We start from the raw sequence: 72089 nt of genomic DNA, 5'->3' as shown, positions 1-72089 counted from the left end.
CCTTTAATAGCGATCCAAAAGCAACGATCGGAGATCCTTAGCAGCTGCTCCTCAAACGTGAAGCACTCCACCGGTATCCACCAAGAAAACGATGCTAAGGAGGAGGAGGAGGTGGAGAGAATTAGGTTTTTCTAAAAAATTTGGGTTAGAATAAAAATAGGGTTTATAATAGTATATTTATAGGCAAAATTTTCAGCTGAAATTTTCCCATAAAATATTATTATTATTAACCCTTTATTATTCACATTAAAAATTAAAACATCTTTTAATTATTAATCCTTTTTCTAAACACTTTAGAAATAATTCTCTCTCTTGATTTAATTTCCAAAAATTAAATTCTTAATTAATAATATTAAGAACTTTTCTTAATTAATTTATAATCAATTAAATCTCATTTAATCAATTATTAAATTTGCCAATTAATTATTTATTTCATAAATAAATAATTATTAGCCATTATTAATTAATTCCTCCACCATTAAATCATTCTCTTTTATGGTGTGACCCTATAGGTTCAATATTAAGCCGGTAGTAGAAATAAATAATAATAAAACTATTTTATCATTATTTATATAAATTCTCTAATTTATTAAATATGATTAATTAATTAATCATATTTATTCTACATCGTGAGGGATACTTCTCAGCATATCGCGACTATCCGGATAATACGAATTCACTGCTTAGAATACCAAGAACCTATTCAGTGAATAGTTACCGTATAATTAACTCCTTCTACCCTCCAATGTCCTGATTAAATACAAGGCATGGATCTTGTGTCAAGCCTATCTAATTTAATCATTTGCTTTCCCATTTACTATGCTTAGTTCTATGTAAATTAGAAACTCCTTTCAAATTTCATTCACTCTGGCCAGAGATTCCTGAACTAGCATAAGTGGATCAGCCTTGAACATTCTCTTTCTTCACTGGAAGGGGTAGATCCTTTATTGATCATTCACTATCTTCGTGTACAAATTCCTATACCCAGTAGAGCCCTAATAATTGTCCCTGGAGATTAAGAACTAAACCAAAGCATAGTTCAGTGTACACAAGATGACTATGATGACCTCAAGTCTAAGGATACTTGTACAACTATCACTATGTGAACAACTGCTGACATGTGAGTGAACTCCATCAGTTGTTCAGCTGTGCGAGTCATGTTCAGTGAACTTATTCTATAATAAGCACCTACATACTAGCTATAGTGTCATCACATAAATGTCTATGAGAACAAACATCCTTCATAATAAAGCAAGCATAGTATGTACCGATCTTTGCGGATTATTAATTACCAGTTAGTAATCCTATGACCAGGAACTATTTAAGTTTAGAGTTATCATCTTTTTAGGTCTCACTATTATGATCTCATCATAATCCATAAAAAGCTTTACTCTAAACTATGGTATATCTTATTTAAACACTTAAATAGATAGAGCCCGTAATAAAAAACAAAACAAGTCTTTTATTAATATCAATGAAATCAAAACATATTACATAAAAAGTTATTCCTAAATCCTCATACATGATTGGACTTAGGACATATCTCTTTCAATCTCCCACTTGTACTAAAGCCAATCACTCTGGTATCTAATACCCATCCTGTCTTTATGACGATCAAAGTGACTCTGAGAAAGTGGCTTTGTGAGTGGGTCTGCTACATTGTTATGTGTGTCAACTCTCTCGACGTTGACATCTCCTCTTTCAATAATCTCCCTAATCAGATGAAAGCGCCGCAGGACATGTTTGGAATTTTTATGAGACCTAGGTTCCTTGGCTTGTGCTATTGTTGTGTTGTTATCACAATACAACACAATAGGCTCTTCAACGCTAGGAACAACTCCCAATTCAGAAACAAATTTCCTCATCCAAACAGCTTCTTTTGCAGCTTCACTTGCAGCTATATATTCTGCTTCCGCTGTGGAGTCAGCCGTTGTCGACTGTTTGGAACTCTTCCAACTTATCGCACCACCATTTAGAGTAAACACGTACCCTGTTTATATGACAGTAAGACAAGACAATAAAACAAAACATAGCTAGTCTAACTTCATGCTACTTCACTACTCGATTCCAGCATCTTTGAATATCTTCACATTAGCATGGAAATGGTAATGCTTCTTTGTTCTTAAATTCCTGCTTGACAGGCTGCCACATTCCTTTTTCAAACACCCAACACATGTGACTGTGTTGTCACTGTCAATAGCTATTTGAATTTGATCATCCATCGGGACTATGTTTGTCATCCGTCCGGAGCTATGTTGATTTATAGATCATCCATCGGGAGTCTATCTGCCACTTGACTCTATTTCACTTATACAGAATTACAAGATATCTCATATTTACAATTAGTCAACCTATTCTGCATATCAATCTAGTAGTCAACATGTCTTAGAGAACCCTACACAATCTGCTTGACTAAAACATGTTGTTTGCAGAAATGTGTTACAGAACTTATTTGTTACATAAGCTACTCACTCGATGGATGTTAATCTGTCATCTGCCAGGACTGTAAAGTTCATCCGTCGGGACTATATTAGATCATCTGTCGAGTGCTACAAAATTCACTAAGTTAAATCTACTAAGGTGTTTTGTTTAACTTATCATCAAGTTCATAACATATTCCTAACAATCTCCCCCAATTTATGTGTGGCGCCCTCCAAACCCGGATCTGACGTTTGGGGTCCACACACACACACCTTATTGATAACCTGCTTACAACAATAATAAAGATAATAATAATATGCAGTGACCCTACTTACCAACTATCACGGACCGCAACAGGTTAGAGTATGTACACAAGCCACACACACACTTATATTACAAACACCCAAATCCCAACTATTCAAACTTACATCTGAATATTAAACATCATTATAAACTTTACAAACTTAAACTATCTCAAAATCTGTCAGCTAGCTTAACTCGATCAACCTGGACCCCTAGATCTCGCACTGGATTGGGGATCCTTGCTACCAACAGGTTCCTTCTTAACTGGAAAAGAACATAAACAAAATCGCACAAATGAGCTAACTAGCTCAGCAAGTCACATTGACAATACTGAGAATAAACAATGATCAAGTGAAATGATTTGAGGTGTCAAGAGAACAATGGATAATGATTCAGAATTGGATATTAAGTTTTCATTTTAAAAACCAAGGTTAGGTTGCTGATTAGTCACGCACTAACCCTGAGCAAGGCACACAACTTTGCTCAAACTACTGGATCCAAGGCACACATTGGCCTAACTTGACCACCAATCTGGTCTGACCACGAATCTGGTCCACAATTTTATAAAACAATACAATTCTATCACAATAACAGAATAAACAATGTAAAGCAATAAACAGAATCATAATCAATATGGGATATTTCAATCATGAGATGGGTTTTAATCTTCACAAGGAAATAAAATAGCAATTTCAAAGAATGGCTATCAGCTGGTAAAAGAATCGGATAACAAAAGAATCAAAGTTTCAAGGTTAAAAGGATTTGGTCTTTTAATGTATAAGGTATAATGGTTTGAGTATATAAGCAAATCTTGGTTCAGTGTACGGTATTTAGTTTGTATGTATTTGTGGAGTAGTTTCATATATTTGTGGTTCGTATTCGGGTATTCAGTAATCAATGGTTCAGAAAGAATAAGGTTTACGGTTCAAAGATCAATAACTGGAATCAAGGTTTAGGGTTCGGTGCTTCAAAGAACTTCCAATATGAGACAAAACCATCAGCTATTTACAATATATCTCGAGAAAGTTCAGAATATTTGCCTGGTACTAGCTTGCTATACTTCACCAATTTCCAATCAAAATCTCCTACTCCTCGACTACCTGTTTCCCTTTCCTACGCCTTTCCTCTTCTGTTCACATATCATAAGTATCTATCAATGCTCAACTCATATGATTCTATTCGGTATACACTTCTATCTACCCTTCATTTTACCAAAATCCGACTAGCGGATTGAAAGTTATGCTAGAAACAAGTAAACACCGAACATATAGATCAATAGTCCAACAAACAAGTCACGTATAACACATAGCACGTCAAACAACTAATGAAATTCCATTTATAAAGAGGTCTCGGGTCATAAACACTCTTTCAGGTATTTAACATGATTTTAAAATATTTTTCGGAGTCAAAACGGGTCGTTGGATCAATTTCGGGTAATAAACAGAGTCTGATTACTCAAATCTGACTCTAAAATAATTTTATATTAATTATCGAGCCTTGAAAATAATTTAAAATTATATTTTAAAGCTCGAAACTATTTTTCAGGATTTTTAAATCATTTTAAAATAATTAAATCCAATTAAATAATCAATTAAAATCAATTAATAAATAATTAAACTAATTAATCAATTAATATTTAAATTAATTGATCAATTAATCAATTAATTATTAATTAAAATTAATTACTTAAGTAATTTAGATTTATTTTTGAATTAAAAACGAATTTTGGAATTAAAATAAATGATTTTTGGAATTTTAGAAAATAAAAATCAATTTTGGAAATGAATTTATAAAAGAAATCTGATTTTTAAAAGTTTCTCTAACAGAAATCAAGTTTTTGCAAAATTTGAAAATCCTGGGGGACTAAATTGTAAAAACAGGAATTAGGAATTGGTTTTACAAAAATTTGGATCAAAACCGGGTCAAACCGGGTTGGATTTCGGGTCGCCAAGAACAGAAACGGGTTCTTCATGTACCCAGAATCCGGGGACCGGAAAACAACTCCGGCGAGCCCCGATCTGAGCAAAAACAACATGGTTTCGTGTGATTCAGATGGGGTTTTCATTCCAAATCGCTCCCAAAGTTCAAATCAAGCAACAATCGAACCAACCAATAGCTGGAAATAGAAATCCGGCCAAAACTCCCAAAAACACCGACAGACTTTCAAATCAAAAACACGGTCACTACGAGCAACGTCGATTCGCAAGCTATATATGAATCGATTAAAAATTTCAAGGGGAACAAAACCCACCCCTCTAGAACATCTACAAATCCCTAAATAAGAAACCCCCAAATTTAATCAAGAACATTCAAACGAGTATAAATCCTAATTATAAAATTCGAGAATCAAACCCTAATTTAAACATGTTATTGAACTCCAAATTGATCATATGATATACCAAAATCATCAGGAAAAGAAGAGCTATAACATGCAATCATCAAATCATACAAACAGTTGCTCGAACTCAAAACCCAAATTTTAGTTCCAAGGATTTCGAATATAAATCAGTTTATAAGAAATTAACCTTTGATTCTGCAGTGATTCTGATGGATGATTCTGAAAGTATAAATTAATAGCTTTGTTTTGAATATATGCATGCCAAAATCCGATATCGATAACACCTCCGAATTTGAGTTGGATTACGAATAACGAAATATAAATATAGTATTTTCTCTGTTTTATAAAAATTTTACTGATTTGCAAATGATTTTCAGTACGGAAATAATTACGGTAAGGGCTATTTATATTTACGGAAAAATAGTATCTCGTTGGATCATTCTGGATATAAAATAATACGTTTATTTATAAAAACAGATCCAAAACGGTACCGGTTTCGGGATAATTATCCAAATCTGTACAATTTGTACTGCGGTCTTGGTCTCAGCGCCTAGTTACACGTATTACGAGGTGATAATTATAATAGTTTAATAAAAAGATCCCATTAATCGAAAATACGAGTTTTATTGATTTACTGGAACGAATTTTGTATCAAAAATATCGCGCCGAGACCCGCACAGGACAAACCGTACGCCGGATCGAAAAAGTCAAAACATGGAAAATGCTCGGAATATTGCAATTAGGTTAAGAAGGAGTTCTCGGAAGAGTTTCGGGTTATAAAAACGTAAAATCGGGTGAAGTCGGCTGGTTCCCAATTATATAAAATAGTTTATAAATACTCGGAAAAAGAATGTATTAAATCCATAAATTTCCTATAAAATCACAAATCAACATAAAAATAAATCAGAAGATATGAAAATTATCTATATTTTATTTTGGACATATAAAAAATAAAATACTCAAATTATATTAATTTTAAACATCCAAACACATATACTACTTAACACATAATTCACAGAATAAATACTGAACATGCATAATATTTATTTATTAGCAAAAAAAATAATTACACGATATATCTCAGATATTACATTATGTCTACATGAATTGTAGCCATAAATTAAGAGAAACTTGATGATAACAAAACACCCTAAATACAGATTAAAAAGTAGTAGATAAAACTGATAAGTGCTGCAAAATTTATTGAAAATTGAACAAAGCAAAGTGTACAAAGGGTTCTCATAATCATTATCAAGGTGCTCCTCTAGTCTGAGCAGATAATTCTATTTCCTTGATTGTCTGGATTTCTTCCCAAGCTTCCTGTTGTTTTCCTCTATTTGATTCTGGAGTTGTCTGTGGAATTCAAGTTCATCAGCTTCAGATAGATCCAACATTTCTTGCATTTCCAATAGAGTCTCATTGCTATAGATACTAAATTGGTCATCCAGTCTGAAGAATCTTCTAACTCCCCTATCATCCATGAATTCCATCAACCAATAAGGCCTCAAATGCACTCTCTTTCCTGTGAAGGGAATTGATAGAGTTTTTGGAAGTGCATCTTTGGTTTTATTACTCCTTAGCTCTTCAATATTCTTTAAAACCAATATCCTTGTAGTCACATTAAATCCAAAGTTCTTTTTGAAAGATGAGTAGATCTTTATTAGTACAGAATAACTTTCTTCTATAATCATGTGAAGAGGCCATGTGATTTCTTTCCCTGCCTTGTACTTAAACACCAATCTTTCAGTAAGATATCTGTGAGCATCAATTCCTCTTACTTCTTCCAGTTCATCCAAGTAGAGGTTTAAATTTGAAAACCCCTTGATATCACAGATATATAAAAGATCTTCCTTTTTTACTGTAGATTTAGATTTGGTTAAGGTCTTGGTTCTGAGAGTTACAGGCTTACTTTTCTTGGTTGCTCTTATCTTTGTTTTCTTTGGCTTATTGAAGAATGTAAATTTAGTTCAGGAATTGGCAAACTATCCCAGTCCATTGGCTCATCCTTTAGAATTATAGGCTCACCATGAAAATTTTTAGTTGGATCCGCCATGAATTCTTCATGTACCACTGAGGGCTTGGATTTCCGAGTTGAAGTTATAGACTCTTTTGGAAATGTAGTCTTCCATTTCCTTATCACTAAAGTCTAATTTTCTTTTGGAATGGAGCTTGTATCTGAATCTTCTTTTTTGTTGTGGTTCTTGATGTATTTTCTGATCTTGAGGTTCAGTAATCACAGATGGTTGTGCAGAAATCTCAGTTGTAGTCTTCACAGCTTGAAGTTTGGCCAAGATAGCAGCTTGCTCCTTCTTTTGTTTGAGCTTATTAGCATCTAAGGCAGCCTGCTTCTTTTCTTTCCTGATTCTTTCCTTCTCTTCCTTCTTAGCTTCTACAAACTGAGGGTGTCCAGCCACCACACAGATTTCCTTACCATTTCTATAGATTTTGGCAATCCTTATTTTAAGTACTGAATCGGTTGGATCTCTGAAAAATGCAATTGACCTAGCCAACAGCTTCTTCTCATCTGGCCTAGGTGTCTCAAACTCAAGATCCACAGGATTTTTTTCCGGGAACTTTGAGTAGTTTCTTTTAGGCTTCAAGATTAGATTTGCTTTTGGAGATTTGATGCATGAGGTTTGACCTTTTTTCAAGTTGCCCAAACTCATTTCATGCACTGAGATTTGTTTGACTTGAGAATGGTGATGAAAGGTCTTGTCTGGCTTCTGTAGCTGACCGAATTTCTGCTGAATAACTGCATCAATATTCTTCCAGTTTTCATCTAGTTCCTTCTCAACAGCTGCAACATCAAGCCTCTTGGGATTTATCTTTGAATCAAGTTTAGCAGTTGTTATTTGGATCATATTAATGTTGTCCAATACTGGTGGCTTTGGCAGAGTAATTTCTGGAACAATTACTTGACTGATTTGAACATTTATCACATGCTCCCCCTCACTGGTTGGCTCTGCTTGATTGAATTGGATTGTTGAATCTTTCTCCCCCTTTTTGTTATCATCAAGTATAGTGGAGGTAGAAGTGTGTGCAGCCACCAGCTTTTGCATCAACTGAGTTTGATGTGCTTGATATAGCTTGATACTTGTGAGAGATGCTTCTATTACAATTAGCCTTGCATCCAGGGAATCCACTTTAGTGACAAGATCAGAATTCTTCCTTAGTTGTCTTTTAATGTCAAGCATTATTGCATCTGGAAGTTTAACATCCAATCTTTAATAGACATCCTTCTTTACTTGGTCAATCTCAGTTTTGATAGAAGTGACATCCTGATTGTGTTGAAAAGCTTGGATTTGATGTAATTGTAGAGAGTTGAGATGTGTCTGTAAGAGCTTCCTGGTGCTAGCATTTGTAGTGGATTGAAGAGCATTATGTGTCTCTTGAATTTGATGGATGAGAGTGGTCTTGAGGTGTTGAATATCACATTCCTTGGAAAATGCCCAGGAAGGCAAGCCAGATCTGGAGCTGGGGCCTTCTTCTCCCCCTATGTTCATTGATTCTCCTTTAGCATCATCTTCATCTCCAAATAACTCTTCAGACCCACCAGCTTCATAGTCAATGTCATCACCAGCTGTAGAAGGCATGGAGGTGATAACATCCTTGGCTTTCTGCATGGATTCAGTTGTATGGACCAAGTTGAGCATCTTTTCTACAGCCACATTGCCCTGTTCAGCTAAAACTTGATATGCTGATACAGGGTGAGTAAATGCCTCAGCTTCAAAAGAAACAGAGTCTAAAACAGCTTGATGTTCTTGCTGAATTAGCTGTTTCTTATCAGCCTCATTGACATCCATAACTCACTTACAATTGGCTCTTCCCATTCAAATGTATATGCTTTTCTCTCAATTTATCTCTGTTTTTGCATCAAGGGCTCCCCATGGATTCCCACCCTCACCTTCACCATCTAAGGTGGGACTCCCCTCACTCACTTTTGCCAGACCTGAAGAAATGGTCTGCATTGGTTCACTCCTTTCCTCTCCTTTTGCATGGGAGCAGCCCAGCCTATCACTCAATTCACTCACTACCCTCAGTCCTAAGAGTGATTGTATAACTACTAGGTCATCTGCACTTGTGACAATTGTTGGGATTTGAAGTTGTGCAGAGAGTACCGACGGATGAGGAACATCCATCGGGATAGTAGTTTGGCTAGCTGACGGATGACTGTTGTTAGGCATATCCGTCGGGATACATTCACTACTCGACGGATGAACAATATCCACCGGGATAGAAGAAATGAATGAGTTTGGAGTGAAGACTATTGTAGACTCTGTGCATATTGATGAAAATTTGGGCACATATGTCTCAATAGACTCATAAAGAATTGGCAAGTGAGCCAACAAATCATCTAAAAGATGATGCTCACTTGCTTGGATTTTTGGCTTCTCCAATAAAGTTAAAGATGGAGAATTTGGAAGTGATGTATGAATCATGTCTACATCCAGTGAGTGTGTGGGTGAATTTGGTGTTTCAGATGCTTCAATTATTAATGATTTTGGCCGTGACTTCACATTTATTGGAGCCACATCAAGCTGACTTTGAGATGGTACAGTGACTGAGTCTTTAGCTCCAGTTTGCACTGTGTGTGTTCCCTGTGCATCCCCAAGGGTTTTAGATCTTTTCTTTCTGGCATAAGTTTATGGTGAACTTGTGTCCCTTACCCTTTTGGCATGTGCTCCTGGTTGAGAGCTTGTTTCAATAGTAACATCCTTTTGGGAGAATGAAACTAGAGTTGTGTTGATTTCCTTATTAACAACTACAACTTTTTGGGAAACTGTGGTGTGGCTAGGCTTGGGTACACTAATCCCACCAGCCTTATCCTTAGGGTTTCTTTAATTTTTACCTTATCCCTCACCTAACTCACTCTCCTTCACACTCCCCTCTTTGTGTTTGGTATTTTGCAACTGGTTTCTTTTGAGAGAAACCAGGGGGGCTCTCTTTGCTTTAATTTTTGAAGTTGTTGATTTGGTAGCTTGGGTAGACATCTGTTGGGTCATTGATACAGATGCCATATCTACACTTGAAGGCAAAGAAATTTGTGAGGTTGAAAGAGTAGAGACATTGGTGCTTACCTCACTTACCTGAGGGCCCTCCATGATTGGAAAGTAGAAGAGGGGAACATCTTTGTGGTGACTTGCTCTATTGAGATCTGCGAATGATTCTCCTTTCTTGAACCCAACAATTTAGTTTATTGGTTTGGTTCTCAACAACAATATTATCAATAAGATGGTTAGCAAGCATCATAAAGAATCTAGCATAATAGACACTTTTACCTCTCTTATTAAGTTCCCCTAACTTATAACCTAACTCAAACATGATTATGTCACTAAAGTTAGAGTACTTATCAGTAACTAGCATATAAAGCATGTTAAGCATGGAAATGTTAACAGAATCAAAATTACTCACTTTACCAGAAAATACTTTGGTAACTACATCGCACACATAACTCCACTCTTTTCTAAGACCTAGCCTCCTAATCTCACTTATTTAGAGGTAGGGAGAGCATAGCCAATAGAATTTAGCATGTTAACTAAATCAGTATCTGTGTGCGGAACAGTAGTAGTGTTATCTGGAATTTTAAAGCATGCTTTGATAATGTCACTATTAATGCAGAACTGCTTACCTTTAAGAGTGAAAGTTATGGTCTTTTCAGTAGAATGATACACAGCTGTTATCCATATCTCCTCCACAATTTCACAGTAGATTGTGGGTGATTCCAGCATAGCATAACTGAGTTTGCATTACTTCACAAAGTCCATCGTTTTTGAAAATCTCCAGATTGTGGAATCTCCTTGTTCACAAGAGCTATGAAGTTTTTCTTTTCAAAGATGAATCCAGACTGGGACATGATTTTGACTACTGGTGCCATTGTTAAAGTATGGAAATTTGTAGAGAGAGTATTTGCTTTGAAGAAGAAAGGAGTTTAGGCAATTGATTTGAGAATGATAAAATAATAGAATAAAAATGAATTCTGCTTTTATACTATCTCAGAAATAAACTGTCAAAAATAATAAAGTAAAATAAAGTAACCAATTAAAATAGCCCAAAATAGCCATTTAAAATAAATAAACTGTCAAAATTCTGTCAATTATCCTTCGTGTTATACTTACAAACTGTAAGTATACCCGATGGATAATGTTCAGAGTTTTAACGGCTAAGATTGAGACAATTCAACGGATGAGAATAAAATAATTATCCGCCGGGTTATAAAATAATCCAGAAATGTAATTGATTTTTATTAATAAATATTATTCCGACGGATGATCAAACTCGATGGATAATGAGCATCCGTCGGGATGTAAATTTTCACTTGGCCAAAATTTCATACAAAACAGAAAAATCAATTAAGTTTCTGGCTGCATAATAACTTGCAAAAATATCTGAAATGATTCAAGAATAATTAAGCATACCTAACTCACTTACCAACATTGAAAAGGTGGATTTATCAAGTGGCTTGGTAAAGATATCTGCAAGCTATTTTTCACTTGGAACAAAATGCAGTTCCACATTACCATTCATCACATGTTCCCTTATGAAGTGGTACATGATGTCTATGTGCTTTGTTCTTGAATGCTGTACTGGATTTTCAGTGATGGCAATTGCACTTGTGTTATCACAGAAAATAGGAATCCTATCCACTTGTAGACCATAGTCCAACAATTGGTTTTTCATCCACAAAATCTGTGCACAGTACCAGCAGCAATATATTCAGTTTCAGCTGTAGAAGTAGAAACTGAATTTTGCTTTTTACTGAACCAGGACAAAAGCCTGTTTCCTAGAAATTGACAGGTTCCTGTTGTACTTTTTCTGTCTATTTTACAACCAGTTAGATCAAAACCAGAATCTTTAGGGTACCAAATGCCAAGTTTTGGTGTTTCTTTGAGATATCTGAAAATTCTTTTAATAGCTACTAAATGAGATTCTCTAGGATCAGCCTGAAATCTAGCACAAAGACAAGTAGCAAACATTATATCTGGCCTACTAGCTGTTAAGTACAGAAGTGAACCAACCATGCCCTTATAACTTGAAATATCCACAGACTTTTCAGTAGTGTTTAATTCAAGCTTAGTTGCAGTGGCCATGGGAGTTTTTGCAGATGTGCAATCCATTAGATCAAACTTCTTTAAAAGATCATGAATGTATTTAGTTTGACTAATTAATATTCCATCACTAACTTGCTTGACTTGTAAACCAAGAAAGTAAGTTAGTTCTCTCATCATGCTCATTTATACTTACTTTGCATCAATTTGGCAAACTTTTTGCAAAGTTTTTCATCTGTAGAGCCAAATATAATATCATCTACATAAATTTGAACAAGTATACTAGAGCCATTAACATTTCTAAAGAATAAAGTTTTATCAACAGTACCTCTTGTGAAGTGATTTTTCAAAAGAAATTTTGATAAAGTGTCATACCAGGCTCTAGGTGCTTGCTTCAATCCATAAAGTGCTTTCAAAAGATAGTAGACATATTCTGGAAAATTTGGATCTTCAAAACCAGGAGGCTGACTGACATAGACTTCCACCTCCAAATCTCCATTCAGAAAGGCACTTTTGACATCCATTTGATAGATCTTGAAATTGGCATGGGCTGCATAGCCTAAGAAAATTCTGATGGCTTCAAGTCTTGCAACAGGAGCAAAAGTTTCATCAAAATATATTCCTTCTTGTTGACAGTAGCCTTTAACAACCAATCTAGCTTTGACCTGACCACTATGCCATTTTCATCCATCTTGTTTCTGAATACCCTCTTGGTTTCAATTGGATTATTTCCTTTAGGTTTGGGTACAAGCTTCCATACCTTATTCCTTTCAAATTGGTTTAGCTCCTCCTGCATAGCTAAAATCCAATCAGGATCCAACAATGTTTCCTCTACCTTCTTTGGTTCTTTCTTAGAAAGGAAGCTGCTATATAGACATTCTTCTTCAGTTGCTTTTCTTGTTTGAACTCTAGAAGATGCATCACCAATGATGAGCTCAAAAGGGTGATCTTTAGTCCATTTTCTTTGTTGAGGTAGATTAGCTCTAGATGAAGAGGCCTCATTGCTGTCTTGATGAGTGACTGAGTTTTGATTATGAGAAACTCCCCCTGAATTTGTGAATCTTTGATTTGAGAAAGAGGTACTTTCTGTAGGTGATCTATGCTGACTCTCAGCTTCTCTCATTGTTCCGACGGATGATGCACTTTGTATCTCGACGGATGAAGCTAATTGTCTCCCGACGGATAAGGCAGATTGTCTTCCGACGGATGAAGCATTTTATAACTCGACAGATGTTGAATTATGTGCTTCATTAGTTGTACATTTTTCTGCATTATCCTTAGTTACTGTTCCTTGATCACTTTCATCATCACTATCATCACTAACTATCTCCACATTATCAAACTTGAGGCTTCCATGGAAATCTCCATCTTGCAGTCCTTCAATCTTTTTATCATGAAACACAACATGTACTGATTCCATAACAATGTTGGTTCTTATATTGTAGACTCTATATGCTTTTCCCACAGCATATCCAACAAAAATTTCTTCATCTGCTTTAACATCAAACTTTCCATATTGATCAGTTTGATTCCTTAAGATATAACATTTGCAGCCAAAGACATGAAGAAAAATTAGAGTTGTCTTCCTATTCTTGAACAATTGGTAGGGTGTCATGCACTTTGCTTGATTAACCAAAGAGATATTCTGAGTGTAGCAGGCAGTATTCACAGCTTCAGCCCATAAATATGTTGGTAACTTTGATTCTTCAAGCATTTTCCTTGCAACTTCAATAAGAGATATGTTCTTCCTTTCCACTACTCCATTTTGTTATGGAGTTCTTGCTACAGAAAACTCATGCATAATCCCATTCTCTTCACAAAATGATCTCATCACAGAATTCTTGAACTCAGTTCCATTGTCACTCCTGATTTTTCTTACTTTAAAGTCAGGATGATTGTTGACTTGCCTTATGTGATTGATGATAATTTCACTAGCTTCATCTTTGGACTTTAGAAAATATGTCCAAGGGAACTTTGAGAAATCATCCACAATTACTAGGCAAAACCTTTTTCTTGAGATGGACAACACACTAACTGGTCCAAACAAATCCATGTGCAATAATTGCAATGGTTCTTAAATTGTTGAATCAAGCTTCTTTCTGAATGATATTTTGATCTGATTTCCTTTCTGGCAGGCATCACATAATCCATCCTTAATAAACTCCACTTGAGGATTACTTCTAACCAGTTCTTTCTTGACAGGCTCATTCATGGTCTTGAAGTTTAGATGGGACAGCTTCTTGTTCCATAGCCAACTTTCATCTTGACTTGCTTTATTGAGAAGACAAGTGACTGATTCTGCATTTGATGAGTTGAAGTCAGCTAGGTACACATTTTCTTTTCTCACTCCAGTGAGAACCACTTTGTTGTTCTTTATGTTTGTCACAACACAGGCTTCTGAATTGAAAGTAACTGAGTTGCCCTTATCACAAAGTTGGCCGATACTCAACAAATTATGCTTGAGAGCATCCACTAGGGAAACTTCTTCAATGATGACATTATCTTTTGAAATTAATCCATATCCCACGGTATAACCTTTGTTGTCATCTCCAAAAGTAATACTTAGGCCAGCTCTTTCCTTGAACTCAGTGAGCATGGTAGATACTCCAGTCATGTGCCTTGAGCAACCACTATCCAGGTACCAAAGATTCTTTTTGTTTCCCTGCACACATCAAAATCAATTCAAGTTGATTTTGGTACCCAAGTTTCCTTGGGTCCTGCCTTGTTAGCTTTCTTCTTTGGTTTCTTATGTTTAATCTCATTTGACTTGGAATTTCTGATTCATCCTTAGTCATTTGAGTTGGATCTTTGAAACTAATCATTAAAACATAATTATCATGCATATTTTGATTAACAGGAAAAAGCATGCTATTTATAAGCATGTTATTCCAATAAGGCATGCTAAATGGTATTTGAGGCATACTAAATGCAGCATAATAAGGATTAGGTGCAAATGTCATATTAGCAAATTGTGCATTCATATTCTGAGTAGACATAGCATTCATAGGCATGGTAGGCATGGTAGTAATGTTGGGAAAAGAAGAGGATGCTGACATGGGAGTAGGCATGGCAAGCTTGCACTTAACAGACAGATGATTAACACTACCACACTTAATACAGATTTTTCTTGGTGTATATTTATCAGGTGTGTAGTCGTTATGTTTGTTAATTCCTACTTTCCCATTTCTATTATTTTTCTTTTTACTTTATGTTTTAACCTCAATCTTTTCTAATCTGTCATTCAATTGCTTGATAGACAGATGACCATTGTTGTGCATATGTTGTGTACTTGATAATTATATAAACAAAACACCTAAGTAGATTTTACTTAGTGAAATAATGTAGCACTCGACGGATAAGAATTATAGTCCCGACGGATAACTCATTATAGTCCCGACGGATGATGACTTATTATCCATCGAGTGAGTAGCTTATGTAATAATGAGTCTGTAGCACATTTCTGCATACACCTTTGTATAAATTCTGTAGTAGCATATAAGTCATGTTGACTTTAACTAGATATGCAGAATAGGTTGATTAATTGTACATAGATGATGTCTCGTAATTTTGCATAAATGAATTGAAGTCAAGTGCCAAAATAGCTACCGACGGATGATTAACAAAGCCATCGACGGATGATCAAATAGCTATCAACGGATGTTCAATATAGCAGTCGACGGACGATCAATGAAGCCATCAACGGATGATCATAAAGTCGACGGATGATCATGTACTCAACGGATAAAAAATTCAAATATTAGTTGACAGTGACAACTGGTCACATGCGTTGAAGTGTATGCAAATGGAATGAGGAAGCCTATTAACTGGGTAATAGAGAACAAAGTAGCAAAGCATTAGACCCGATAGTTTTTATGATGATCATGTCTTTTGACTTTTTAATCTTGGTAATATATAAACCAAGAAGTAGTAAATAGAAACATAGATCTGAGATACAAAAAGTGAGAAACATTTGTAAGCAGAATTATTAGCATTTCTCTGTATTCTCAAAAGTTCATATTTGTAAGCAGCTGTGAGCATTCTTGCACACAGAGTTCTCTCGATATAATATATATCTCTTGTGGAATTGTTTAAATCCACCAAAAAGTTTTTAAAGACTCTTGTTTTTAATTACTTGTGTTTTTGTTCACTTAAGTTTTTATTCCGCATTGTTGTAATCAATACACTTATATATAGAGTTTGAACATTTTTATTTTAAAAAAAGGTTCAAGAATTCCATTCAACCCCCCTTCTGTAATTCTTGCTATATTGTTAAGGGACTAACAATTGGTATCAGAGCAAGCTCTTAACTTATAAAGAGTTTAAAGATCAAAACAATTCAGCAAGATGAACAAGAAGGATGTTGGAGTCAAGATTCCTTTTCTAGATAAAGATAATTACCATCATTGGAAGGTAAAGATGCATCTTCATATGCTTTCTCAAGATGAGGGCTATGTGGACTGCATAGAAAGAGGCCCTCATGTTCCAATGAGAGCTGCAACAAGAAACGAGCCATCAGTCCCCAAGCCAAGGCATGAATGGTCTGATCCTGACATTGAACAAGTCAGAAAGGATAAAAAGGCCATGAATATTCTGTTTAATGGAGTTGATGCAGACATGTTTGACAACATTATCAACTGCAAAACTGCCAAGGAAGTTTGGGATACTATACAGATAATCTGTGATGGCAATGAGCAAGTTAGAGAAAATAAGATGCAGCTCTTGATTCAGCAATATGAGCATTTTCACAATGAGGAAAGTGAGTCTTTCACTGACATTTTTAGTAGGTTTCAAAAACTACTAAATGCTCTCAAGTTGCATGGAAGGGTCTATCAGACTAAAGACTCAAATCTGAAATTCCTTAGATCTCTTCCAAAGGAATGGAAACCAATGACAGTCTCATTAAGAAACTCACAAGATTATAAAGAGTTTACTTTGGAGAGACTGTATGGCATCCTGATACCTATGAGCTTGAAATAGAGCAGGATGAAAGGATTGAGAGAGGAAAGAAGAAAGGAGGATCCATTGCACTAGTTGCTGAGTTGGAAAAGGAGAAGGAAGTGAAGATGGAAGCTGTTGAATCAACTTCAAAGGTCTGTGAGAACAAGGGCAAGGGGCTTGCAGTAGAAAGTAAAGATTCATTGAGCCAAGATGACATGGAGGACATTGATAAGCACCCAGCATTTCTTTCCAGGAGATTTGCCAAGCTCAAGTTCAAGAAGAACTTTGGAGCAGCCAAGCCAAATAGAAACATGGTGGATAAGTCAAAATTCAAATGTTTCAAATGTGGCTTGGCAGGGCATTTTGCCAGTGAGTGTAGGAAGTCAGATTCCAGCAAGAAAAAGTTTGAGTCTGTGGATTATAAGCAAAAAATACTTTGATCTACTCAAGCAAAAGGAAAGGGCTTTTATTACACAAGAAAATGTCTGGGCAGCAGATGGTCTGGATGAAGATGAAGATGTCAGCTATGTCAATCTAGCCCTAATGGCCAAGTCTGATGAGACAGAGACAAGTTCCTCAAGCAATCAGGTAATTACTACAAACCTTGCACATTTATCTAAAGCTGAGTGTAATGATGCCATAAATGACATGTCTACAGAATTATATCATTTACATGTTACACTTAAGTCTCTTACTAAAGAAAATGCTAAAATCAAAGAAAACAATTTGTTTTTAAGTGAGAGGAATAATGTGCTTGAGTCTCAGTTTATTGATTTTGAGAAATTAAGAATTGAGTGTAAGATTGCCAAGAAGGAATTAACCGAGTCCTTGAAAAAGGAAGAAATTTTAAAGAAGCGGCTCGAGCGTGAACAAGAGGTGATTAAAGCATGGAAAACATCCGGGGATGTCCATGCTCAAATCACCAAAATTCAAGAAATTGAGTCTTTCTGTGATGAAGCCTGGAAAAAGAACAAAGAGAAACTAGAACCTAATTTGGTAGATGGACTGCTAACAGATGTAGACTCGATGGATGATGAGGATTATCTGTCGGATAACTAAAAGTGTTATTCGTCGAATGATGAAAATCCTCATCCATCGGCTGTGAGCAAGCCCATTAGTAAAGCCAAACTAGTTAAGCTGAATGAGAAGTATGGGTCTGTTTCCAAGAACTTTGTTTCAGGAGATTCAAGTCAAGTTAAGAAAGGGAAAAAGGCTAATGTTGGTCACACGACTGTCAAATAGTTAAGTGACGGACTTGAGAAAATTGAGGTAAAAACAGAGACTAAAAGGAAAAACAATAGGAATGGTAAAGTAGGAATTAACAAACACAATAACTACACACCTGATAAATATGCTCCTAGAAAAATTCGTGTCAAGTGTGGTAGTGTAAATCATTTATCTGTTAATTGCAAATCTACCATGCCTATTCACATGTCTGTTCAGCCTCAATTTCCTAACATGAATGCCATGTCTGCAATGTCTGTTGATGCTATGTCTACACAGAACATGAATGCACAGTTTGCTAATATGCCATTTGCACCTAATCCTTATTATGCTGCATATAGTATGCCACAAATGTCATTTAGCATGCCTTACTGGAATAACATATTTACACCAAGCATGCCATTTCCTGTTAGTTATAATATGCATGATAATTCTGTTGCAATGAATGGTTTCAAAGGTCCAACTCAAATGACTAAGGATGAATCTGAAATTTCTAAGTCAAATGAAATAAGACCTAAGAAACAGAAAAAGAAAGCTAACAAGGCAGGACCCAAGGAAACTTGGGTACCAAAATCAACTTGATTTGATTTTGATGTGTGCAGGGAAACAGAAAGAGTCTTTGGTACTTGGATAGTGGTTGTTCAAGACACATGACTGGTGATTCTACCCTGCTCACAGAGTTTAAGGAGAGAGCTGGTCCAAGTATTACTTTTGGAGATGACAGCAAGGGTTATACTGTGAGATATGGCTTGATTTCAAAGGACAATGTCATCATTGAGGAGGTTGCCTTGGTGGATGGTCTCAAACACAATCTGTTGAGTATCAGCCAGCTTTGTGACAAAGGCAATTCAGTAACCTTCAATTCAGAAGCCTGTGTTGTGACTAATAAAAGAAGCAACAAAATGGTTCTCACTGGTGTGAGAAAAGGAAATGTGTACCTAGCTGATTTCAACTCATCCAATGCAGAATCTGTAACTTGTCTTCTCAGTAAAGCAAGTCAGGATGAAAGTTGGCTATGGCACAAGAAGCTATCCCATTTAAACTTCAAGACCATGAATGAGCTGGTAAAGAAAGAACTGGTCAGAGGCATTCCTCTAGTGGAGTTTTCAAAAGATGGACTGTGTGATGCCTGCCAAAAAGGGAAGCAGATTAAAGCATCATTCAGGAAGAAACTTGATTCAACAATTGAAGAACCTTTGCAACTGCTTCACATGGATTTGTTTGGACCAGTCAATGTATTGTCCATCTTAAGGAAAAGATTTTGCCTAGTAATTGTAGATGATTTCTCAAAGTTCTCTTGGACATATTTCCTAAAGTCTAAAGATGAGGCTAGTGAAATCATCATCAATCACATAAGGCAAGTCAAAATCATCCTGATTTCAAAGTTAGAAGAATCAGGAGTGGCAATGGAACTGAGTTCAAGAATTCTGTCATGAGAGCATTTTGTGAGGAAAATGGGATTCTGCATGAGTTTTCAGCAGCAAGGACTCCACAACAGAATGGTGAAGTGTAAAGGAAGAACAGATCACTCATTGAAGCTGCAAGGACAATCCTTGAAGAATCAAAATTGCCAACATATTTCTGGGCTGAGGCTGTAAATACTGCATGTTACACTCAGAATATTTCTCTGGTTAATCAAGCAAGATGCATGACTCCCTATCAATTGTTCAAGAACAAGAAGCCAACTCTAAACTTTCTTCATGTCTTTGGCTGTAAATGCTATATTCTGAGAAATCAAACTGATCAAAATGGGAAGTTTGATGCTAAAGCAGATGAAGGAATTTTTGTTGGATATGCTGTTGGTAAAGCATATAGAGTCTACAATCTAAGAACCAATATTGTTGTGGAATCAATACATGTTGTGTTTGATGATAAAAAGATTGAAGGACTGAAAGATGGAGATTACCATGAGAGCCTCAAATTCAACAATGTGGAGATGGTTAGTAATGACAGTGATGATGAAAGTGATCAAGAAACAGTGTCTAAGGATAATGCAGATAAATCTACTACCAATGAAGCACAAAACTCAACATCTGTCGAGTTGCATAATGCTTCATCCGTCGGAAGGCAATCTGCGTAATCCGTTGGGAGACAACCAGCTTCATCCGTCGGTACTCAAAATTCACCATCCGTCGGGTTATCAAAAGGAGCAGAAAGTCAAGATAGATCACCTATAGAAAGTTCCCCTTTCTCAAATCAAAGATCCACAAACTCAGTGGGAGTTTCTAGCAATCAAAACTCAATTATACATCAAGACAACAATGAGGTTTCTTCATCTAGAGCTAATCTACCTCAATAAAGGAAATGGACAAAAGATCACCCCTTCGAGCTTATCATTGGTGATGTTTCTTCTAGAGTTCAAACAAGAAGAGCAACTCAGGAAGAATGTCTATACAGCAGCTTTCTTTCCAAGGAAGAACCAAAGAAGGTAGAAGAAGCTTTATTGGATCCTGATTGGATATTAGCTATGCGGGAGGAGCTAAACCAAGTTGAAAGGAATAATGTAGGGAAGCTGGTACCCAAGCCTAAAGGAAAGAACCCAATAGACACTAAGTGAGTATTCAGAAACAAGATGGATGAAAATGGCATAGTGATCAGGAACAAAGCTAGATTGGTTGCTAAGGGCTATTGTCAGCAAGAAAGAATAGATTTTGATGAAACATTTGCACCTGTTGCAAGACTTGAAGCCATCAGAATCTTCTTAGCCTATGCAGCCCATACCAATTTCAAGGTCTATCAAATGGATGTCAAAAGTGCCTTTCTGAATGGAGATTTGGAGGAAGAAGTTTAAGTCAGTCAACCTCATGGTTTTGAAGATCCAAATTTTACAGAATATGTCTATTATCTTTTGAAAGCACTTTATGGACTGAAGCAAGCACCTAGAGCCTGGTATGACACTTTATCAAAGTTCCTATTGGAAAATCACTTCACAAGAGGTACTGTAGTTAAAAATTTATTTTTCAGGAAATGTTAATGGCTCTAGTATACTTGTTCAAATTTATGTAGATAATATTATTTTTGGCTCTACAGATGAGAAACTTTGCAAAATGTTTGCCAAATTGATGCAAAGTAAGTATGAAATGAGTATGATGGGAGAACTAACTTACTTTCTTGGTTTACAAGTTAAGCAAGTTAGTGATGGAATATTCATTAGTCAAACTAAATATATTTTTGATCTTTTAAAGAAGTTTGATCTAATGGATTGCACTTCTGTAAAAACTCCCATGGTCGCAGCAACTAAGCTTGAATTAAACACTACTGAAAAGTCTGTGGATATTTCAAGTTATAGAGGCATGGTTGGCTCACTTCTGTACTTAACAGCTAGTAGGCCAGATATAATGTTTGCTACATGTTTATGTGCTAGATTTCAGGCTGATCCTAGAGAATCTCACTTAATAGCTATTAAGAGAATTTTCAGATATCTCAAGGGAACACCAAACCTTGGCATTTGGTACCTTAGAGATTCTGGTTTTGATCTAACTGGTTATTCAGATGCAGATTATGCAGGTTGTAGAATTGATAGAAAGAGTACAACAGGAACCTGTCAATTTCTAGGAAACAAGCTTGTGTCATGGTTCAGTAAAAAGCAAAATTAAGTTTCTACTTCTACAGCTGAAGCTGAATATATTGCTGCTGGCAGTTGCTGTGCACAGATTTTATGGATGAGAAATCAATTGTTGGACTATGGTTTGCAAGTTGAGAGGATTCCTATTTTCTGTGATAACATAAGTGCAATTGCCATCACTAAAAATACAGTGCAACATTCAAGGACAAAGCACATAGATATCAAGTACCATTTCATAAGGGAACATATAATGAATGGTATTGTGGAGCTACATTTTGTTCCAAGTGAGAAGCAACTTGCAGATATCATTACCAAGCCACTGGATGAATCCACCTTTTCAAGGTTGGTAAGTGAGTTAGGTATGCTTAATTACTCTTAAATCTATCTAAGTTAATTTGCAAGTTGAAATGCAGCCAGAAATTTAATTGATTTTTCAGTCTTGGATGAAATTATGGCTAAATTAAAATTTACATCTCGACGGATGACCCTTATCCATCGAGTTTGGTCATCCATCGAAATACAATTTGCTAATAAAAATTAATTATTTTTCTGGAATACTTCATGTCTCGACGGATAACAGTTTATCCTCATCCGTCGAATTGTCTTAATCTCAGCCGTTAATTCCCTGTACATTATCCATCGAGTATACTTACAGTTTGTAAGCATTACACGACGGATAATGGGTGGAATTTTTACAGTTTATTTTTAAACGGCTATTTTAGGCAATTACAATTGGTTACTTTATTTTACTTTATTATTTTTATTAGTTATTTTTTAGATAGTATAAAAACTCATTTCATTGCAATTGTTTTTCTTTTATCATTCTCAAATCCAACTGCTCTAATTTCATTCTCTCTCAAGCACTTACTCTCCTTCTCTTCAAGCTTTTATTCTCTAATAATGGCACCTGTTGTAAAGATTATGTCTCAAACTGGGTTCATTTATGAGAAGAACAATTTCACTGCATTAGTGAACAAGGGTATTCAGCAATCGGATGACTATCACAAGATGATGGACTTTGTGAAGGATTCCAAGCTCAATTATGCCATGCTGGAATCACCCACAATCTTCTGTGAAGTTGTTGAAGAAATGTGGACCACTGCTACCTACAACTCGACTGATAAGACCATCACTCTAACCATTAAAGGTAAAGAATTCCGTATAAATAGTGATGTGATAAAGGCATGTTTCAAAATTCCTGATAACAATGTGACTTCACCACACAATGATACTGATATTATCAATATGCTTAATTCCATGCACTATGCACTTCCTACTTCTAAACTGAGTGATATTAGGAGAATGGGTCTTAGGAAGGAGTGGAGTTTCTTGTGTGATGTAGTTACAAAGGTTTTCTCAGAAAAGATCAGTAATTTTGATTCAGTGAATATTTCTATGCTTAACATGCTATACATGCTAGTTACAGATAAATTTTATAATTTCAGTGACCTTGTCTTGTTTGAGTTAGGTTTTAAATTAGGTGAGTTAGCTAAAAGAGGCAAGAATGTGTATTATGCTAGATTTTTTCATGTTATTGGCTAACCACCTCTGTGAAGAGATTGTGCTTGAGAACCCAAACAACAAACTAGATTGTTGGGTTCAAGAGAGAAGGCTCATTGCAGATTTGAACAGGGCCAATCATCACAAGAATGTGCCAATGTTCTACTTTCCTGTAATGCAAGCACCTCAGGTAAGTGAGGTAAATTCATCTATCCCTACAACTATTCCAACCTCCACAATTTCTTTGAGTTCAGGAGTAGCTATGACAACTGTGCCAATGACCAAACAGTTGCCTACCAAAGCTGCCAGACCTACTACTATTTCCAAATCCAAATCAAAGAAAACCCGCTCTGGTATCTCTCAAAAGATGTCAGTTGAAAAATCCACAAAAGCCTAAGAGGGGAGTGTGAAGGAGGGTAAGTCAGGTGAGGGGAGGGGTGAACATAAAAGAAACCCCAAGAATAAGGTTGGAGAGTTGAGTGAATCCCGACCTAGCCACACTGTAGTTTCCCAACAAACTGCAGTGTTTAAAAAAGACAAAAGCTCATTTCTAGCTGCATCCTCCCAAAAGGATGTAGCTATTAAACAAAGCTCTCAACCAAGAGCACAAGCCAAGAGGGTTAGGGACACAAGCTCACCCCAAACTTATGTCAGAAAGAAGAAATCAAAAACATTTAGGGATGCACAGGGTTCACACACAGTGCAAACTGGTGCAACAGACACAGTCACTGCACCTTCTCAAACTCAGTTTGATGTGGCTCCAATAAATGTGGAGTCACGACCAAAATCTCTAGTTATAGAAGCACCTCAAACACCATACTCACCAACAAACTCTCTGGATGTGGATATGATAAACACATCAATCCCTGATTCCCCTTCTTTAACTCTATTGGGGAAGCCAAAATCTAGTACAAGTGAGCATCATCTTTTAGATGATTTGTTGGCTCACTTGCCAATTCTTTCAGGAACTGTTGTGTCATATTTGCCTAAAATATCTTTAATCAGCACAGACTCAACAATAGTTTCTATTCCCACCTCATTCATTTCTACTTTCTCGATAGATGTTGCTCATCTGTCGAGTAGTGATTGTATCCTGACGGATAAGCCTAACAGCAGTTATCCGTCGGATAGCAAAACCACTCACTCGATGGATATCACTCATCCGTCGAGTATCTCTGCACAATTTCAAACTTCAATTATTTCAAGTGCAGAAGAGTTAGTGGTTGTACAGTCACTCTTAGGATTGAGAGAGCAGAGTGTTTTGAGTGAGAGGCTGGGTTGCTCCCAGGCAAAAGGAGAGGAAATGAGTGAAAATCTGCAATCCATTTATTCAGGATTGGCAAAAGGGAGTGAGAGGAGTCCCACCTTAGTAGGTGAAGGTGAGGGTGTGAGGGTGGGGAGCAAGGGTGAGACCCCGATGCAACAAAAGAGAGAACATGAGAGAAAAGCAGGTACAGAGGGTATAAGGGTGGATCCAGCCATTGCTCATGAGTCAATGATTGTGGATGATGCTGAAAAGGAAAGACAATTTCAGCAACATTACAAAGTTGTAATTGATAGCATTTCCTTGGATGCTGGCACTTTTACTCATCCTGTGTCAGCCTATCAACTGTTGGCTACTCAGGGCAATGAGGAGGCAGAGAAGACTTTAAATCTAGTTCATACTTCAGAATCTCTACAAAGGGATAAAGCTGCTGTCAATTTGATGCCTCCTGCAGCTGGTGAGCCATCTGAAGAATTTGGAGTAAATTCTAATGATGATGACTCTGTTTCATTTGATGGAAGCATGAACTTAGGGGGAGATGAAGGCCCAAGTTCTATTCCAGATCTACCTGAATGGGCATTGACAAAGGAGTCTACACCAGGACAATTCAATGTATCCTTAGTCAAACAAATCATGTCTATCCAAAACGCCATTCAGAACACCTCAAATGCTGGTACCAAGGCTATTCTTCAAGCCCACCTAGATTCTCTACATCTCATGAAGCTACAACAATTAAGACAGAATCTGAGTGTGGATGAACTCAAAAAGGATATAGCTGACTTGAAGACCTACAATTCTGAGAAGCTGGATTCAATCATGCCCTATGGTACCATGCAGGATCTGCTACTGAGACTGAGAAGAGAATCAGATGCTGAAAAGAAGCTGGCCAAATTGGAGGATAGAGTTCAAGTTATTGAAAACTCTGTGGTCACCATTCTTCAACATCAACAGTCTCAGACCAGTCTTTTAATGCAACTGGCTAAAGCACAAGGCTCGACCCCTCAACTTGATGATAACAAAAAGGGGGAGAAAGGACCAAGTGAGGGGGAGAAGCTTCAAATACAAATCAGTAAAGTAATTATGCCTTCAATTACTATCTCAAAGCCACCAGTTGCAGATGGTATAGATCTGATTCAAGCAGCAGCAGCTAACTTGAAAGTTGCTGAGAAGGAAAAGTTGAGTTTGGTCAACTGGGAGAAGATTGATGAGGAGATACAGAAGAAGTTCCAACTTGTCAAGGAGCCAGCTAAGTCAGCCATCCATCACTCTCAATTCAAGCAAATCAGTGTGAATGAGATGAGCATGAACTATCTGGAAATAGGACAATCTTCCTGCATCAAGTCTCCAAAGGCTGAAATGATTCTCAAACTAAGGGCAAACTACTCAAAATCATCCTTGAAAAACCCCTTGAACACTGTGTATGAGACACCTAAGCCTGATGAGAAGAAGCTTCTGTCAAGATCAATTATTTTCTATAAAGATCCAACTGATTAAGCTCCTAAAAGGAGGATTGCTAAGATATTCAGAAATGGGAAGGAAATTTATGTGGTAGCTGGACATCCTTAATTTGCTCAAGCAAAGAGAGAAGAAAAAGCCAGATTGAAGCAGGAAAAGAAGCAAGCTGCTCTAGATGCAAAGAAGACTAAACAAAAGAAAGAGCAGATTGCTATCTTGGCCAAGCTACAGGCTGTGAATTCATCTTAACAAATTCCCTCTCAACCATCTGAAGCTACTGAATCAAGGAAACAAGTTGAAGAACAGAAGAAATCTCCAAGAAAGAAAGAGTTGGCTAAAAGAACTAAAAGGAAACTGGATATTGTTGACAAGGAATTGGAAGATCAATTTCCCAAGGAATCTACACCAGCTACAACTCAAGCATCAAAGCCCTCTGTGGTATTTGAAGATATAAGGGTGGTAGATCCCTACAGGAATATTCATGGTGAACCTATTGTGCCCAAGGATGAGCCAATAGAATGGGATAACATACCAATTCCTGACTTCAGTCTACCAATCCTTAGCAAGCCAAAAAGGATAAAGTCAAGAGCAGTCAAGAAAGTGAAGCTGTCTCCTCTCAAATTCAAATCTATAGTCAAAGCTCAGCCCAAAGTCAATAGGGGAGACTATTTGTACTTGTGTGACATCAAAGAATTTTCTGATCTAAACCTCTATCTGGATGAACTAGATGAAGTGAGGGGAATTGATGCATACAGAAACCTACCTGAAAGGTTAGTGTTCAAGTAAAAAGGAGGAAGGGAAATTCAGTGGCCACTTCACAGGATTCTTCAAGAGAGCCAAGCTGTACTGATTAAAGTTTATTCATCCTTCAAGAAGAACTTTGGGTTCAATGTCACTGCAAGAAGACTAGTATTGAAGAAGATTGAAGAACTAAGGAGTGTTAGAGCTAAAGATGCACTCCCAAAGACTCTAATCATCCCATACACAGGGAGAGGAGTGCATCTAAGGCCCTACTGGCTGATGGAGTTCATGGATGACAAAGGTGTGAGAAGATTCTTCATATTAGAAGATCAATTGAGCATCTCTAGCAATGAGACTCTCTTGGAAATGCAAGGAAAGCTAAATCTCTCAGAATCTGATGAACTGGAATTCCACAGGCAGCTCCAAAATCAGATTGATGAAAACGACAGAAAGCTTGGAAGATCCAGACCTTCAAGGAACTAGATAAATCTGCTCAGGCTAGAGGAGCATCTTGGAAAATGACTGTGAGCCAAACTTTGTACATTTTGATTAATTGAAGCACTTTTCAGTATTATCTACTTTTCTTTAAAGCTGTATGTTTAGGGTGTTTTATTATCATCAAGTATCTCTTAATTTATGGCTACAATTCCAGTAGACATAAATTGGGGGAGATTGTTGTGCATATGTTGTGTACTTGATGATTACATAAACAAAACACCTAAGTAGATTTTACTTAGTGAAATAATGTAGCACTCGACGGATAAGAATTATAGTCCCGGCGGATAACTCATTATAGTCCCGACGGATGATGACTTATTATCCATCGAGTGAGTAGCTTATGTAATAATGAGTCTGTAGCACATTTCTGCATACACCTTTGTATAAATTTTGTAGTAGCATATAAGTCATGTTGACTTTTACTAGATATGCAGAATAGGTTGATTAATTGTACATAGATGATGTCTTGTAATTCTGCATAAATGAATTGAAGTCAAGTGCCAAAATAGCTACCGAAGGATGATTAACAAAGCCATCGACGGATGATCAAATAGCTATCGACGGATGTTCAATATAGCAGTCGACGGATGATCAATGAAGCCATCAACAGATGATCATAAAGTCGACGGATGATCATGTACTCAACGGATAAAGAATTCAAATATCAGTTGACAGTGACAACTGGTCACATGCGTCGAAGTGTATGCAAATGGAATGAGGAAGCCTATTAACTGGGTAATAGAGAACAAAGTAGCAAAGCATTAGACCCGATAGTTTTTATGATGATCCTGTCTTTTAACTTTGTAATCTTGGTAATATATAAACCAAGAAGTAGCAAATAGAAACATAGATCTGAGATACAAAAAGTGAGAAACATTTGTAAGCAGAATTATTAGCATTTCTCTGTATTTTCAGAAGTTCATATTTGTAAGCAGCTGTGAGCATTCTTGCACACAGAGTTCTCTCGATATAATATATATATCTCTGGTGGAATTGTTTAAATCCACCAGAAAGTTTTTAAAGACTCTTGTTTTTAATTACTTGTGTTTTGGTTCGCTTAAGTTTTTATTCCGCATTGTGCTAATCAATACACTTATATTTATATTCGAGTTTGAACATTTTTATTTTAAGAAAAAGGTTCAAGAATTCCATTCAACCCCCCTTCTGTAATTCTTGCTATATTGTTAAGGGACTAACAACCATCATTTACTTTCTTTTCTTTTCTGGCTTAACTTGATTCTCCTGGAATAAAGTTCTTAAAAACTGATCCATATTTCTCATTCAACTTAGCTAGCTTAGCTTTACTAACTGGTTTACTCACAGCCGACGAATGTGGCTCCTTGTCACTCGACGAATAATCCTTTTGATTATTCGACGGATGATTTTTATCATCTGTCGAGTCCACATCTGTAAACAATCTTTCAACCAAATTGGACTCAAGCTTCTCTTTACTCTTCTTCTAGGCTGCATCACAAAAGGACTCAATACCTTGAACTTTAGTGATTTGAGAATGAATATCTCTAGATGATTTCCATGCCTTAATCACTTCATGTTCTCGTTCAAGCTGCTTCTTTAAAATCTCTTCTTTCTTCAAGAACTCGGTTAATTCATCCTTAGCAATCTTACACTCAATTCTCAATTTCCCAAATTCAATAAATTGAGACTCTAGCACATTATTCCTCTCACTTAAAAATAAATTATTTTCTTTAATTTTAGCATTTTCTTTAGTAAGAGACTTAAGTGTAACACGCAGGTGATATAATTATGTGGACATGTCATTTATTGCATCATTACACTCAGCTTTAGATAAATGTGCTAGGTTAGTGGTGATTACCTGATTGCTTGAAGAGCTTGTTTCTGTTTCATCAGATTTGGACATTAGGGCTAAATTGACATAGCTTGTTTCTTCATCTTCATCCAATCCATCTGCAGCCCAATCATTCTCCTGTATGATGAAAGCCCTTTCCTTTTGTTTGAGCAACTCAAAGTATTTTTGTTTATAATCAACAGGCTCAAACTTCTTTTTGCTGGAATCAGACTTTCTACATTCACTAGCAAAATGACCCGCCAAGCCACATTTGAAACACTTGATTTGACTTATCAACCATATTTCTGTTTGGCTTAGCTGCTCCAAAATTCTTCTTGAATTTGAGCTTGGCAAATCTTCTGGATAAGAATGCTAGATGTTCATCAATATCATCCATGTCATCTTGGCTCAATTGATCTTCATTTTCAGCTACCAGCCCATTACCCTTGCTTTCACAGACCTTTGATGTAGACTCAACAACTTTTATCTTCATCTTTTTCTCCTTCTCTAACTCAGTAACCAGTGCTATAGACCCTCCTTTCTTTCTTCCTTTCTTCATCCTTTCATCTTGCTCTATTTCAAGCTCATAGGATTTCAGGATGCCATACAGTCTCTCCAAGGTGAACTCCTTGTAATCCTGTGAATTTTTCAATGAGACTGTCATTGGCGTCCACTCCTTTGGAAGAGATCTAAGGAACTTGAGGTTAGAGTCTTTTATTTGATAGACTCCTCCATGCAACTTCAGAGCATTTAGTAGCTTTTGAAATCTACTAAATATATCAGTGAGAGACTCACTTTCTTCATACTGGAAATGCTCATTTTGCTGAATCAGTAGCTGCGTCTTGTTCTCCCTTACTTGCTCAGTACCATCACAGATAATTTGAATTATGTCCCAAACCTCTTTGGCTATTATACAATTAATGATTTTATCAAACATATCACCATCAACTCCATTGAACAATATATTCATGGCCTTTTTATCCTTCCTGACTTGCTCAATGTCAGGGTCTGACCATTCATGCCTAGGTTTTGAAACAGATGGCTCATTGCCAGTTGCAGCTCTCATTGGTACATGAGGACCTCTCTCTATGCAGTCCACATAGGCCTCATCTTGAGAAAAATGATGTAGGTGCATCTTCACCTTCTAGTGGTGATAATTATCTTTGTCCAGAAATGGAATTTTAACTCCAACATCCTTTTTATTCATCTTGTTGTTTGTTGTGATCTTTCACTCTTTGTACTTCAAGAGCTTGCTCTGATACCAATTGTTATTCCCTAACAATACAACAAGAATTACAGAAGGGGGTTGAAAGTAATTCCGGCTCCTTTTTTAAATTTAAAGAATGTTCTAACTTGATAAATATAACAGTGTTTGATTAGCAATGGTGCAGAATAAAAGAGTGATAGAAATCAAAACACTAAATAATAAAAACACAAGCTTTTAAAACTTTCTGGTGGATTTGAAAGTATCCACCAGATATATATATATATATATATATATATATATCAATTGAGAACCCTGTGAAGCTTTGAATAGCTCACAACTGCTTTATAAGTTTGAACAAATAAAACTACAGAGAAATGCTTACAGAATACAGCTTGATATGTTTCTTTGAAAATAAGCTTGTTTAGTTAATTGTTCTACTTGCTAAACTTGGTTTATATATCACCAAGTTTACATGACAGTAAGACAAGACAATAAAACAAAACATATCTAGTCTAACTCCATGCTACTTCACTACTCTATTTCAGCATCTTTGAATATCTTCACATTAGCATGGAAATGGTAATGCTTCTTTGTTCTCAAATTCCTGCTTGACAAGCTGCCACATTCCTTTTTCAAACACCCAACGCATGTGACTGTGTTGTCACCGTCAACAGCTATTTGAATTTGATCATCCGTCGAGACTATGTTTGTCATCCGTCAGGAGCTATGTCGATCATCCGTCGGGAGTCTTGTAGATCATCCATCGGGAGTCTATCTGCCACTTGACTCTATTTTACTTATACAGAATTACAAGACATCTCATATTTATAATTAGTCAACCTATTCTGCATATCAATCTAGTAGTCAACATGACTTAGAGAACCCTACACAATCTACTTGACTAAAACATGTTGTTTGCAGAAACGTGTTACAGAACTTATTTGTTACATAAGCTACTCACTCGATGGATGTTAATTTATCATCTGTCGAGACTGTAAAGTTCATCTGTCGGGACTATATTAGATCATCCGTCGAGTGCTACAAAATTCACTAAGTTAAATCTACTAAGGTGTTTTGTTTAACTTATCATCAAGTTTACAACATATTCCTAACAGAGTTTACTTGCGTCCAGGGAGAGTTCATCACTTAGAATATTTAAGGAATCATGGGAGTTGCGCCTACTAGCATTCCTAAGGGCTTCACGTGTGCATAGAGTGGTTTTAAGGAAGTCTTGCCTTTGATTCTTCACAAGTTGTGACTCCGAGGGAGTAGTAGAGCTTCACTTGTGACCCTAAAAACTCTAGGAGACTTTGCCTTAGAGGATTATCATGAGTTGCGACCACAAGCTCCCTAGGAAGCCTTAGTTGCTACCCTATCACCCTTGGAAGATTTCTTGCCTTAGAAAATGTGTTGAGTTACGACCACAAGCCTTCTAGGAAGCCTTAGTTGTGACCCTAGCACCCTTGGAGGTCCACTTGACTTAATTTTTCTCCCAAGTGGTGACTAGAAGCACTAGGGAGCCTCCCACTTATGACCACAAAGAACAACATGCATTTCTAAGATAGTTTCTGCTCATGTTTATTCACTGTTGCTCCTAGTAGGTCAAGACCAACTCCGGTACTTAGATTTTGAGCTATACTTCAAGATTATTTCTCATTCTAAGCAATAAAGTGGCTATGGTGACTCATACTACAAGGTAGTAGTCGCTTTGACTTAGTTTCTATAGAAAGCTTTAACCCTTAAACTATCTCGTCTTCAAGTCTTCTCTCCGAGTCTTCGTATAAACCATATAACTTTCATATTTATATATATGAATCCTTACTTAACAATCCTTCTTATAATAATACTAAGTGTCCTTTCACGAATTGATGACGCCTAGTGCAACTGGTCTGGTTCACAGATGACTAACTTCGATTCATGTATTCGTATTATATCTTTGATTACATTGTTAAGCTTGCAATAACTTTATCACTTCTAGCACCGAATGTCAATAAACAGTTGTACTTTCACTGGAATCTTTTCTGGTACTCAGACAAAATTTCGATTGCTACTATAATCTTGAATACTTCATTCATTATTCTTCACTGACGCTAGAATATATAAATGAACTCCTTTCGGTGAGTATAACTTCAAGAATGCAGTTGTCATCTTTAACCTTTGTCTATACCCACTCTTCAGTTCTTCAGATTCTTATGCTTCGAACACTGTCTATCTTCAATCAACACTAATACAGTGAAATCTTTTTGTGGCACTGTCATACTGAAATCTTTGACAATTCTGAAACCTGGAAAGTCTTTAACCTTTGTTATTCACTGAGACATGAACATATTAATAAACTTATTTCAGTGGCCTGTAAACAGACTTCAAAACTTCTTCTAATGTTTTCATTCTTTATATTTTCCTTGTCTTCATGTCTTCCTGATTTCTTGGTAGACGTAGTATTATTTACCTGTCCTGTTTTAATGTTGAGTTATCACGTATACTGTACATAAAGCTTCACAATATAATCAACAAAAACTAGCAGAAAAAAATTCTTCAACAAAAATCAATTTTGTGTATCCCGGAGAAATCCACCCAATTCGAAGAAAAAAATAGTATCCATGATTAAAACTCAAAATCATCCAAGAAAAAGACAAAAAAATATAACTGATTTGAAGAAGACAATATAAAAATAACAATAATCGAAATACATGTTTAAAATTAACATGTAAAAACTGTCACAATCAAATTTTTATCAACCTATCTCGGATCGAACCATGGCTCTCTTTCCTCTATACTTTATCACTTGTCCTACTAAGGCCCAAACAATTTCATCATAATACTAACCATCCCCGCCTTACCAACTATATTTTTTTGGAACCGGAAAGAATCTAGAAGTTTTAAAAAAGGAAGCAAGCACGCTTGGTTTCACCGTTCGTCTACACGTGGGCAAAGGCCACCTGCTTTTTAAATTTTATTTTTCATTTGTTTTTAATTTTTTTACATAATATCCATTTCTCAAATGCGTAATAGTCTTACCCATTTTTCAAATGCGTATTAGCATATTAGGTGAGTATTTTTGGCCATACATTTCAAAAAGTGATATTCTTGTCACATTTTTTAAAAGGGTATTTTCTTTTTTATCTAAAACTATTTATTTTACAAATAAAAATGAAGAGTTGCGAGTTAAGCTTGAATTTTCTCACTGTTTTTCGGTAGATATAGTTGGTCGTCGTGGTGGTTTGGCGATCTTTTGGAAAAATAATGTGAATTATGACGTCACGGGTTTTTTTTAGGAATTATGTGAATGTCAATTTTCTTAATAATGGAACTTCTGTGTGGTCTCTTTCATGCTTCCATGGCTTTCCTGAGAGAGGTCGTAGGAAGAATTCTTGGGACCTTATTCGGACATTGGCAGACTCAGCTTCCTTGGGCTATCATTGGCGATTTTAATGATCTATTATTTGTAGCTGATAAATGGGGAGGTATCATGCATGCCCAATCTCTAATGAATGGCTTCCAAGCTGCTATTGATGATTACTTATTGGTTGATATTGATTTGCAAGATGGGAGTTTCAGTTGGGAGAAATCTCGCGGTACTAATGACTGGGTTAGAGAGCGTCTAGATAGAGCGTTTACATCGCGTTCTTGGCATATTTTTTCCCGCTGCATAAGCTTTCGGTTATTCACACTTCAGTTTCAGACCATTATCCCATTCTGCTAGATCTATATAGTGTGGCTTTCTCTCGAAAATAATTTAGGTTTTATTTCGAGAATACATGGCTCCAAGAATCAGGTTTTCATAGATAGTCAACTGATTTTTGGCTTCCATTTCCAGCATCTCATATTCTCTCAAATCTTATTTATGTCTCGATTTTTATGGCTCGATGGGGGAGAAACTTCTTCCACAAATTCCTAGACAAAGTGAAAATACCAAGAGGGCTCATGTCTAAGCTGGTGAATCATTTTGATAGTGAAGGAATCAAATTGTGTTTTAAGGAGAAAGAAAGGTTAAATGAGTTGTTTCTCTACAAAAAAAAATATTGGAAACAAAGAGCTAAGGTTTTTTGGTTTGCGGAGGGGGATGCTAACACTAAGTTCTTTCATGCCTAAGCCTTTTCTCGTATTCCTCACCTGGAGTCTGACAGTGAAGTTCAAGTGGATGATAGAGACGGAGTGTGTAATATGGTTAAAGATTATTTCAGTGATATATTCGAAGGCGATCAACAAAGATCCAACCCCCCACTTTTCTGAAGAGAACATGTGTGTGTCTATACTCATAATCAAATGCTAGTAGAAGAACTATCTTTTACAGAATTCCCTACTATTGTTAAAGAGATGCACCCGGGCAAAGCAAGTGGTCCGGATGGCCTAAACCCCGCTTTGTTTCAACATTTTTGGCCTATTTTAGGTAAAGAAGTGTACACATGTTGTAGACATTGGTTATGTACAAACTCTTTTCCAGCAAATCTTAATGACATGAATATTGTGCTTATTCCCAAAAAATAGAATGCTTATCGTATGAGAGACCTTCACTCCATATCCTTGTGCAATATCTTGTACAAGATTTTATCTAAGGTTCTAGAAAATCATTTAAAACGTATTATTTCCTATGTCATTACTGAGAATCAGGCTGCTTTTGTCCCGAGTATGAGCATAAATGACAACGTAATAATTGCTTTTGAACTTATTCACCATATAAAAAAAATCAGTTCGAGGTAGAGAGGGTGATGTAGCCCTGAAATTAAAATTTTAAATGTGTTTAATAGAGTGAATTGGGGGTATTTGAATAAGCGAATGCAAGCTATGGATTTTTGTTCTCGATGGATAACTTGGATGATGATGTGTGTGACTACAGTATCTTACGAGTTCTGTTTTAACGGTGCAACTATAGGGCCTATCACCCCTTTAAGAGGAATAAGATATGGAGATCTTCTTTCTCCCTGTCTTTTTCATTTCTTTGTGGAAGGCTTGTCTCGTGCTCTTTCTAAAATTATTTTGGAGGAGGTTATTCATGTTATTCAAGTCACTAGTCCAGCCCCGCTTATTTTCCATCTTCTGTTTGCGGATAACTCTTTTGTATTTTTTCGTGAAAATACTATAGAAAGAGAGGCTGTTAAATATATCCTGGATGAGTATTCTCGATTCTCGGATCAATCCATCAATTATCAGAAGTCGGAAATCTTTTTTAGCTCAAATGTCAAAGTAAATAACCAAGCTGCAATCTCTTGTATCCCGGGGGTTCATAACAACTTGCAAAATAGCATGTACCTAGGCCTGCCATCTTTGGCGGGGAGATCGAAGAAACGAGTATTTGGCCTTATTAAAGAAAGATTGTGAAAACGTTTACAGGGGTGAAAGACAAAGAAAATCGCATGCGCTGGTAAGACGGTCTTGATAAAAAATGTTGTTACATCTATTCCTTCATACTACATGTCTGCTTTTCTCTTACCTAGATCTTTGTGTAATGAAATGGAAGTGATGATGAATAAATATTAATGGCAGTTGGGTTCTTCTGACAGAAAGGGTATTAATTGGGTTGCCTGGAATGGTCTAAGCATATCTAAGTGTCATGGAGGCCTGACGCTTCGTAATCTCTATGGATATAATGTTGCTCTCATGGCCAAACATGTGTGGAAATTTATTCATAACCTTCAGTCTCTTGTGTCAAGGTTCTACAAAGCTAAGTATTTTCCAGATACTCACATTTTACAGGCCAAGGAAAATCCAGGGTCAAGTTTTATTTGGCAATGAATCATCACTGTAAGGAACGAAGTTATGCAGGGATATAGATGGATTTTAGGTGACTGTGAATTTATCAGATGTGTTCAGGACCCATGGTTAGCTGGAGAAGATGATTTTCGAGTTGATCAAGCCAGATAGTATGTTGACAGCACTATGGTAATGGCTCAGCTGTTTTTGCAGAACGAAAGAAAGTAAGGTGGTGCTAAAATCCTAGATGTGTTCTCTGAAGAAGATGCAACAGTTATCTTGGAAACTAGTATTCCTGCATTCCCAGATGTGGATCACTTAGCATAGTCAAAAACTACAAATGACAAATACACAGTTAAGACGGGGTATCAATTACGGCATGCTCGAAATATTGGCATTGGGATTGTTCCTCGGTCAAATGGGTGGAGTAAACTCTGGAAAGTTGATTTACCTCACAAGATAAAATTATTTCTTTGACATTTCTGCAGGAATAATGTTCTCGTAAGAAGTAGGTTGAATACTAAGGGAGTGAGTATCCTTCTCGAATGTCCGATGTGCAACTCAAATGTCAAAGATCTGATTCATGTCTTTTCTGTATATCCTTTTGCTGGAGCTTGTTGGCAATGCACATGTACGTCGTATGATATGACAATAGAAAAGTCTGCCCCTTCATGGTTACTTAACAAATTACATTCGTCCTCATCGATTAAAATTCTGGTAATTTCCAAAGTGCTTTGGGGAGTTCGGTTCTTTCACAATATAAAAGTATGGAAGAATAAAGCAGTCACGGCGGCTATAGCAATGAAGTGGAGTGCTAATTCAATTTCGGACTAAAGGGAGGTTATAGACAAGCGCTCTAAAATTTTGATTAGTAATTCGAGTACAAGTGATCAAGAACCTGTCAAGTGAAAAAAAACCCAGAGGTTGACACTCTCAAACTCAATATCGATATAGCAATTAAGGTGGGAGCTTCTTCTTTCTCGATGAGCCTGGTACTTCGAGATCACACATGTGCTTTTGTGATTGGGAAAACGATCTGCAAAGATATAGTTTTCTCAGTGTTTGAAGCCGAAGCTCATGCCGTTCTTGAAGGTCTTCATTGGCTCCTTACTATAGACCATGATAGAGTTATTCTTGAGTCAGACTCCTTGCTTTCGGTTCGCGCCTTGTAGTGTTCTCATAACAACTTACTTGAAAATGATCACAACCTGGAAGCATGTCAACCTATCATAGACTCTCTAGAGCAGGTTATTCATTCTCTTTGGTTAAAAGACAAGCAAATACAGTAGCTCATTTTGTAACCAAATTACCTTGTTTTTTAAATTGTCAAAACGTATTTAGGTTTCCTTTAAGTTTGTTGTTTGAGACCATTCAATATGACTTTTCTTAGTAATAAATTGTCTTTTCTTGAAGAAAAAGAAGGATTTTTTTATCATCCCTGGCCTACTAATATATGGACCAATTTTGTTACTGGGCCTCTGATATGAAATTGGATAAAGAGCATGTAAATTGGCTTTAAGTGCTGTGCTATATATCTTGTATCATGTCATTTTTATTTTCAAAATTATGAATGAGAATATGAGTTCATCTTTATTTAAATTTATCATTTCTGCATTTCTAATCTTTTACTACCTCCGTCCCTCTTATTTCTTTACAGTTTTTTTCACATGTTTGACACGCATTTTAAGACAATTATAAAGTATATCTCCGTAATTTATTTTAAAAAATTCTTTTTTTATAAAAGTTTAAAGAATACATTTTTATTTAGAAGAAAAAAAAAATTAAAAAAATATGCAACTATATTTAATAAAAGTATTAAAGTGTGTGTCGAGTCTTATCCACCAATGTAAAGAATTAAGGGGACGAAGGGAGTAACAAATTTCTAAAAAATCGTAACAAATTACAATCCCACTCGTCATCCATTTTTCATTTTTGTATTGCCTACTAAGTCCATCACAACACACACAAGTAACGGGGATAGTATCTTTTTCTCCACGAAACAAAGTAGTCCTATATATGTATCTCTCACCTCTACTATCTTTCCCCAATAAGAAACACGCATTTTTAAAAGCAAAACAAATCACCACTACACTATTATTCTACTCTTCATCTCATCTTATCTATCCAAACACTCCTCATCTCTCAACTCGTCAACGATCTCTTTCTCGATCTCTCTCTATGGCCGATATTACCGCCGAGACGTTCTCCTCCGTCGCCGTTCTCGACGGCGAAGACTCCGTTAACTTTGGATTTGAACGACCTGAGATGAACTCCGCCAAACTCTCCGGTACCGTTCAGCCGCCGTACGATCGCCACGTGTTTCTCGGTTACAAGACTTATGATGCTTGGCCTGCTCGTATTGAAGCTTCTGAAGCCGATCCGCTCCCTAAGCTGCTCGCCGATACGTTTAAAGCGAGAAAAAACGATATCAAAGTCAAGGTTAGAGTTGATTTCATGCTTTAATGCTTTTGTATTAGTGTGATTTGTAGTGTTTATTGTGCTTTTATACTTTTTTCTGTATATTTAATGTTTTTTGACTTATTAAATATCAAAATTAGTTAGAGCTGATTATATGCTTTAATGCTTCTGTATTACTGTGATTTGTAGTTTATTTTGTGATTTTGTATTGTTTTGTGTATATAATGTTTATTGATTTGATTAAATGTCAAGGTTAGAGCTGATTACAATCATTTTTTATGCTTATACTCTCGCTATTAGTGTATATTGTGTTTTGTGTAGGTATTGTTTATTAATATTGATTCAAAGCCAAGGTTAGAGCTAATTATACGTTGTAGTACTCTCGTATGTATATTGTAGTGTATATTGTGTTTTGCGTATGTATTATTTATTGTTATTGTTTTAAAGCCGAGGTTAGAGCTAATTATACGTTTTAGTAGTATCCTATTAGTGTATTTTGTGTTTTGTAGTTTTTTGCGAATGTAATGTTTATTGATTTGATTTGGAGTCAAGGTTACAGAATTAGTTAAGCTAGTTAATTAATTGAGATTATAGATGTTATTTTCTGTTTTTAATAGTGTAGCATAAATGTAGATGAGGAAATAGTGTATTTTGTTCATTGCTTTGTGTGTGTAATGTAATGTAATGGATTTGATTTTGTTATTATGTGATTTGTAGACTCGAATAACTGTATGTGAAGGACGTGATGGAACTGAGTTGGTGGATGGTGATGTTTTGATTTTTCCAGATATGATCAAATACAGGTGTGTATTCTATTGTTTTAGTTGTATTAGTTAAATGATATATTATTTGCTAGTTTATTAATTACAGTTTGAAGTATATTTTTGGTGATTTATGTCATTGGTTTGTATTGATGGATGTGAAATATAGAATTACCTGTATTGGGAAATAAAGGTGTTACTATTGTAAGATTAATGTATTTGCAAATTTAGCATTTAGGGGCTTGTTGCTTTTAATAAATTGGCAGTTCTGCAAGGGAGTTTGAACTTTCTGAAATATAGTTTCAACTTATAGACCCGGGAATGTAAAGCACTTGGGTTTGGTTCACTTTAATGTAACTAGAAGTTACATTGTTAATTATTGGCAAGTTGGATTAGTTAACAATTAAGTAATCTGTAAGTCATTTGTAAACTCTAGCTCATGATGGAGGTTAGGTAACTAAGTTTCCATGTTTTGGCATTACTACAAAAGTGTAAGAAATTGATGTTCCTTTGTCAAACTTAATTGTAACAAAAAATAGTAACCCAAATAGGTTCCAGGAACTTTTCTAGAAACCTGTGATTACTTAGCTGGAGCCTGGAAACAAATGAAGCTTTAGTCATTGAAACTTGAAAGTCCAGTGATTTGGTTTCCCCCCTCCTAATTCCTTTTGTTCTCCTCGACATTTTTGTGATCTGCAATGTAAAAGGACCGAGTAATCGAACGGTGATAATGGATTAAATTGATCATACATCTGTAGCTTGTTCCTTGTGTGTAAATATATGACCCCCTTAAGGTCAGCTAATTTTTTTTTGCAATTTTATGATTGTAGGGGCTTGACAGAGACAGGAGTAGAGTCTTTTGTTGAGGACGTGCTTGTAAATGGTGAACCATGGACTTCTGGAGTACAGGAGGTGTTGACAGTTTCCCATGTATTTATTTGTGCTCACAACAGCAGAGACAGAAGGTGTGGTGTGTGTGGGCCGGCTTTGATTGAAAAGTTTATAGAGGAGATTAAACTGAAAGAGTTGAAGAATCAGGTTATGGTGAGTGCTTGCTCACATATTGGGGGACATAAATATGCTGGAAACTTGATAATCTTTAGTGCAGATTCAAATGGAAAAGTCTCCGGTCATTGGTAATAATTTATATGTATCTATCTTTTTGTTACTTCTAACTTGGAATATCTGAATATGAATTTTTTTGTTGGCTGTGCCTGATGGTCTTAACATCTACTTATTTTTGAAGGTATGGTTATGTTTCCCCAGATGATGTGTCTGAACTGCTAGATCGACATATAGGAAAGGGTGAGATAATTGAAAGAATTTGGAGGTTTGTTTCTTCCCGGTTCTTTAGTGTTCTTTGTTTTTTTTTGTTGTTGGATAAACCCTAGTTTCTTTATTTGGTTGTCATTCTAGATACTCTTCTTGTTTTTTGTGTTATTATGTTTGTATATTCCTGCTAATGTATTTTGAAAGCTAAGACAGATGTCTACTATCAGTCAATATGTGATCAATGCTACATTTATGTTTATCTTTTTTAGAGTTGTAAGCATGTGTTGATGACTTGTTAGCTCTGTTGTAAAAATCGGCCGATTTTTCAAAAATCGCCGATAAATCGCTCAAAAATCGGTCAAAAATATTTGTCCGATTTGACCGATTTCCGATAAATCGCCGATTAATCATCCGATTTTTTAAAAATCGTCCGATAAATCGTAAATCGGTACCTCAACCGAATAGTTCCGATTTCCGAAATCTGTAACACAGTTGTTAGTTATTTACTATTCAATTCAACTTTCTTAACAAATTTCCAATATTAAACCTTTCTTTTGTTAGTTCCATTTTTTACTTTTTCTACATACATATTGAATAATGCAATATGGGTGAAAATGGGAGAGAACTTATATTTAAATTTTGTTAATATGTGTGGAAATTTTAAGATTGGACGGATAGAAAGGGACGGCGGAAGTAATAACTTTATCAATTGAGGTGACATTTTACACAAGTGTTGAGAAAAAGTGTTGCATGTTTATGTATAAAATGATAAATACTTAAAAGCAACAAGCCAACAATAATGTATAACACCTCATTTTCCTTTTTTCCCCCCGGTTTGCATATTATAGTTCCGATCACCTAGTCTATCATCCCTCCCTTCTCTCATCATCATCATCCTTATCCCTCCATATGTGTGTGTAACTGTGGATTCTGTTTATTTTATGGGTATTAATTTTTTTTTTATCTAAATGTTATCTGGATCCTTAGAAACTACAAAGCAAAAGTAATAGCATGGTGCCTTTATTTATTTGGTTCGAGGAAAAAGTTGTGATAATTTGCTTCAACAACAGGGGCCAAATGGGTGGAATCATTGAAGAAGCTGAGAAAGTTGATGAACAGAATCTTCCAAATGGAAATGACCTGAAGTATGATATTGAGAAAGAAGCAGAAAAAGTTGATGAACAGAAGCTTCCAAATGGAATTGATTTGAAGAATGATACTGAGAAAGAAGCTGAAAAAGTTGATGAACAGAAGCTTCCAAATGGAAATGATCTGAAGAACGATATTGAGAAAGAAGCTGAAAAAGTTGATGAACAAAAGCTTCCAAATGGAAATGATATAAAGAACGATATTGAGAAAAAAGCCGAAGAAGTTGTTGAGCAGAAGCTTCCAAATGGAATTGCTGCTGAGAAGGAGCCTCAGCCTCAAGAAAGCAGCAAGGAGGTGAAATATAGTGCTGAAAGCTGTTGCCAAGGTGATAACAGGGTTTCATGTTGCAGAGAGCAGACTGATGATGATGTGCTGCCTTTGAAGGAAACAAAGTCCAGCTGTTGCCAAAGTATTAATGGGACCTCATCTGGTAGCAATGAAATTCTGGAGAAAGAGGTCAAGAAGCCAGTGGGAGGACTCCGAAGTTGGGCACGAAAGTGGGAACAGCATGAAGTTTTTGCAGCTGCTGGTGTCATTGGAGCAGTGGCAACTGTTGGCGTAATTTATAGCTTATATAGAAGGTCAAGGTAAATTGACAACTCAGTTTAATTGTGGCTGTGAACCCTCCGTTTTTGTAGAGGTATAATAATACCTGGAACTTTTTAAACCATGCATAGCGTGGCAGAATAGTAGTGAACATGTTCACCATACGTGTGAGAATGAACATTTAAATTTCTCACGTTTTAGTGCATACGTGTGAGAATGAACATTTAAATTTCTCACGTTTTAGTGCGGAATAATCATATTACTCATAGTGCTTTTATGCGCAGCAGTTGATATTTTGTGTGTTAGAGATTGGAGTATGTATACATATATCTTGATGCATTTTGTTGTCCAAGTATCTAGCAATTTAATGAAAGCAGCCTGAATGTGTGCCTGCGCGCACACATAATTGATGCTTGAGCAGCATTCTTGATTTATTGGCGGGTGAAATTATTTAGTTGGGCTACAATTGCTAAGTCCATCTTCTTTGTGAACAACCATGTATAAAATATTACTAGGTGATTGTTTTATTTAGTGGAATCAGCTATATTTATCAAGTATCATAATTAGTTGAATACAATTGTATGGAAAACTGAGTATTTTGGACAGAGGGTTGAAATTGTACCTCGTTTGGTAGCTGAAAGTTTCCGTGGTATGTTAATTGAAATTTTAGTATCGTGGCTTAGGAATTGGGATTTTGTAATATCAGTTATGTGCCATATGTTGAGCTCTAAATTTTGTTGCAGTATTGTCGTTGTGCTATGACTTTTGTCCCTCATGAATTCTGTCTTCTTTGTACCAAAATATTGTTTGATAGTTGATTGAGGATAATTTGTTAGCGTTGCCTATTTCCTTTGAAACTTATTCCCAACAATTGAATTTGGTAACCTTTCTCTAGCTTATAATTTGGAGAACTTAACAAATTTGAGAGGATATTGTATTAATAGTAGCAATTGCAAGCTAGGGAACAACAGAGAGTAGGGCTCATTTAGATTAAAAAAGAAACCAGCAACTACTCATTATTAAGCAAATCTGCAGCATCTGCAGGAAATACAAGTAAAAACTTGACTTCACCATTATTTGTGCTAAAGCTAGCGATGCATACAACTGCTATGCACTTATGATCTAGAACAGAGAAAGAAGGGACATCCCAAATTTCTCCTTGGCTTCCTTGTCCAGTGGATCTTCGCCCAAATAGAGGTAGCAATAGGCCTTGCACAGAAGCTCGCTTTCCACCTTGCTCACCCCCTTCCCCATCACTAGAATCCCATAGATTCAAACAACCATACTTAGATATTGTTTACGATATCATCTGTATTTACAGAGGCTTTACGTAGACTTAAGATTACCTGTTGTCTGGAGTGTGTATCCTGGAAGGCGAGTAATCTCAATGACAGAATCTTTTGGCAGCTTCATGTCATCTGAAGCTTCGCCCAACAACCTGTATCAAGAAATTAGCATGAAAGAGTCAAAAAAAATTATCTAGATTTTGCACAAATGAGGTTATAAGAAATTTATTGCAAGGACTAAGGTAGTATTTAGATATATTTACTTCTTAATGAGTTCGTCGTTCTTCCCACCAGTGAGTTTCTTTATAGCTGCTCCAAGGCCTTCATCGAAACTCTTCTTAACCATGCTCATGGTGAGTGAAGTGTACACTATCACCATCTTCACTGTCATGCCAAAATCACTGTCAATTACCGCTTGGTACATTTCCTTTGTTGGTTTTGTTGGGCACTTCCCAATCTTTGACTTCATAACTTCTTTCATTTTCTCATTGTCAGTATACATCCCTGCAATTCAAATAAGGTATTGTTACTATACATGTACAGAGACAGCAAAATTTAGTACAAAGAATAGTTGTATATTCATAGAATCATACCAAAACCATAGACTTTGATGCCAACTCCAAACATGCTTTTCTTCCTCAAACCAGCAGCAAATAACTGCTTTCCATCATCCAACTCAACTGGGAATGAAACACCGCTTTTTGGCTCAAGCTGAAGAGGCACCTCTTTCTTAACCATCTGTTCTTGAGCTTTCTCCTGCTTAGCTTCTTCTCCTGCTCCTTTTGCACTTCCATTCGTAATGTTGTTATTTGAGGCAACAGCGCTCTTCGGATCAATCTCGACATCCTGTGTCTTTGCAACAACATCTTCTACTGCGGTCGACATTCTTCAAAGAGAGGGGTGTATGGAGCTTTTTGTTGCTTTCTTGTGTTGCTTATTTGAGTTGGTTTGGGAGAGCAGTTGTGCATGCTTTATATAGAGGTGACTAAAGATACAAGTTGAGTGTGTGTCCTACATTGGTATTAGCAATTTTAAAATTTATTGTTGTTTCTCTGCTAGCCTATCATGATATTAATGTGTATATCTAGACCTAGTTTCTAGACAATTCTGAATGAACACATTTCTATCTGGATCTGATTTAACGCAATTACAGGTCTTACCTATTTTAAATCTTGTTTTTGAATGATAAAAACACATATGAAATTGCCAAGGGGAATAAATGAATAGAAGCTTTCACGATATTAACTACCAGATAACTGAATGATCATACAGTTCGAAGGTTTTCATTGATCATTTAAAGAAAAAGATGTAACCAAGTAGTAAGAAGTTTTGTAAAACTATTTGACCGGTCAGTCCTCAAATTATCATCTGCTTTGATTACAAATTTGCTTGGAAACCATTATTGTCTGCATGGATGAGCTAATTTCATGTGACATGTTCAATGTGCTACAAGTTAGTTTAGCTAACTCTTCATGTTAAAAATATTGTAATAACTATAATGATAAATTCCAAATGTTTGTCTTGGCTCTCGGGGCTAAAATTTCTAGAAGGTGACATAATAATCAAAGAGGGGGTCTTCGAAAAGCAAAGAGATAAGGGTTGTATAAATAATCTGATACTCCATCTTTATGTATGTACAGAGCATTCATATCTTTACTTCATTCTTATCTCTGCTCTGGAAATATATTATTTGGACCTAGAAAACCTGGTCTTAATGGGCCAGGCCGAGAATGTTACTCGGACAGCCCTTCCATTCTACTCATAATTCCGAACTAGGCCCATAAAAGTAAAAAATGGTAAAGTGATCCAATAGAGAAAGGCTGAGTAATATAGTGTTACGATTAAACGTATAAATCTTTTATTGTATTCAAGGTGTTTGATGGAATTACAACACCAGAGTTATGGTTCTGTTACAAATACAACTAAAGTGAGAAATAAAACACAGAGAGAAAGAAAAGAGATAGATGAAAGAGAGATAATAGATTAGGAAAACAGATCACAAAACCTTCCTCCCCTTCTCTTTCTCATTTGTCTACTTATAACCGTATTTCCCTACAAAACTTCTAACTAATATTATGACTTATAACACCTATCGTGACAATTGCTCCTCCTTAAACCAAAGCTTGTCCTCAAGCTTTAAATTGAGGAAATTGATTTACGATGAAACTGCAATCCTCCCATGAAGCTTCAGAACTGTCCATATCCTGCCATTTGATAAGCCACTGAATTATGTCTTGATCACCTCGTTTGTTGTATCTCCTCTGCAAAACTTTATCTGGAATGAGTTTAACAATATCATCTTGGTCATAATCTGGTAACTCTTCAGCAGAAATCGGGTTATTTCCCACAAATTTCTTGAGCAAAGACACATGAAAAACTGGATGTAATTTTGAATGAGCCGGCAACCTGAGTTTATACGCAACTGCCCCTACCTTCTCTTCTACTTGAAATGGACCAAAAAACTTGGCGAATAATTTCAAGGATATCCTGGTATCTAAAGATTTTTGTCTATAAGGCTGCAACTTAAGAAACACCCAATCTCCCTTAGTAAACACCCTCTCGCTCCTCTTTTGATCAGCATAAAATTTCATTCTATGTTGAGCCTTCAATAAACTCTCTTTCAACTGAAACAACACTCGCTCCCTTTGTACCAACAAATCTTGAGCCCCTGGTATGATCATGTCCTGTAGATTGCCCAAATTTAATGGAACAAGTTTAACACCATATAAAACCTCATGTGGAGTAATGTCAATGCTAGATTGAAATGAAGTATTGTACCAGTATTCGGCCATACTAAGCCACTGTTTCCAACTGCCCGGTTTATCCCCAGAAAAACACCTCAGAAAAGCCTCTAAACATTGATTTAAACGCTCTATTTGTCCATCACTTTAGGGATGGTAAGCTCAAGTAAAATTCAATTGAACTCCCAATTTTTCCAGTATTGCAGTTGAAAACTTGCTAGTGAAAATTTTGTCTCGGTCACATACTATTGAGTCCGGCAATCCATGTAATCTGAAAATGTGATCCAGAAATACATTTGCTACTGTCTCAGCAGAAAAATGGTGACATAAAGGAATAAAATGTCAATATTTAGACAATCTGTCAATCACCACTAGTACAATATATGCACCTTCAGACATAGGTAATCTTTCTACAAAATCCATGGATATGTGTTTCCAAGGTGCATTTGGAATCTCCAATGGTTGCAACAATCCAGGTGACAATACATGTTCGCTTTTATACCTCTGACAAATCTCACATTTTTTAATCCAATCAATAACATCTTGCTTCATTTTTTGCCAGTAAAATGCTAACTTTAGTCTCTGCAAACAAGCTGTCTGCCCTGAATGACCCCCCAAAGCAGAATTATGTAAAGCTTCAATAACTTGAGTCTTTATTTCCCCAGTACTTCCCCAATAAATTTTTTCTTATTTTTCAGAATTCCTTGAGTAAACTGATATTCAGAATTGACATTTGAATTGTCCTCCAAAAGAATCTGTGAAATTTGTTTTTGAATTTCCTCATCTTCTTCATAACTCCTCAGCACTTGTTGTATCCACATAGGCTGCAATTCTGAAATAGCATTAAGTTCAGTTGTGACTGTACCTTGTTCTCCCTCATTCTGCAACCCTCCTTCAGGCATGACTACCCTAGATAAAGCATCTGCTGCTACATTTTCACATCCTTTTTTATACTGGATCTCATAATTCATTCCCAAAAGCTTGGACAACCACTTATACTGTAAAGAGGTATGCAGAGGTTGTTCCAATAAAAACTTTAATGATTGGTGATCAGTTTTAATAATAAAATGATGACCGATCAGATAATGTCTCCACTTAGTAACAGCCAATACCAATGCTAATAACTTCTTTTCATACACAGAAAATCCTAAATTCCTTTTATTAAAAGCTTTGCTCAAATAAGATATTGGTCTGCATTGTTGCATCAACACAGCACCCATACCAGTTGCACAAGCATCCGTTTCTGCTATAAAAGGAATACTGAAATCTGGCATTGCTAATACTGGAGCTTCACATAATGCTTTTTTCAATGTTTTGAAAGCCTCCGTTGCTGTTTCACCCCAATGAAAACCATATTTCTTTAAAAGAGCAGTTAACGGCCTAGTTCGCATACCATATCCTTTTATAAATCTTCTGTAATACCCTAATAGTCCTAAAAATCCTCTCAATGCCTTAACATAATCTGGAATAGGCCAAGACATGATGCTACTGATCTTTGAGGGATCCATACTGACCCCTTTTTCAGAAATAATGTGACCTAGATACTCCACAGAATCTGCTGCAAATGTATATTTTGAATTCTTTGCATACAACTGATTTGCTTCTAATAACCTCAAGACAGCTTCTAATTGTTCTATATGTGCATCAAGGTCAGAACTGTAGACTAAGATGTCATCAAAAAAAACTAATACAAATTTCCTCAAAAAAAGTTGAAACACCTGGTTCATTAGAGCTTGAAAGGTTGCAGGCGCATTAGTCAAACCAAAGGGCATTACTACAAATTCAAAATGCCCATGATGTGTTTGAAAAGCAGTTTTATAAGTATCGGTTGGTTTGACTAGTATCTGATGATAACCAGACATTAAATCTAGTTTAGTAAATACTGTAGCTCCATGTAATTCATCTAACAACTCATCAATATTGGGTATAGGAAACTTATCCTTAATTGTCAATTTATTTAGATGTCTGTAATCTACACAGAATCTCCAAGAATCATCTTTCTTCCCGACTAAAATCACAGGAGATGCAAATGGACTATTACTGGTTTTAATAGTGCCACTTTCTAACATTTGTTGCACTTGATTTTCTATTTCAGATTTTTGAGAATGAGGATACCTGTAAGGTTTTAATTTGAAAGGAGCAGCTCCTTCTTGTAAAGGAATCTCATGGTCAATAGCTCTAGTAGGAGGTAGTCCTTCTGGTATTTCAAAGATTTTTGAGTACTTGTTGAGCAGCTCAGACATCTTCCCAGGTAACTCCTTGTTTGCTACTGAACTGCACAAATTTTCCTTCAACTTTTGTTGTGCTAACTTCTTATTTAGCACCTGTAAGTTTTTCCCTCTTACTAAATGGATTGTAGCTTCTTCTACCTCCCATTCAACAACATTTAATCTTCTTTATCAGAATCAACATTAAGTTTTAGATATAACTTCTTGAAATCAAACAGTATAGGACTATACTGTTCTAACCAATCTACCCCAATGATCATATCCCACCCAGCTATATCAATTACTCTGAAATCAAAAATGAATTCATATTGTTGAATCTTTCATTTAACCTTGGGTACATAATAATTGCTCACAACAGTTCTTCCATCAGCCAGTTTAATAGTCAGAGCTTCACAACTAACCATCTTCAATTGTGCTTTTTCAACCATCCTCCTATCAATATAACTCCTAGTACTACCAGTGTCAGTTAACAACTGAACCTTGATATCCTTAATGAATCCTTCTAAACTAATGGTCTTCCTGTTCATCTTTTCAGACAAAGCATTCAAGGATATTTCTGCAATTGTTCCCTCTTCTTCCTCTTCCCTTATTTCCTCCAACAAGTCTTTTTCTCCATCCTCCATTAACATGAATGTATATTGCTGGTTTTTACATTGGTGTCCCTGACTGAACTTATCACCGCACTTATAACACAAATGGTTGTTTCTTCTATACTGAAACTCTTCAGGAGAGATTTTCTTGAAATTATCCTTTAATCCCCCTTCTTTCTTTTCAGTTATGACACTAGTTTCTCCTTTTTTATCATTAGCAGACCATTTAGTGTTAATGCTGACTATAGACTTCTTAATTTCTTATTTTTTAATCATGATTTGTACAGTTTGCTCCTGATACTGAGCCACTTCTATAGCATCCATCAATGTATCTGGTTTCATCAACCTAACCATAGGCTTCAACTCATTTTTTAACCCTGAGATAAAACTAGAGATGAAATATTTCTCATCTAGATATGGATTTCTACACAGCAACACAGACTTCAGCTCTTAAAACTTTTCTACATATTCCACTACCGAAGTCACTTGTATTAACTTGTTAAACTCTTATTGTTCATCTAAACCTCCTTTCTTACCAAATTGTTTAGTGATAGCATCACAGAATTCAACCCAAGAAATACAATCTTTAACCAACTTAAAACTCTGAAACCATATATCTGCCTTACCATCCAAGAACATTTCTATATACTCAACTTTATGAGAATCACTAACCTGATTGACCAAGAAGAATTTGTTGCATTTTCTCAACCAAGATCTCAGATCATCTCCATAAAAACTCTGCAACTCTACTCTGGGTTGCTGATGAAACATCCCTCTTGGAACTGCATCACGATATCCAGTAAAACCATTATTTTCTAAGTCTCTTCTCTGTTGACTTCCAGGAGTTGGTAACAAAGGTGTCTTGCTTCCCCCAATTTCATTACTAACACGATCAAACCCTCTTGCCTTTAAGATGTTTGACATTTTGTTCTGGATTCTATCATCCATTACAGCATTATAGGACTCGATCTTAGCATCATATTTCGTCACCAACGAGACTAATTGATCGATTTTACCAATGATCTTAGACTCTAAAGATGCAGAACTCGTCTCAATCAGTTTATGACAAAAAGTGTTGATTTCCTGAATTCTTGATTCTAATTCTTTCCAAGATTCTTCGGCTACTCTGGAACGCGTACTCGAAGCCATTTCCAAGAATCGAGAAGCTCTGATACCACTTGTTACGATTAAACGTATAAATCTTTTATTGTATTCAAGGTGTTTGATGGAATTACAACACCAGAGTTATGGTTCTGTTACAAATACAACTAAAGTGAGAAATAAGACACAGAGAGAAAGAAAAGAGATATATGAAAGAGAGATAATAGAACAGGAAAACAGATCACAAAACTTTCCTCCCCTTCTCTTTCTCATTTGTCTACTTATAACCGTATTTCCCTCCAAAACTTTTAAGTAATATTATGACTTATAACACCTATCGTGACATATAGCTGGGCCTTTGAGATTAATCCAAATTAAATTGGGCTTTTGGCCCAATAACAATGGACGGTTATAGCAGCGCTGAAAAAACAGTTGCAAATGTAGGAAGAACCCTAAAATCACACAAACAGAATCGAGAATTTGTGTAAAGATTTTAGAAGGGTTTTTTTCTTGTGAATTGAAAGAGATGAAAGGAGGAAAAGAAGAAGCGGATAGTAGTAATAAGGATAGCAAAAAACGAAAAAGAGGAAACAAGAGCCACAAGGAGGAGACCAAGAAGAAGAAGAAGCCTTCTTCCACTAGTGTTTCTCGAACTCAGAAGAAGATTTCTAATGTTGGAAACTCCACCAAGTCTCTCTCTTTTCTTGACAAGGTTTTCCTCTCTCTCTCTCTCTCTCGCTCTCTATCTATCTCTCTCTCTCTCCCTCTCCCTCTCCCCCTCTCTCTCTCTCTCTCCCTCTCTCTCTCCCCCATATCTCTCTCTCTCTTTCCCCCAGAGTGATATAATGTGTTGTGTTTGCAGATGAAAGCAAGGCTATCAGGAGGACATTTTAGGATGATTAATGAGAAGCTTTATACTTGCTCGTAAGTATACACACCCATCTTTATTTGCTAGCTTGCATTTAAAAAAACACACGCCTTTACTGATTTTTCTTTCTTTGTTTCTCAGCGGAGAAGAGGCGCTTAGTTACTTTAAAGAAGACCCCTCTTTGTTTAACATGGTAATCTTGTTTGCATTTTCTACAATTACAGACTAAGTTGAGGGGAAAAAGTATATCTTTTTTACATTTTAGTTTGTGGAATTAAAAATTAAGTCTTTATTTTCAGTTGTGTTAATCTCCTTGGGCAGTATCATGTAGGATATCAAGAACAAATGGCCCAATGGCCGGAACAACCTGTCAGTATCATTATTCAATGGCTAAAAGATCATAGCCCCTCTTTGGTTGTTGCCGATTTTGGCTGTGGTAAGATTCTAGTTACACTTCTTGTAGCTTATTGGAGTTGTTGATGTGTGTATATATATTTGTTAGGATTTGTAGTTTTCTGTTTTACTTGTCGTGATTATCACATTGCATTATTTGACAGGGGATGCTCGCCTTTCTAGGAGTGTGAAGAATAAAGTTTTCTCTTTTGATCTTGTTGCCCACAATTCTTCGGTGGTGGCCTGTGATATGGCAAATGTATATCCTCTAATCCTATATTGATGCTTCTGTTAATACTCTGTTATTTCTTTTTTTAGATATCTATGAACTATGCCTCATTCATTAGATATGTAAAACAGCCTAGGAAACTCCAGAAATATAACTTACAGTTTTTTGCTTTCATGTTAATCAATTAGTATATATTATCATGTTATGTACTTCTAGTCAGAATCTTGTATCGACAACTTTTGTCGTGTGTAAAGTATATCTCTTTTTCTTTTAAAGCATCTTGTCGGTCACAAGGTATCATGCAAATTATTAGTTATATAATTAAATGACTTTTAGTGTGGTTTTGTGAATTAAAGTTTGCAGACCTCATCTAAGTATTCCATAGCCTGATTATGTACTAAATTTTATACTCGCTTCCATCTAGGAAATTTCTTAGCATGCATTTAGAAGTCCATGATTTCCCCCTAAAACTTAAATAACCTATCCAAATTATGTCTTAAGTAATGTTTAGATGAAATTTCTTTTTTAGACTTCTCATCTTCTCTTTTGGGTCACCATTCTGTAACCTTGAACTCTAAGACTGTCCCTCGTTGACTAATCAAGCTTCTCTTTTTAAATGCAGACTCCTCTGGAGAATTCATCAATTGATGTTGCTGTTTTCTGCCTCTCACTGATGGGGACAAACTTCCCCAGTTATCTTCGTGAAGCAGAAAGAGTTCTTAAACAAAGGTATCTAATTCATTTCAGACAAGACTTGTAAATCCAAATAATTTCCAAGCTATTCTTTTAATTAATGATAAAAGTACAGTGGCTGGCTTTTGATAGCAGAAGTAAAGAGCAGATTTGATCCTACCAATGGGGGAGCAGATCCAAATAGGTTTTCGAAAGCAATATGTGAACTAGGATTCTACTCTGTATCTAAGGTGAACGTGAAATCATCTTTTTCGATCCTAAATTTGTTTACATCTTTTTTCTTCATTCGTCTAATTAGTTTTATGTATTATGTGCAGGACTTTTCAAATAAAATGTTTATACTTTTCTATTTCAAGAAAAAGGTGAAATAGCTTTTGTAGTTGTCGTCCAGATTCTTGTAGGTCTACGACTACTATTAATTTAATACATTGTGCTAACACAGCTCCCATAATTTATTCCATAGGAGAAGTTAAAATCAAAGAACGATATTGACTGGCCTTCGCTGAAACCTTGTTTGTACAAGCGCCGATGAGTGCAGGAAATTGTTTGAAGCAGACGTCTTGCTCAGTAAGCTAATCAAAGTTAGATAGTCATCCTTCAGACTGTTGCTCAATGCAGTGTGTCATTAGTCATTGGTATGAGCTTGCTCCATGAACTCGCTACTTGTACGGAAGTGTAATTTTGTACTTGTACCTAGTTTATAGTGTAATTTTGTACCTGTACCTAGTTCATTTCTAGGATTTTAATCTAAACTTTCCTATGAAGTTGATGAAGAGGAATTCTGTTTTTTTGTATAATGAGTTACTTTATATCAAAAAAAAGTTCCTAGAAGTTTTTATGGAGAATAACAAAAATTTACCGACATGTATGCCCACAGTATCTTTTTGATGTTACCTTGAAACGATTGTGAAAAGCATTATACCAGAAACTAGCTGCCTGAAGATAATAATTGAGTATCTCAGGGATGAACTTCTTTGACACTATCCTCCACAGCACTTAGATTCAGTGTTAGTTTACATGCTAAGATACCAGAATAGTGAAGGGAGGCTTAGTGTGGTGGTTTGTTCGATATAAACCAAAGATTGAAGAAGACTACCAAGGGTGTTTTGGAGGTAGTCATTTGTGGTAACAATTAAAAGACTTCCAACTTTACAGAGAGTAGAAATTCTGTTGCATTCAATTTCCGGATTGTAAATTTTCATTAAAACTGTTTACTTGTGCAATTTTTTTTAATTAATGGTCCAGTTACAAGTTGGTCTTCAAATGAGTGACGTATAGCCATTTAAGTAACTTCAAGTTTTCAAGTAATTTTTTTTTAAGTGCAAGTAGCCAAGTACCAACTCAATGAATCACTTGTAAGGGTTACTTGCTAGTTGATCTGTAACAGAATTTCTAGCTCATTGATTCTTTGTTATTTAGAAAAAACTTTCATAAAGATTAAGTTCCTATTAACTAAATTAAATTCATTTCTCGGTAGGACGTTATGATTTTTAATCTCATTAGTGGGGTAAATCTAGTATGCAATCTAGCAGTAGTACTGTACTACTGTGTTTCAAATTTGTCATGCATAACTTTTATAGTCTAATTATTCAATCTTGCGTTGCAAATGATTTATAATTTATATACACAATTATAAAATGGTTCAAACTGGTGAGGGTAACTTTTAGTATGAAAGCATCCCTACATTCTGTTTCATATGCGGAATAGTAGGCCACGGTGATAAATTCTGTAAAAAAATCTTCGACACGCCACCTGAGATGATCGAAAGACCATACGACAGTGGTACGAGGGCTGAACCTCGGCGTAAAAATCACATGATGGGTTTCAAGTGGCTAAGGCAGGGAGGAGCTCCGGCGTCAAACACGATGGAGAAAGAAGATGAAAGTGGTGGAAAAATGATTACCAAAATTGGTGCGACAGATAAGAATGATCCCTATAATTCAGGTACATCTGTGGAATCAGTTAGAGTGAATCGAGGAGATAATATTTTAAGTAATGAAACAGATTGGACGCTGAAGGTGGAAGATAGCTCCAGTTTAAATAACAGTACGGAAGGAGGGAAAGTTCTGGGTCAAGATAATGATGGACTTCTATTTATTGATCTGAAGTATAGGAGAATGGATGAGCCCAATTTAACTGGGCCAACGATTACTGAAGATGATATATCGTTGGATACAACAACTAATGAGCAAATGAACCAAAAAAACTTGAGTGGGGCGGGTCCTGGACACCAGGCCCGCCTAGCATTATGACTACATTAAGTTGGAACTGTCGGGGTGTTGGGATGCCTCATAATGTTCAGTTCCTAACGTACGTTATACGTCCAGAAAGGCTCATGCTTATTTTTTTATGTGAAACGCTAAGTAAAGAAGACAAGCTGGAGTGGTTACGTTGGAAAATAGGTTTTGAAGGTCTATTTGTAGTGAACCCAGTGGGGAGAAGCGCGGGATTAGCTCTTTTTTGGAGGAGAAAGACCAAGTCGAGGTTAAGGGGGATTCAAATAATCATGTCGATGTGATTACACACGTTGAGGGCATGGAACCATGGCGATTGACAGGTTTTTAAGGAGAGCCTGGCAGAGTTCTGAGAAGCAATACTTGGGATATTCTTCGTGTTTTAGCTCGAGATGGTAATCTACCGTGGTGCATAATTGGGGACCTTAACAACACGGTTTCTCGTGAAGACAAACGAGAGGGTACTCAGTATCCTAATTGGCTTATTAAGGGTTTTAACGATATTTTGTTGGAGGTTGGTTTAACTGATTTGGAGCTGATAGGACATCCACATACATGGGAGAGAGGAAGAGATTCTGAGGAATGGATAGAAGTTCGATTAGACAGGGCATTGACATCGAGCTCGTGGTTGTCTATGTATCCTGTAGCAAAATTATATAATCCTGAGGGTTGTCCATCGGATCACAGCCCAATTCTTCTGGTTCCCAGAGAAGCAGTGCAGCAAATAGATCCAAGGCGATTTAAATTTTAAACGCATGGCTATCTGAGCCCATGTGTCGTCAGTTAATCAAAGATGGTTGTGAGGGAAGTTTAAATACCAGTATTCAACAAAAAGTACAACATTGTGGGGAAGTCTTGGTTGTTTGAGGAAAGGAAATTACAGGTAATTTTGGAAGCAGGATAAAGAAGTGTAAAATGGAGCGTAAACGACTTCGAAATAAATCGAACATGCTTCCTAGAGACAGATATAAGGAGGTAAAGAAAGAAATGTTTATTATTCTGGAACAACAAGAAGTCTTCTGAAGACAAAGATAAAAATAATTGTGGCTGCAATCGGGGGACCAAAATAGCAAGTTTTTCCATGCTTTTGCTAGTACAAGAAGGGGGACAAATCAAATTCACAAGCGGAAAAATGAAGTCGGGCAGTGGGTTGATTGGAACACGAGTTTGGCAGACTTGATAACATCGTACTACACAGAGTTGTTTTCAACATCACAATCTAATTGGTCGACTGTAGTGGATTGCATTGAGACAAAAATCACTTCTGTTAAAAATGCGAAATCATTGAAACCAATAGCACCGGAGGAAGTAAAAAATCTCTTTTCCATATGCACCTGAATAAATCACTCGGGCCAGATGGAATGACGCCAGCTTTCTTTCAAAGGCATTGGGATATAGTTGCTAAGGATGTGATTAATCTGGTGAGATATTTTTTCTTAACTGGAGATATGTTACAGGGGCTAAACGCGATGAATGTAGTGCTAATCCCAAAGAAAAAAAATTCTACTTTGATTGGTGATATGAGACCGATTTCTTTGTGTAATGTTCTGGTTAAGATTATCACAAAAGTAATTTCAAATAGATGAAAGGGATGCTTGCTGGTGTGGTGACAGAAAATCAAAGTGCATTTATACCAGGACGGTTAATAACAAGCAATATAATGATCTCTTTCGAAATCATGCACTACTTGGAACGAAAGCGTCGAGGGAAAGAAGGTTGTATGGCACTGAAATTAGACATGTCCAAGGTATATGATCGAGGGGGTGTTGCAGAAATTGGGTTTTCGTAGTTGGTGGATTCACTTAATTCTTCAGTGTGTGACTTCAGTTACGTATACAATAACACATGGTGGTCGAGAGTTGAACCAAATTATCCCCACTCGAGGTATACGTCAGGGGGTACCCGATTTCTCCTTACTTGTTTATTTTATGTGCGGGAGGTCTTTCAGCTGTTATTAGAAGGTATGAGACGCTTAAAAGACTTCAAGGCATTCAGGTATATAGGCAAGCTCCTCGTATCTCTCATATGTTATTTGCAAATGATGTTTATTTGTATTGTAAGGCAAATGAGGAGGAGGTCTCCCAAGTTCTGAATCTGTTAAATAGTTTTGAGGTTGCATCAGGGCAGAAAATAAATTTATCGAAGTCCTCAGTGCTTTTTAGCTCGAATATAATCCAGTCGAATAAGGAGAATATTTGTCAACTTCTGCAGATGGATGATGCTGTAGATAGAAGTACGTATCTGGATTTACCAAATTGGTTGGGAAGGAATAAGACATCAGTGTTGAGTTTTTTGAAAGATAAGGTGTCTAAATATAGTCAAAGTTGGAGGGGCAGTTTAGTTTCGCAGTCAGGGAAGGAGATTCTTATCAAATCGGTGGCTCAAACTACTCCTCGTTATGCTATGAGCGTGTTTTTGTTGCCTTAGAATTAACAAAAGATATTGAAAGGAGTTTAACAAAATATTGGTGTAACTCTAATCCTAAGAAGGTCAAAGCTATACACTGGTTGGGTTGGGAACAGCTGTGTCGCCACAAATCAACAGGAGGTATGAGTTTTAGAAACTTGAGAGATTTCAATCTGGCATTAATTGGAAAACAGGGCTGGAGATTTATTTCACGACCAAATAGCTCATTCAGTAAGGTGTTTAAGGCGAAATACTTTCATAAGGTCTCGTTTCTTGAAGCTGAGCGGGGTAATAATTCCAGTTATATTTGGAGAAGCGTGTGGGAAGCTAAGTCGGTCGTGTTTGCTGATCTTAAATGGTCGATTGGGTCAGGAGAAAATATTATGATTGTAGGTCGGCCTTGGTTATGTGACAATATTAATCTGTATATCATGACAGACTCGAGTTTATTAGGAAATTATAAAGTATCGAACCTTTTTGTATGCATAGTAAGGATTGAGATATATACTTGATCAGAGATATGTTTGATCCTCGAGACCAGGTTTGTATCTTGAATACAAAAATTAACACAGAAATAGGGGATGATCAGCTATACAGGTGTAAGGAGAACTCAGGGGTATATTAAGTTCGTAGTGCATATAGACTTCTTCAGGTGCAAAAAGGCTTATGGCGTGACAATGATAATAAATAGTTTATGGCGTAAAGTATGGCGAATTAAGGCTCCAACAAAGGTTCTTAATTTCATTTGGAGGGCTTTATCTAATTGCATGCCTATAAGAAATCAGTTAGTTCAGAAGTTTGTTCCAATTCTGAATGTGTGCCCTTTTTGTAGTGGTAGTGGAGAAACAGTGATGCATGTGCTAGTAACATGTCCAGTAGCAAGCCGATGTTGGATGCATATAATTCTGGATTTTTAAGTGGGTGATGAAGGTGAGTTTTCAGTCTGGTTACATGGTGTTCTTGAACACAATTCTAAATTCAGGAGAGCGGAGATGGCCACAATATGTTGGCCTATTTGGAAAGCCCGAATGAGCTGGTTTGGAATCAAAAGCAGTCTCACATAAAAAATATTGTACAGTCAGCAATGCAGTACCTTGGAAGCTGGAGAAATGACCAGGTCACTACAGTAAAATTACGGTTCTTTAATCTTGTTTCAGGTGAGAAAACTCATTCTTGGGTCAAGCCGCATGCAACAATCAAGGTAACAGTTGACGCTCCCATTTTTAGTCGTCACAATGCTTTTGGTATTGGTATGGTGGCTAGAGATTCTAAAGGAGCTTTAATAATTTCCAGATCTGCAAGTTTCAAAGAACATGTTCGAGCAGAATATGTAGAGGCAGTTGCAATCAGAGAAGCACTAAGTTGGATCAAAGAAAGAAATTGTCCAGAAGTGATTGTTGAGTCGGACTGTTTAGTGGTGACACAGGCAATCAACAGTAAGGCTAAAATGATCTCCCTGTTTGGTCGAGTCATTCAAGAATGTAGAGGCATGCTGAGTGAATCACACAATTTGAGTGTTATTTATCAGACGGTGAATCACACAATTTGAGTGTTATTTATCAGACGGCTGCACAACTAATGGTTAGGGAGTCATATTCATTTACGGGCCGAGTTATCAGTAGGAGTGATGTTCCTACTAATCTGAGTAGTATCTTATCAATTGACTTGAATGAGTAATAATATTGAGATTTTGTTGTTAGAAAAAAAGATTTGTATCGAATATTATTTCGTAAATTATTAAATTTTTATTTGAAAATAAAATTAAAAAGTTAAACTTTACGTACAACTTAAAATGTGTGCTATAAAAAACAGTAAAGTGAGTGTAACGGATCAGTATTATCCGGCCAAAAAGATTGTACTGTATGTCGATTTTGTCATATGATATAAACGCGAAGGTAAATTTTATTTAATTTAAAATTTGATTTATTTGGAAGACAAAAGTGCCAATAAGCCTTTCACTTTGTATACGTTTGATGTTAATTGAATATTACCATCTCCGTAATCATAATTTAAAGAACACAAGTTGACTTGGAATAAAAATTCCATAAAAAAGTTTGACTTGGGAGGGCAAATATGAGGGGGGTGACAATGAAAGGAAGATTGCACAGCATGGCAACTTCTAATAATGCCATTTCGCCGTCGGTGCTGCCGGATCACCCCCATTCTAGCCTTGTGCGCATATATTTTTTCTTTCTTAGTGGTTGAAACTACTAACTTTACATTACACAAGTCAAACTACTTTCTCACCGATTGTAATTGAACAACCATATATTACATGTCTGTTTCACATACATTAGTATTTAGTAGTGCCCTTTTTCAATTGAGCATAGATACATGTCCTACTTAATTCATATTATCAACAGATTATAAAACAATACGAATTGTTTAATAAATTCCTTGAAGGTGGCATATTTCGATCATCTCCCATCTCCATGCTAAAAAGTAAAACGGTTTTTATATGAATAATAAGATATTATTTGACAAATTTTGATTGATTCTTCAAACATAAATTTTACAAATGCTGATAAAATTCTTGCATACACGTCAATTTCATTAATACAAATAAGTCAAATACTCAAACTCGTTAAAATTAATGCTTATTGTATATTCACTAAACAAACCCAACCTAAAATGGTTGAATATAATAATGGACAGTGAATTTTAGTGGGGAAGTTTAATATGGAGTCCAATAAAACTATTTAAAATTAAGATAATGTAGGGATTTTTGATTGGACAAATATAGTCTAACGAAATATGATTATCTATTTTTTTGTTAAGGAAATTAGAAAGATGGAATGTAATTTATTTTACATCTTTTTTTAAAATTGCCACCTAAATTATTTAAACTAAGAGTGTTCGATTACTTGCTCGTAGTAAATTAATTAATTTGATACATCTTTTACTTGGACATACTTATCTCATAAATAATAAATAAAGGAAAATCTATAGAGCCAAAATTCTTTTTTATCAAAAATTAACCTTAACGTGGATAGCGAGCAATAGTTCTTAAAATAATCTATAATATATAAAGTATATAAATATACGTGCACGAATTAAAACAGGTGATAGGTCATCCATATTATTTAGTTAAAGTTTTCAAAAATTTTGAAAATATACTTGGGGTAAAATTGGATATTCATGTGTTCAAGTGTCGTATCATTTTATTTTTAGTGTGTTCAAATTTAACTCTGGGATTATATTATTCGGATACGAACTGATTTCGGGTATAGGAAAACCGGATTCAAACAAAATATGAGACGGTACAATATTTTTGTTTTCTAACCGGATAGTTTATGATCCACCGGATACGAGTAAAATTTGATCCACTAACATTAAATGTAATTTTTATTTCAACTATTTATCTGAATATCATTTAATATAAAATAAATATAATACTATAAAATAATAACAAAATAAGTCATACTTTTTAGGAAAATTAAAACTTATATAAGATATATTCATAATTAAAAAATGAGTATTCACTTACAAATATAATGGGTTAAAAAATAATATCTCCATATGGGGTCAAATCAAATATAAGTCATGGTTGATATTTTGATAGTCATGGTTGATATTTTGATATTCGGGTAAAATAACTGAAAATAATATGAGACCTAATTTGAGCGGGTATAGGAGTGCTAATATCCGAAATCATTTTTATTCGGACTTAATTTTTTTATCAAATTTGAATCATTTACAAAATAAATATAAAACATATATTATATTTTCAAGTCGAATATAAACCGAGATACCGGATAGACCCGAGTATACCTGATTACTCTAAAATCATTTAGGTCAATGTCGATACAAGATGTGATAATGTCAATATCAATATGTGGCACAAGCATCATACGTTCAGGTTTATAATTAAATATCCTAGTTTTTTATAAAAAAATGTATATCCGAGTTAAAGAGTCAACGGATTTACATTTACTTAGTCAAAAACAAAAAAATCACGAGAAATTTATTAAGGAGAGTATAGATTATTTGATAAATAAAGGGAACTTTTTAAATTCAAAGTTGCTATACTGACCTATGAGAAAAAGTTCAAACAAATTATTCACAAGGAGAGAATTTCATTGACTCGTTTAAATAAATCAGCGGAGACGAGGCATTTCGGTTGCATAATTGATGATTGTCCATCTTTTTTGCCAAGCGGTGAGATGGGGTTGAAGTTGGCCCAACAAATATCTCCGTAATCCTTTGAATATTATTATGTTCTATAATTCGTAAATATTTAAGTTGGAGATTTATGAGAAAATAATATTTTTTATATTCAAACTTCAATATATGTGTAATTATATATTGTAATTTTCAAATTTTATTTTTTTAAATGAAAAAATAAAATATTAACTGTTAAAAATATATGAAATAACTAGTCCGTTTGAATTAATTTAAAATACATTATACTTTAAACTGAGTTATGATTTATATCAATAAATTACTTTTTAATTTATAGGTGATCCCCATTTTAACTAAACCGCCTATAACACATAATCTGCACCAATTTTTAACTAATCTGAACCGAAACCGATATATGATTTTCAGTACAGGTTTAACTAATTTAAAAATTGTGCACCTTAGGTTAGTTTCATTTTAATATTAACAAAACTAATCACATTTACTTACACACATATTTTAGTTTTGTATATATGATTAGATAGAGTAGGGTAATTATATTTTATAAACCATAAACTATATAGTTGTTAGAGTAAGTTCAATGCAATGTTATAAAGTGGTGTCATTTTTATAATTTGAATTCAAATGTCAAAAATTTCAACTCCAAAAGAGTTCTATAGTTAAATGTAAATATGTATTTTTGGTTCTAAATTTGAAACTACATTTATACATCTAGCCACATCATCATATTACTACAAATGAGATGCTTGTTGTTGTACTTTAAATGAAACTTAGGAGAAAGTGACAAAATTTAAGTAGATTAGGAAATATTTGGTTACAAAATACATCTAATATTGGAGTTAAAGTTTTGTTTTAGCACCAAATACGCTTTTTGATGCCAAATTATAATAATAGGTATAATTATTTTGTATCTTGTATTGGACTTGCTCTTAAATTTTATCAAATATTTAATTATTATCTTATCAGATATATACACACATATATCAATTATGAATTACTTTTGTTAAATAATGTTTAAAGAATTTTGTATTATTTTTTGTATCAAACATTTGTTTGTTACAGCTAAATTAATCATGAGGTTATTAAGCGATAGTCATTTACGATTAATAGCAATGATTTGCTTTAATATGAAGGAATGCCTGTTTATAATAAATTACATACATTTTTTAAAAAAAGATAAATTTAAATACGTGATGTATTATTTTATTTCTCAAATTTATTAATCAAGATACATTGTAAATTGTCAAAACTCGCTAGTTTAAACTACTAAGGGGTCATTTGGCAAATCTGAATCATTTTTATCTGAAGGATTAATATTTTTGAATAATCTGAACGAATTCAAAATCTGAATGTTGAATGAATAATATTATTTGGCATGTAACTTCTTTCTGAAAGATATATTTTTCTGATAATTATAGAAAAATAAAATATTAAACATTACGAATTTAAAATTTAAGATATTGTATTATTAAAATCATGTGCACGTACTATGAATGAATAAATTAAAAACTATTCATTATAAAAAATAAAAAATATGTGTTAATACAAATACATGTATTTTAAATTTTAAATAAATAAAATATAGATGCGAGTAATAAAAAATTGAAGTATAGTAATAAAATATGTGTTAAATTTATTTTTCGAGATAAAAATAGTTTATTATGAAAATGATAAAATGCAGGGTACAAAATTTTAAAATATATAAAAATGCCAGTAGACAGAGGAGAATAGAAGATGATAAGGATAGCCTGCCTAACTTTATTTGAATGGCTCAGTTGCAAAATTTCGTGTGAATGATTTAGTGAAATATGAATCGTTCAAACTTCAAAGTGATAATTTTTTTAAACAAATGAGCTGATTGTTAGAATCGGTCAGACGAGCCTTCATTCAGCAATATTCAGCTATAAAGCTATAAACAAATGAGGCCTAAAACTGAATCGAGTAGTTTATTTTTGATGAGTTACTAGTGAAAAATTGCTTGAATTTTTTTAAGAATGGTTATTATATAATTTGATTTCGATTTGATGTCTAATTTCTTAAGCCGAACCGCGATCCCTAATCTACAGGGGCTACATTTATATTGCTTCAATTAAATTTATATTGTTACTGTTAAAATATTTGAATAAATATAAAGTGATTGTCAAAGCGTATCGAGAAAATCTCTCAAATCTTACTGAGGAAGACTTGCACAGCTTCTTAAGAAAGAAACTTAATCAGGAAGACTTGTAAAACTTATCGAGAAAGACTTGTAAAGCTTATCAAGGAAGTTTTGTAATACTTAATGAAAAATATTTGAATAGCTTACTTAGTAAGACTTGTAAACCAACTACTATAAATAGCTCATTTAGCTAATGAAATGAGATACAACTTTCTCTCCATATCTTCTATTCTCCTATACTTCCTATACATTAAACATAATTAATATTTTCAGTCAAGGTTTATAACACGTTATCAGCATGAGTCTCTGCCAACTGAAATTTTATTCTCGAAAAAGCTACGACTTATTCTGACCCACGAGTTTTTGCCGACTAAAGCTTTATTCTCGAAAGACCTACGACTTATCCTGACCCACGAGTCTCAATCAACTAAAACTATTTCATAAAAAGGTACGATTTCTTTTACTCATTTTATTCTAATTATTATTACATATTTATTTATGTTACTGATTGAAATCTATAAAGATGGCTATGCCGTCAAATAATATTATAAAGATTGCTCTACCGTCAAGTAATACTACTATAAAGATGGCGTTACCGTCAAGTAATAATCAAAAGTTTTCTGGCCGGCTATGTCATCGTAACTTTTGTATAAAGTTATTATTTCAACTTGTCTGTTTAAATATTATGTGACATATTATATCTTATTTAAAATATATTTAGAATGGCGAATCTTGCAATATTAGAGTTTGTTGCCTTCGATATTTCAGGGAATAATTATTTATCATGGGTCCTTGATGCGGAATTACTCCTTAGTGCTAATGGCTTAAGAGATACTATTCACCCAGAAAAAATCCCAACTGTTGAACAGAATGCAAAAGCAAATATCTTTCTTAGGCATCACATCCACGAAGATCTAAAATCTGAATACCTCACTATCAAAAATCCACTCACCTTTTGGAATAAACTCAAGGATAGATTTGATCACCAGAAACTTGTTCACTTGCCATCTGCCCAATATGACTGGATTAATTTGAGGTTACAGGATTTCAAATCTGTAGCTGAATATAATTGTGCTATTTTCAAGATAAGCTCAAAATTAATTTTATGTGGTGAAAATATTACTGATGCTGAAATGATTAAAAAGATCCTCTCAACCTTTCACCCCAACACTATGATCCTAGCTCAACAATATAGGGTGCGGAATTTCCAGAAATATGGCGAGCTGATATCTCTCCTTCTTGTGGCTGAAAAGAATAATGAGTTGCTACTGAAAAATCATCAAATACGTCCCACAGGTTTTGCCCAGTTACCTGAAGTACATAACACGTCATTCCTGAAGAATGAACGTGGGAAAGGGCATAGAGGATAACGAGGTTATGGACGAAACTGTGGACGTGGAAATTTCCATGGTCGGTTTCGCAATCAATATTATTCTGGCCACCTGAAGTGGCAACGTGATGGCTACAACTCTGGCCACCAGAAATTGCAACGTGAAGTGCCAAATAAAAGAAAGGCACCCCAAGAAGGAGAGAACCGAGGCATCTGTCATAGGTGCGGATCTGAGGGGCACTGGCAACGTACTTGTCGCACACCCAAACATCTTGTTGACCTCTACGAGTCATCCAAAATGAATAATGGAAAGAGAGTAGAAACCAACTTCGCTAATTATAATCTAGTTAATGAACCAATCAATAAGGCCTCAAATGAAATAGACACTGGTGCTAATCTTTATTATAGTTTAAACGAATAGACTTTATATGTATTGTCTTGCTTTACTTACTTCCTTTGTGTTTTACTTATTTCCATTATGTACTCATTTTATGGACTTGTTTCATGTTGCTGATCTATGTATTCGGTGTGTTTTTAATAAAGATATTTTTCGTTTATATATGTGTAGAGATGGAAGATATATGCATTGTTGACTGCGCAACCACATACAGTATTTTACAGAGTCAGAAATATTTCTCACAATTAACTAAAACCAACTCACAAGTCTGGACGGTATCAGGTACATCAAATATAATAGTATGTCTATATAATAGTTCTCACAATTAATTAAAACCAACTCACTAGTTGTCTTTCACCAAATAAGACACACATACACATACAAGAGGCTCTATACTCTAGCAAGTCAACTAGAAACCTACTGAGTTTTAAAGATATTTGTCTTAATGGGTTTCACGTTGAAACTACTAATGAGAATGAAAAAGAATACCTTCTCATCACCTCAAACACCGTTGACAATAAAAGGCTCTTAGAAAAATTCCACTCGGTTTCTTCAGGATTATATGTTACGAGTATACGAGTTCTTGAATCTCATAGTGTCAACATCCCCAAAGTCATAGACCCAAAACTACTTTCCCTTTGGCACGAAAGACTCGGTCATCCAGGAGTATCTGTGATGCGTCATATCATTGAAAATTATGTGGGACATCCTCTTAAAACTCAAAAGATAATATCCCAAGATGAACTTCATTGTTCAGCATGTTCCTCAGGAAAACTGACTGTCCGACCATCCCAAATTAAGCTTCAAACTGAGTCCCCGAAATTCTTAGAAAGAATTCAAGGTGACATTTGTGGTCCTATTCATCCATCTTCAGGCTCATTTAGGTACTTTATGGTTTTAATTAATGTGTTAACTCGATGGTCTCATGTATGTCTACTTACAACCCGATAGACAGCCTTTGTCAAATTACTTGCCCAAATAATTAAACTCCGAGCTCAATTTCCTGACCATCCCATTAAATCAATTCGACTAGATAATGTTGCTGAATTTACGTCTGCAACTTTTAATGATTATTGTATGTCAGTAGGAATCTCAGTCGAACACTCGGTAGCTCACGTACATACATAAAATGGTTTAGCAGAATCCTTAATTAAAAGACTTCAACTTATTGCCCGTCCATTACTCCTAAGAGAAAAGTTACCTATATTTGTTTTGGGTCATGCAATACTTCATGCTGCAAATATAATTAGAATAAGGTCTTCTGCTTACCACAAACAATCCCTTCAAGAATTGGTTCTTGGTCAAGTACCTAATATATCTCATTTAAAAGTATTTGGTCGTGTTGTGTATGTTCTTATATCACCACCTCAAAGAACTAAAATGGGACCTCAAAGAAGAATTGGTATATATGTTGGTTTTGATTATCCGTCTATTATAAGGTATCTGGAACCATTAACTGGTGATGTTTTTACTGCTCGGTATGCTGATTGTCGTTTTGATGAATCTATGTTCCCTACATTAGGGGGAGATAAAATTTTACATAAATTAAGTTCAGAAATATCATGGAATGCCTCAGGATTAAATGTTATTGATCCGCGTACTAAACAATGTGAATTTGAGGTTCAAAGAATTATACATATGCAAAATATTGCCAATCAAATGCCAGATGCATTTAATGATTCTAGAAATATTATGAAATCATATATACATGTTGTTAATGCTCCAGCCAGGATTGAAATACCTGGCAATAAATCAATTTCAGCGGAATTGTTTGGTGATTCAAACCACGCCAAAAGCGTGGTAGACCTATTGGTGCAAAATATATTGTACCACGAAAACGAAAATTGATTGGAATTGCCCTAGAAGTGGCAAAAATTTCAGAAAATACCCCAGAAGTGGTATTGCCTCCTGAAGAGGTTCAAGCCCCTGAAGTGGCTGTAACAAAACTCCCAGATGTGGGATTACCTCCAGAAGAGAATGTTGCCCCAAAAGTGGCAAATGCTTCCACAGAAGCAAAGGTACCTGAAAACTATAAGATCTCAATGAATTATGTCCATAACGCGAAATTACTGGATCGTGGGAGTATTGAGGTTGATGATGTATATGCTTTTTATGTGGCATCTAATATTATTATGAACTCCGATCCTGAACCACAAAGTGTGGAAGAGTGTCGACACCGAGATGATTGGCCAAAATGGAAAATTGCAATTCAAGAAGAATTGCAATCCTTGCGAAAGAGAAATGTATTTGGACCTGTAGTCCAAACACCAACAAGTGTAGTACCCGTCGGGAATAGATGGGTATTTGTACGAAAACGGAATGAGAAAAATGAAATTGTGATATATAAAGCCCGGCTTGTAGCCCAGGGATTCTCTCAAAGACCTGGTTTTGATTACCAGGAAACATACTCTCTTGTGATGGATGGACTTACTTTTCATTTTCTAATGGGTATAGTTTGTATGGAAAACCTGGAAACACGTTTGATGGACGTTGTGACAGCATACCTATATGGATCACTTGATAGTGATATTTATATGAAAATTCCTGAAGGATTAAATATTGAGGACACTAAGCCTCGACATTTATATTATGTTAAATTACAACAATCATTGTATAGTTTGAAATAATCTGGTCGTATGTGGTATAACAGGCTTAGTGAATACTTATTGAATGATGGATATGTTAATAATCAAGTGTGTCCTTGCATTTTCATTAAACGATCACCAACTAGTTTTGTTATTATTGCTGTATATGTGGATGATTTGAATATTATCGGTACTACTGAAGATATTACTAATGCTGCTAACTATTTGAAAAATGAGTTTGAAACGAAAGATCTTGGAAGGACAAGATTTTGTTTAGGTATACAGGTGGAGTACTTATCTTCAGGAATATTTGTTCATTAATCAAACTACACTGAAAAGATTCTTGATCGGTTCTACATGGACAAAGCTCATCCACTAACCATACCAATGGTTGTTCGATCACTCGAGGTTGAAAAAGATCCTTTTCGTCCTAGAAAATACGATTAAGAGTCTCTTGTACCTGAAGTTCCATATCTTAGTGCAATTGGCGCTCTCATGTATCTTACAAACAACACACGACCTGCTATTGTATTTGCAGAGAACATGTTGGCAAGATTTAGTTCTGACCCTACTAAAAGGCATTGGGATGAAATCAAACATATATTCAGATATCTTTGAGGGACAATCGATCTTGGACTATTCTTACCAAAAAATTCAAGATCACGGCTAGTTGGATATGCAGATACTGGATACATGTCAGATCCCCACTTTGGACGATCACAAACAGGTTACCTATTTACATATTGCGATACTGCTATCTCTTGGAAGTCTACAAAACAGACTATGGCTACAACTTCATCAAACCACGCAGAGTTACAAGCAATTCATGAAGCAATCAGAGAATGTATTTGGCTAAGGTCGGTCATTCAACATATTCGAGAATCATGTGGATTATCAAGTATTTCAGACAGTCCTACAGTTTTATTTGAGGATAACTCGGCCTGCATCAAACAACTTAAGAAAGGATATTGATATGGGCCTAAAATTAGCCTAGAAATATAGTTAATATTGAATTAATTAGACCTGATACAGTCCAATAATGAAGCCCAATTAATGATGCCCAAAGCCCTGATTATTTATTAATTTCATAATTAATAAATATAGGGGATTACCGGCTCATTAAATGAGTCCTAAAGATGATGTAATTCTATAAAAGATAGCCACAAGGGCACCTACACCAACTAGGAATCTGATTCCTCTATTCTAGGACTTCAAAGTTTATCCAAAGTCTGAGACTTGTTCAACAAGTCTCCTAACCCTAGTCCAATTCAAGGACTCTCAACATCTATATAAAGGGACTCACCCCATCAATCAGAACTATATTTTTTGGCTTGATTCTCTAATTCACAGAGATACGTAGGCTTCTCGTAAAGGCAGAGTTAAGCTATAAAATACGAGAGCAGCCATTAAAGGCCTTAAGCTCCCGAACCTTAGTAATAAATACAGCAGTTAATAGACCCTGGTTTTTAATTCATAACATTTGGCGCTGTCTGTGGGAAAGCACAACAACAACCATGGCAAGAACACGGAGAGGAAACAGTGCCCCTGAAGGAGGAACACCAGCGAGGACAACCCAAACGATTTCTTCAACCATGGAGGTACCTCCGCATTCAACCTATGCCGCCACCTAAGGAGGAGCCCAGTTAGGGACAACTGAACCTCAACCTCAAGGGACGATTCCCCCAGCTCCTCAAGGGACGAATCCTCAACTTCAACAGCTACATACACCTGTGAATTCTCGACCCGTTGGGTATGAGTATTTAACTATTGTGACCACTAACCCCACTTATGGGATGCCCCTTTACCCCAAGGTTGGAGGAAGTGGGCATGTTGGACGAGGTGAAGCACGAGGGCAAACACCTCTCTACATACAAGGTTTGGCTCATATCCCGGAGGATCAGGAATTTTCTAGTCCTTATACTGAGAGAGACTCTGAATCTTCGAATGATGAAGTGGCCCCAAGAAGGAGATGTACTGGAAAAGAGCCGATGCCTGATGGTACCAATGCCCCAGGAGCACCCGAGGGACGAATCCCCAAGAAGTGGTGGAGAGAATCAGGGCTCACGAGGCTGAGATTCAAAGGCTGAAGCGCGACTTGGAGGCGCACCAGGCCCCCAGACCCCCACTACCACCTAGGAGGAGAAATCCTCCTCCAATCATAGACCTGGATGGTCCATCACAAAGAAGGACTGTTGTCCCAAGAGCTGATCCAAGCAATCTTCTTCCCCTTGGAAATCCTGATGATCCTACTCCACCATTCACCGAAGAGATAATGAGTGCCCATATCTCAAGGAAGTTCAAGATGCCCACTATCAAAGCTTATGATGGCACTGGAGATCCCGCTAATCATGTCAGGACATTCTCTAATGCACTGTTATTGCAGCCCGTGAATGATGCTATTAAGTGTCGGGCCTTTCCTCAAACCCTGTCGGGAATGGCTCAAAGATGGTATAGTCGTTTGCCCCCAAACTCTACTGGGTCCTTCATAGAATTAAGTCAGGCTTTAATTAAGCAACTCATCAGCGGGAGAGTGCATGAGAAAAGTTTAGCATCCCTCATGAGCATTGTGCAGGGAGCAAAAGAGTCCTTGAGAGACTATCTGAATCATTTCACCAAGGAAGCCTTGAAGGTCCCGGATCTTGATGACAAGGTAGTTATGATAGCACTGCAACAGGGAATTAGGGACGAGTTCTTCAAGATGTCCTTGGCCAAGCGTCCCCCTGAAAGTATGTTGCAGCTCCAAAATAGGGTCGGGAAGTACATCAAAGTGGATGAGAGCATGAGGAAGACAATAGTAAGTAACGAGCCCACTGGAGGCAAGAAGCGGAAAATTGATCTGGAATATATTGCTAAGGACAAGTATCCTAAAACTAAGCAAAATCCTGATTCAACCCCGAAGAAGGGAGGACCTGGGCAAAAGTTCACTGAATATGCTAAGCTGAATGCTCCTAGAAACCAGATCTTGATGGAAATTGAGAAGGATCGAGATATTCATTGGCCTAAACCCTTCAAGGTTGATCCTACAAAGCTAGATAAAAGCAAATATTGCAGGTTTCACAAAGATGCAGGTCATGACACCGATGAGTGTAGACAATTGAAAGATAAAATAGAGTTTCTCATTCGAAAAGGAAGATTGAGCAAGTAAACTGGAGTTGGAGGAGATAGGAATGACAATGGGAGAAGGAACTTTGATGATCGTACGAGGGACCAAGACGATCAGGGACGAAATCCCCAGCCTAAGGGACCAGTGATAAATGCAATTTTTGGAGGACCGCGACCCCGAGGGCCTGTGATTAATACAATCTTTGGAGGACCAACTGCTGCTGGTTTATCTAAGAACTGAGGAAAAGCATATGCTAGAGAAGTTATGCATATTGTTGGGGAAGCCCCGAAGAGGGCCAAGACATGAGTGACAATGGTATTTGATAATTCTAACTTGGAAGGTGTGAAATTTCCTCATGACGACCCGCTGGTCATAACACCGATAATAAGAAACAGCCCGATGAAGAGGGTCCTTGTAGATAACGGTGCCTCGGTGGACATCTTACTCCATGGTACCTTTTTAAAGATGGGTTACAATGATTCTCAATTAACCCCGACCGATATGTCGATATATGGGTTCGCAGGAGTGAAGTGTCCCGTAGAAGGGATAATCAAGTTGCCAACGACCATAGGTCGGGAACCAAGACAAGCGACACAGATGTTGGACTTTGTGGTGGTGAATGCTAGTTCAACCTACAACGCGATCATGGGAAGAACATGGATACATGTCTTTAAGGCAGTCCCTTCTTCCTATCATTCAGTGATGAAGTTTCCCACTCAGAATGGGATTGGAGAAGAGAGAGGAGATCAAAAGATGGCAAGAAGTTGTTATGGGGCCTCTCTTAGGGCAGATGGAGTCGGGGGCAGGTTATGCCTATTGAAGATCTGGATATCTGTGAGAATGATGAGAATAGAGGGAAGCCAGCAGAAGACTTGGTTTCGATTCCTTTAGCTCCCGAGGATCCTGAGAAAGTGACTTTCGTTGGAGCCGCACTAGAGGAGCCCCTTAGAGGGAAGTTGGTGAAATTTTTACAAGAAAATAATGATGTGTTTGCATGGTCGGCAGCTGATATGCCAAGTATAGACCCAGAATTGATTACTCACAAACTGGATGTGGATCTGAATCGAAAGACGGTGAAGCTAAAGAAAAGAAGCTTTGCTTCAGAGCGGCAAGAGACTATTAAATAAGAAGTGGAGAAGCTCTTAGAGGCTGGTTTCATTGAGGAGATACAATTTCTAGAATGGTTAGCAAACCCTGTGATGGTAAAGAAGGCCAATGAAAAATGAAGAATGTGTGTGGATTTCACCGATTTGAATGACGCGTGCCCCAAAGACTGTTTCCCGTTACCAAGGATAGGTACATTGATAGATGCTACTGCCGGTCATGACATGTTGAGCTTCATGGATGGATTTAGTGGATACAATCAGATCAAGATGCATAAGGATGACATCTCAAAGGTATCATTCATTACTGACTTTGGTGTTTTTTGTTATCTTGTTATGGCATTTGGTCTCAAGAATGCA

The 72089-nt window shown here is 36.0% G+C and overlaps 5 protein-coding genes across 7 annotated transcripts; 3 read left to right on the top strand and 2 right to left on the bottom strand.

The window, feature by feature from the left end:
• Positions 1-37980: 37980 nt before the first annotated feature.
• LOC141683392 (uncharacterized) lies at positions 37981-42449 on the top strand. Its single transcript, XM_074488100.1, has 5 exons — positions 37981-38437; positions 39134-39219; positions 40008-40313; positions 40424-40507; positions 41520-42449. The coding sequence occupies exons 1-5, from the start codon at positions 38015-38017 to the stop codon at positions 42187-42189; spliced, it is 1569 nt and encodes a 522-aa protein (XP_074344201.1). The 5' UTR covers positions 37981-38014; the 3' UTR covers positions 42190-42449.
• Positions 42450-43060: 611 nt separating this feature from the next.
• On the bottom strand, positions 43061-44360 carry LOC141686270 (chalcone isomerase-like protein 1). Its single transcript, XM_074491314.1, has 4 exons — positions 44024-44360; positions 43694-43934; positions 43491-43582; positions 43061-43400 (listed from the first exon to the last, which is right to left on the bottom strand). The coding sequence occupies exons 1-4, from the start codon at positions 44313-44315 to the stop codon at positions 43267-43269; spliced, it is 759 nt and encodes a 252-aa protein (XP_074347415.1). The 5' UTR covers positions 44316-44360; the 3' UTR covers positions 43061-43266.
• A 1199-nt stretch (positions 44361-45559) lies between these two features.
• Positions 45560-46222, bottom strand: LOC141685094 (uncharacterized). Its single transcript, XM_074490219.1, has one exon. The coding sequence runs from the start codon at positions 46220-46222 to the stop codon at positions 45560-45562; it is 663 nt and encodes a 220-aa protein (XP_074346320.1).
• Positions 46223-50515: 4293 nt separating this feature from the next.
• On the top strand, positions 50516-53104 carry LOC141682637 (ribosomal RNA-processing protein 8). Of its 3 annotated transcripts, none has more exons than XM_074487343.1 (9): positions 50518-50802; positions 50953-51014; positions 51100-51151; positions 51280-51394; positions 51516-51610; positions 52203-52309; positions 52389-52503; positions 52591-52635; positions 52737-53070. In XM_074487343.1, the coding sequence occupies exons 1-9, from the start codon at positions 50617-50619 to the stop codon at positions 52803-52805; spliced, it is 846 nt and encodes a 281-aa protein (XP_074343444.1). In that variant the 5' UTR covers positions 50518-50616; the 3' UTR covers positions 52806-53070. The 3 variants fall into 3 exon arrangements, with proteins under 3 accessions (XP_074343443.1, XP_074343444.1, XP_074343445.1); XM_074487344.1 differs by having other exon boundaries at positions 50662-50802; positions 51258-51394; positions 52737-53104; XM_074487342.1 differs by having other exon boundaries at positions 50516-50802; positions 52389-52635; positions 52737-53104.
• A 10829-nt stretch (positions 53105-63933) lies between these two features.
• LOC141685092 (uncharacterized) lies at positions 63934-64581 on the top strand. Its single transcript, XM_074490218.1, has one exon. It carries the CDS (start codon positions 63934-63936, stop codon positions 64579-64581), a length of 648 nt encoding a protein of 215 aa, XP_074346319.1.
• The last annotated feature ends 7508 nt before the right edge of the window (positions 64582-72089 follow it).

Source organism: Apium graveolens, chromosome 9, assembly GCF_009905375.1.
Source record: "Apium graveolens cultivar Ventura chromosome 9, ASM990537v1, whole genome shotgun sequence".
Classification (NCBI taxonomy): Eukaryota; Viridiplantae; Streptophyta; class Magnoliopsida; order Apiales; family Apiaceae; genus Apium; species Apium graveolens.
Note: the sequence above shows the minus strand (reverse complement) of the source record. Positions and strands in the feature narration are given on the sequence as shown.

Coding starts and splice junctions, on each gene's coding strand:
- LOC141683392 (XM_074488100.1), top strand. CDS start 38,015: ATGTATCTCTCACCTCTACTATCTTTCCCCAATAAGAAACACGCATTT. Junction 38,438..39,133: donor AAAACGATATCAAAGTCAAG/GTTAGAGTTGAT, acceptor TGTGATTTGTAG/ACTCGAATAACTGTATGTGA. Junction 40,314..40,423: donor GGAAAAGTCTCCGGTCATTG/GTAATAATTTAT, acceptor TTATTTTTGAAG/GTATGGTTATGTTTCCCCAG.
- LOC141686270 (XM_074491314.1), bottom strand. CDS start 44,315: ATGTCGACCGCAGTAGAAGATGTTGTTGCAAAGACACAGGATGTCGAG. Junction 43,583..43,693: donor AACGACGAACTCATTAAGAA/GTAAATATATCT, acceptor TTCTTGATACAG/GTTGTTGGGCGAAGCTTCAG. Junction 43,401..43,490: donor ATACACACTCCAGACAACAG/GTAATCTTAAGT, acceptor ATGGGATTCTAG/TGATGGGGAAGGGGGTGAGC.
- LOC141685094 (XM_074490219.1), bottom strand. CDS start 46,222: ATGGCCGAATACTGGTACAATACTTCATTTCAATCTAGCATTGACATT.
- LOC141682637 (XM_074487342.1), top strand. CDS start 50,617: ATGAAAGGAGGAAAAGAAGAAGCGGATAGTAGTAATAAGGATAGCAAA. Junction 51,395..51,515: donor TGTTGCCGATTTTGGCTGTG/GTAAGATTCTAG, acceptor ATTATTTGACAG/GGGATGCTCGCCTTTCTAGG. Junction 52,310..52,388: donor GAAAGAGTTCTTAAACAAAG/GTATCTAATTCA, acceptor ATAAAAGTACAG/TGGCTGGCTTTTGATAGCAG.
- LOC141685092 (XM_074490218.1), top strand. CDS start 63,934: ATGGCGAATCTTGCAATATTAGAGTTTGTTGCCTTCGATATTTCAGGG.